Genomic DNA, 70,690 nt, shown 5'->3' on the forward strand with positions numbered 1-70,690 from the left:
CAGTTGAATTCCGCTATTGAATTTACCAGCCTGCTGTCCTCCCGCTACTCCCTGCATGGCATGTTGACCCATTTGCATTTGCCCTATTTGCCCTATGCCACCCATTGGTGCGCCAGGGGGGCGTGGTCCAATGCCAAGAACTCCAGGACCACCTCCACCCACTCCTGGTAAATTCTGCAGGGCATTCATGGGGTCTAAAAATAAACAATATTACTTTGAAATTCAGCAGAAAATATAGTCTGACAGTTAATTAGAAGACTTAAGAAGATATTAAATAGCTCTTTTAATTTACCAGGCCCACCTTGAGTCTTTTTATCTGCAATGAAAGACAATCATTTCAATTCACGATCCACATCATAACATCTCAGCAATAAAAAAGCATAGTAAACTATGAATTGCCTACTTACGAATGTCCCTAAAATGAATTATTAGCCTTGCAACCAGAGATAAATACTCCTCCTGTATATAAAAAAATATGTATATTAAAATACATTTAAACAAATCACACAAAACATTTCCATTAAACTGCAAGTTAAAATGGACATTTAAAAGTAGTACTTACTCTGGTCTTTGCTTTGATAAAAACATGGCTCTCCATGTCAGTACTGGACTTTGTGTGAGCAGTTCCTGCTTTTCTCATCGCTTCATCTCTGCAATAAAGCAGAAGATCACCTATCTTTAACTGAAACTATCATTCATTTAAGAGATGCATGTCTCCAAACATTTATAACTATTAGAAGAGCTTTTTATTATTGAAACAAAGAACTATTATAAACTACCAATAAAACTATTACAAAAAAAGAGAAAATAAACGTAATAATATACGAGGGTTACAATCAATACATGAAATTCTGAAATTAACTAAGGTGTATTATCTTATAAGTATTACACTAAATAAGAGTATTGCAAGCAAATTCATCTATTAATTCTTCTTTAAAGAAAGAAATAAGTTATTAATTTAAGTCTATACTCAAAGAGACAACTTTTTTTTTTTACTGATACAGAAGTTTGGGGATAAATTCATTTTAACAATAAAGAAAAGTCAATCCAACACATTATAAACACAATTCCAAAATATGTTGGTAATTTTTTCTTGAAAGTGATGACAAAAGGAGCAATTGGGTAACTATTAGAAGAGCTTATAATGAGCCTAAAGTGATCACAAGAGCGATAAAATATCCAAGTTATTAAGGTTATTTTGCCTACAACGTTAAACGGCATTTATGTATAATTAATACATATTTCGCTTGAACATATTTGACTAGAATTTAATTAATCTTACTTTACATTTAGCAAACCGCATAGCTAAACCAACTCTAAAAAGGAAATGTAAATAACATTACTTAATGAACATATTACCGTGATCAGATAAATATCATATATAAATACAGGCTATTTTGAAATTTCGACTGTTTAACAGATGAGCTGATTACAAGCCTGAGCATCCGCTAGTTAGCAGCTAACTAGCTAGCTGACTGTGGGATTTTATATGCTCTTCATATAAGGATATAAAAAAAAATATTTGAATGCTTACATTTGCGCCACTACTTTCTGTCGAAAGGCTGGACTCCTCCAATCACTATCAGGACCTGGGACCTCCATAACTGTTATTGCTGAACAACGTTAAACAAGCTTCTTCCAGTTAGCGATGTCTGCTACGGCTTCGCAAATGAATCATTCCACTGAGTCGAATCTTTTCAATGAAACGATTGGACCAGCTCAATCTGAAAGATTCATTCAAGAACGAACTGTTCTCGAGTCGAAGAAATCAGACAAATAAATCCACTTGAAATATAAGTTAGCAGGTCAATAGCTTTTTTATTTTTTGAAAATATAATTTGTTGTATTTCCGTTTAGTTATATTAGGAGTTCAAGTTAAACTACATGAGAAAAATGATAAATGTTATACCTTAAATTTTATATATAGGCTATTTTATTTCATTTAATGTTTATTTCAAGTGCCGAAAAGATATTTTATGGTTATTATATTTTAAATTATAATAACAATAACATCAATTCAATAGTAGGTAAAATGTATAAGAGTTACTTTATCATATAGCCTACTGACTTTTATTTTCATTTTCATTTTTTTAGATGTGTGTAGGCTGGGGTGTGGTTACTGAGACATGGGTGACATGTCAAATGAAAGGCTTCTGCATTTCACACATCGGTTAACATCGGCATCCTGCCCAAACATCATTGTTCTTCATTAACTATATTTTTACTTATTGGTAAATAACTGTAATATTGTTTTGATTATTCTGTTTTATTTTTTTGGTGGCCATAATCAGTAATGCTGAATGTAGATAAGGCATGTCTCATATAATTTACCCTATGTTGCATTACCACAAAGTTGACATTGTCTACTTTTAGACTTAACTTGTAAGGCAATGTAGACTATATATTTTTGTGATCATATTCTTGCCAAATTGCACTGCTAGGCAGAAGTTGCCAAGAGGACTGATGAGGTTGGCATATGATATCAATAACAAACAAAAAAAAAATTTGTTTCACTGATGTTTGTCCTCTAAACAATGAGCACATCTTTGTAAAGGATAGTGTCATGAATTTGAGTAGGCCTGTATTAATCAATGCAAAAGCTATGGCCTTAAGTTCACATGGTTTTAAGGCTAGTTTTGACTTTGTTTGATGATCTCATAAGCATAAGTCTCATATCGAAGGTTCTATGATAAAGTGCATTGTACATGTGGGGTTAACACCTCAGGAAGTGCAATTTCATAATCCATTTGCCCATATCCATGGTAAAGAACTTGACTAAAGGCGAGATATTATTAATATATCATGATAATATTCTCTTTATTCAAGTCCTTAATATTAAACACAAATATTAAACCAAGACCTTCTATCTTTTAAATACTTAAGTAGCTATTTAAATGTGGAGACATTTTGGCTGTATACTGCTTAAAATATTTAGGCCTAGCTATACGATATATCCATAATTTCATAGCTATTTTTACAACTCATGTCAATAGCCCATGCATGTCATCAACATATGAGCCAGATGAGCCAACATGCCATCCAAAATGAGACCACTATACCAGCACCTCACAACCAATGGTCCCTCTAAGCTGCGCGTGTGCACAAAAGAAAAAATTGCCAGGCAGAGGACTTGCGCAAAATGTGTGGGGAATGTGTGTGATGAGAATGATGTGAGGATTGGCAGTGAGTCGTGTGACTGTGCGGACAAAATAGCTCAATATGAGAGGCAACGAGAAATGCAAAGACATATGAAATAAAATCACATCATCATGTTTTAAAGAAGAGTGGTTCAAATTCAAAATACATCATTATTTTAAATAGATGTTTTTGTGTGTGTGTGTGGGGGGGGGGGGGGACTTTCAGGCTTGATTAGATTATAAAAGAGTTCAAATATTCACTTTTCTTGAAAATATTTAGCAATAGATCTATATTTAAATGCTTCAGTTTGTTTTCATTTTATAATAATATAATATGTAAACAAATTGACACATTGAAACTGATATATTATATCACTTCAAATACTTCAATTCGGGTTTTTTATATTAGGCCTTAATTGTATTGTGTTATAAGCCTAAATAAAGAATCTCACAAGAGTATTGTTTAAGGCTCATGTCATTGCCATTAAAAAGTTTGAAAACGCCTGCTAAATAAAATATTAAAAATTCATAAGCAATAAACACAAATTTAACTTTGACGGTGTACACAATTAATTGACTGTAAAAAACACTTGGTTTTCCCAAACCATCTCAGAGTAACAGCTTACTTTTCTTTCATAGCCTACTTTAGTATATTATTGTAAAGAACTGAACAGTGCTCAGGAGTTTTTGTAAATTATTTTTCATAGGAATACTTGTTAAAGACTGATACAATTAACATCACTATAAAAACAACAAATATCAGGTTACCTGTCTAGGCCTACTTTACATCAAGAGTCAAATAAATAGAAATGGCGCATTCAAGTTAAAAGTTACAACTGAATGTTGAAACCATTGTTTTTCTACGTATGCTGAACAGGTCAGGTGGCCAATAAAGAATTATTTTTGCTCGGGTGGCGAAAATGTGGCTCAATAGAAAAAAAGTTTTGGCCACTCGCAAAAACTAGGCCTACAATCTCCTAAGCACTAAGCAGAAGCGTCTCATTATCGCGGTTGAGAGCATTTGAAATGCCGCGCCTCAGCACGCCACTCATCTTTATTCTTCCTTTTAGAAACAGCCGCTCGAGGCGTTCGTTTGTGACGGGTGATCAGGCAGACCGGGAGCGCGCGCAGATCCGCCCTCCAGACGCCATTTCTCGAACGGTGTGGGGAGCTGAAGCAGCCTTTACACCAATCCCGGGAAGGAAGAGAAAACACAATGAACTGAAACATTTCTAAATCTTTTCGATCTTCTAGTCTCATGGAAAAGTCGTGCGTCATATAGGGGAGCAAGGTGGGAAACTTTCTGTTGCGAGATTATTCAGAATTCGTTGTGTGTGAAGACGTGTTGCGGGCCGCCATTTTTGTTACAGCCTTCAAAGTCTGTTGGGAGTCTAAATAAGAGACGCAACTCTTCCGTACTTTGGTGTAATACACGAAGAAAAACTCGCTGTTGGACGCAACTGATATATGTCGCTCGAATCGTTATGCAAGGCGATTTATTAACATATTATGCTTCATCCTGAGCGGACTGTGACGGAAGACGGCTAGCTGGCTAACGCGTTATATTGTCTCATAAGCTACAGCTACTTTCACGGAAGAGAGAGCGGAAAGGGGAACTTTGACTCCAAATACGCGTTTTTGGGTTCGTTACGAACTTTTGCGGTTGTTTAAACCTGTTCTACGCCCGTCGTGATTCTTGTGTTGGTGGAAAATTTAGCAATGCATCAAAGTTGGTTGACGCCAGTCGCAGCCTGTCTGGTCAAACGTCAGGTTGCGGTTCAGTAAGGTTTGGACTGTCGGGTCAGAAAGCGTTCGGTCGCTTGTAAGTATAGGCGTTTGCTGTTTTAATTTATTGCTCGTTTCTGTTTTCTTTTCGAGTTCATCAGTGACAAGTCTATTTCGAACTAACATGTCGTCTGCACGGTTCGACTCCTCGGACCGATCTAGCTGGTATTTCGGGCCGGTTTCGAGACAGGAGGCGCAGAATAGGCTTCAGGGACAGAGACATGGGATGTTTTTGGTGCGGGATTCGTCCACCTGTCCTGGTGATTATGTACTGTCAGTGTCTGAAAACTCCAAAGTTTCTCACTATATCATCAACTCTTTGCCAAACAAGAGATTCAAGATAGGTGACCAAGAGTTTGATAATCTACCTGGCCTTTTAGAGTTCTATAAAATACATTATCTGGATACGACCACCCTGATAGAGCCAGCACCAAGGTAAGAGCTTGCATTAGTTTTGACATCGTCACATCATCCACCCCTCTTCTCACTAATGCATTTCCCTCCCCTTCGTTCATATGGCAAGCTGTTTAAACATACATTCATTTCAACTTACTAGCGTCTGTTTGTGTCACTAGTTTAAATTGTTATTTACTTGCAGGTTATCAAATAAATTATACGTATCATAATCATTCAGTTTCACAGTGACACTTCATTCGATACCAGTACTGATTTATAAGCTACTAGTTGCAACTAGTCACAATTTCAATAGTGACAAGTAACACATTGCAAATGTTTCTGGTACTGGTTAACGTTTTACTATTCGTCAGATGCTGGTAATTATATAATTTACTAGTCCAGTAACAATTGTTTTTTACTGTATTCAGATTATTGCAACTACTAGTTACATTTTTATTTGAGTGGTCAGAATCGACACTTTTCAATTAATTGAACATGACAAGTCAAGTACATATCAATTGTGACTAGTGAAATGTTGCTGGAAACAATTAAAATAGATGCTAATGTCTTTAAGTATTGATATCTATATCACATTAGCATTAGCAATAATAAAACTGGAATAACAGCAATTTGTTACTGTTAACTGTTAGCCACTGTTAAACTGCTTGCCATAACTTTGCTGGTTATTTTTCACATTCATTCTTATGCTTGGAGATACATATTGTCAAGGTGAGATGTGAGAGTGGTCAGTTAAACGCATCTTTAATTCCCCTTAATTTCTCTCCTTCCTGTGTTCTCATTAAGCCATGCAATAAAGAGAATTTAAGACATTTTTATTCAAGATACCAGGAAGTTGAAACATGTGAAAAGTGCATATTCAATAGTGGAATGGATATTGTCAATCTTAAAAACTCTTGTCCTACAGGTACCCCAGTACCCCTCTGCCCAGTGGTCCTATTCAGCCATCCGGGGGAATCGGAGATGAAAACCAGGAGTATGTGCGAACTCTTTATGACTTCACTGGTAGTGATGCTGAAGACCTTCCTTTCAAGAAGGGTGAAGTCCTAATTATTCTGGACAAGCCTGAGGAGCAGTGGTGGAGTGCCAAGAATAAAGAAGGCAGAGTAGGCATGATTCCTGTTCCCTATGTAGAAAAGCTGGTGAGACCTTCGCATCATCCCGGTCAGCCTGGCCATGGCTCACGAAATTCCAATAGCTACGGCATACCTGAGCCAGCGCACGCCTATGCTCAGCCTCAGACTCCATCGCCCATTCCCCCCATCACACCCGGCGCTGTTATCAACCCACTGCCGTCCATGCAGAACGGGCCAGTAATGGCCAAGGCTATCCAGAAACGAGTGCCATGTGCATATGACAAGACTGCCTTAGCACTGGAGGTAGGTAGCTAAATGTTGGATTCCCATAAACCAGAATTTGCCTTTGTCACCAGCGTGATTCGTCTGCTAGTTTCTGTTGTTTTATTGATGATGGATAATATGGGGCGGCCTAATGTACGTTAAAATCTATTTATTTCTTTCAGTTCACAAGATTATTCAGTCAGCATAGATGTTCTCTGTCTGTTGATGTATAGGAAAACAGGATGCTGGGCTGGATGCCATAAACACTTTATGTAATGAAGCTATTTCTTGATGGTTTATAAGATTTAACTGGTGCAGTGATTACACATTTAAAGGGATTTTTACTCGTCATTACATTTGGTCAGATGGTGGTGGTGATGGAAATGTGAAATGACAAATATTTTCTCTTGATGACACACTTGTCAGCTCAGGCCTATGTCTCTGAGGGACTTTCCTTAGACAGGCCAATCAACATATTTTTAAGTAAAAAAAAAAAAGCCTTGAGTTGAATATTAGAGATAATAATTCTTCATATTCTCACTTCCCCTGTTTATTCTTAAGCACACTGACTTGTATTTTAGGTGCCACATATCTCTTTAAAAACTGTTTGAGGAGAGATGAAGCGAAAAATAAGCTTAGAGACCTACTTTTTTGTGTCTAATTTAGTGTAGTTTATTGGTTTGTTCAGGGTCTAGAATGAAATTCCATAGTCATGCCACATGGCAAGTCCCAGCACTCCTCCATTTGTTTCTACATGCAAAGCTTTGTCATTTTGTAAAGAGAAAATTACATAACCTCTCTCTTAGTCAGCCTGAGAATGTCAATTGATTCAGGTGGGTACAAGAATAAGGTAAAGAAACCTATGGTTCAAATGCAGATTTGCTTGGTAATTTGGTCCCATTTTGTATTTTTCCTTCTGTCTGCTGTATTTTACATATGAGTGAAGCTTGTGTATGGAAACAGGGATAATGACGCAGACGCACAGTTTGTTGTGGCCTAAAGCAAAATAGCCTGATTTAGAACAGCTATTGCAGGAATGTTGAGAAAGTGAAGCATGTCAGTTAATGCTGAGGATTTTGAACTATGATTTGAAGTTTTATAATGCTTAATTTGCCTCAATTTGATTTTAAAAAGCCAATAATATTTTTTTTTCTCATACTAAACGTGAAAGTAAATGCCTGTTTTCTTTTTTGTCCTGTTTTTTTTTTTTTTCCTCACAGGTGGGTGACATTGTGAAAGTGACTAGGATGAACATCAGTGGTCAGTGGGAAGGGGAGGTAAATGGCCGGAGAGGTTTATTCCCTTTTACCCATGTGAAAATATTGGACCCCCAAAACCCAGATGAGAGTGAATGATCTGGACCATGCTCTGTCAGCACCCCGTCAGCTCGCCGGACTCCATCAAGTCACAGCCGGTATTACGCTTGCCTGCCTTGGGGCTCAGCCGTGGTGCATTTCTCAAACCATTTGCGTGGCTTCTGACTGTTTACAGCTCTGAAATCAAACGGTTGTTAATCCCCCCCCTCACCTGGTTGCAGGTGGATCAGTATTTTTTATTTTATTTTTATTTTTTTGTCTGCCCTTAATATCCTGTTATTTCCACACATCTGCCATCTGTTCCTGTGACAAGGTGAAATGAGGCCTCCAACATTGACCTAAGCCTTCCTGCCTGCAGTTTTCTGCCTTTAGCTTTGACTTTTGCTAGCTGAAATATATTAAGAAAGGGATTATGATAATTATACCCTCTGGTTTGATTGCCAATTGTTTACATGTTTGGTCCAAAAAGTTGTCTTTTATTTTGTCTTGTTCATTTTCAACAAAATCCTAATGATACTGAAATGACCCTTGGTAATAGCCATGACTTGAAGATGAGGGTATGACTTTGCAGGATCTTAGAATAGCGACAACTGCACCACTCCTGATTGACCTTAGAAACGGACTCAACTAGTATGTGGGACTAGTCTACTGTAACCTTTTTATTTGTGCCATAATAACTTATCTGTAAATTGCAGTAGTAGTGTAGCTAGATGGTTGTGTCTCGACTCGGGGGATCTTTTGAATGGTGAAGGGTTTGCCTGTGGAGCTTTTCGCATCCAGTTGTGACTGGGGAGTAAAAACGCACCTCATCTATTCCATTGGACAAGCTGGAAATGTTCACCTGTGCAATCGTGAGCTCATCTCGACTTCCCCTCATCCTCTTCTACTCTGGTTACAGTAAAGTCTGGATCTTGCTCTTTTACATGACTGTTACATCACAAGGTCTCTGCTACAACTTTGACATTTTCTGCCCAATTTTGATTCAGCAATCTGACACGCACACAACGTTTTGGTTTTGTCCATCTGTAATCTGTTTCAAATTTAGCCAGATGTTGAATCAAGCATTTACTGTGTGTTGAAATAAACTGGCAATTTCTTAAAAGGGATTTAAAAAGCCTGCTGGTGGCCTCTGTGCATAACCTTCTGGCCAAGAGGTTAAATGCTGCTTCATGTTACGTTTTATTTGTCTTGTCGATTTTTCTTTTTCTCTCCTTTTTGAAATGATCTCCTATTTTTGTCTGGTTTACATCCGTAGCATCAAGTTAAAGTTAAAACATTCATATTAAGCAATAGACCAGCCCGTATCTTAAGTGCTCAAATAATTTAAGTTTCAAATGCATACTTTTTCCTTTTTTGTCTTGGCTAAGGCTTTAACAGTATTACTGTTTATTGTTTTACATTACAAAATATCCATGTGGTCTCGTTTGTTTAAAATGAAAATTTGTGCCTTTTATTTTCTTACACCATTTACATGTTAATAATATTTCCCATGGTTAACACCTGTGCTGGTGTATTACCCATTATGTACAGAACGAGTAAATAAAATTTATGTCTACATCTCTGTGCATTTGACCAGCTTCCTGTGTTCGAGTCGCAGGATTGCCATGGTCATCATGTCAGACCTGGAAATATTAGGGGTTTAAATTTGTGATATATCCAGATCTGGAAAAGTTATGAAATTTAATAAAATTTAAAAAAGTTATGGGAGTTTATATAGCGAATACTAATTTTTCCAGTTTTACTTTGCTCTCGATTGTATTTTTGTTTACATCTATTTAAAGATTACATGACATACAAATGAAAATCCACCACAACAATTTCTGCTATAGTCATTCCTAAAATAAAACTTTAGAAATCACAAATGGCTGCTCATTAAATGAACTAGTCAAATATAATTCTGGAGACTTCTATCTCCTAAAGTTGGTCATTTTGAAGCCCATGTTTCAATAGACATTTTGTTCAACAAAACTGTGATGTAACGGCCTGTTTAGAGACAATGTTCAGTATCTGGAACAAGAGGTTGGTTATTCCATCTCCTTTGAATTTTTTATTAGCACCAGTTGTGATTGTGACTGTGCCCTAGAGAGAAGGCATAATTAAAAGAATTTTAATGAAGTGTCCAAAAAAAGAAACCCTGTGCTATGATAACCTAGAGAAAGTTATGAAGGTCAAGCTTTGCATTTTTTTATTCAGTAAATCAGGATCCCATCATTTTGGGTATTTGGCTCTGACCTTGATGAAATGCATGTATAAACATAAACTTATCCCATCAGTTTGAGCAGAACGGTTGTGCGATTCAGTGCAAGAAAGGTTCCTAAAGGATCTTTTCACATGTATTTGCAAGTCTGAAAAGGAGGATTTGTGAACCCAGGCTGCGTTGGCATAGGTTCATCATGACAGTCTGCTGCAGCATGCGTGTAGTTATTGGTGACTAAGTTATATTTTGGAGAAAGTTTGTAAACAATCACTTGGAGGTCAGACAACAATTATTTAAAGGTAAAGTGTAATTTATGTGCCACTATAAATATAAGATTCCAAATCTTATATTTCTCATACTAAATGCATGTTCCTAATCTGAATAAGCTGCAAACTTGACCAGACTAGTTCATGTTGATCGTCAAGAGTGACTACACAACCAGACATAAGAACATTGACTCGACCAATGGAAGATAGGAGGAATGAAATTATGTTATGGGGGTGCAGAAATATACTTAACCTTTGAAGTGGCCTACAATTTCCTCCATATATATATATATAAATAATGCATTTTAAAATAAAAATGTATTTTTAGTTTTTAGAGATTTTTCCAAATACAAATGTATTAAACTGGGTTTTGTTAGTTAAAGAGATAGTTCCAAACGCCATGAGGGATAGTTCACTTTGAAATTATTCTTGATATGTTTTAGCTTACCTCAAGGGCATCCAAGATGCAGGTTTCTTTGTTTCTACAGTATTTTCAATTTTGATATTTTTAGGTCAAACCGTTCTTGTCTGACAGTCATATAATGGAGGTATATGGGGTCCACCTCAAAAACCATGCACAGAGAAGTCCAAATTAAACATGATTTAATGACTCGTAAATGTAAGTACACATTGATGGCCTAAGACACGAAACGAGCGGTTTTTGTGAGAAAACGAACAGTATTTATATCGTTTTTACCTCTTGCAATCACAGTCACGTCTAAGTACTCTGAGGACGAGGGCGCTTATGTCTTCGCAAGCGCTGGAAGTGATCTGTCTCACGTGTACCTCACTCATTGTTTACACAGAGATTTCAGAAGTGTTACCCTTCACTGTGAAGATCTAAACATATTTAGATATACAGGAAATTGCAATGTAAGAATATATCAACAACAGACAAGTTGATTTTTTATTTTTTTTGTCGCAACCGGGCAAGAGATCACTTCCAGGACTTGCGCAGAACGAAGCGTCCGTGCCTTCAGATCACTTGGATGTGACTGTGATTACAAGAGGTAAAACAATATAAATACTGTTCGTTTTTTCACACAAACCGCTCGTTTTGTGTCTTAGGCCATCAGTGTGTACTTACATTTACGAGTCATTAAATCATGTTTAATTTGGATTTCTCTGTGCATGCTCTTTGAGGTGGACCCCATAAACCTCCATTATATGACTGTCAGACAAGAATGGTTTGGCTAAAAATATCAAAATTGAAAATACTGTGGAAACAAAGACACCTACATCTCGGATGCCCTTGAGGTAAGCTAAAACATATCAAAAATTAATTTCAAAGTGAACTATCCCTTTAAAAATGCTGTCACTCTGCAAATTGCAAGGCGTTTGTGTTGGTCTAAAGATTCTTGCAAACAGATGCAGATAAGCTTGACAGCATCAACCCATTACCCCAGGACTGTATGTGTTATGTAAACCTGACAGAAACGGCAATTGAGGAGCTAAAAATAAAACAAATTGCACAATTGTTGCCGGGCTTTGATATTTATATTTATTTTTGGGAGCTTGAAGAGGTAGAAATGTAGAGGAGCTCACTTTGATATCCGGTGGATATTGTCAGTTGAATCAGAGATACAAAAGTAAATTTTTTTCAAGATTAAATTAGCAATGCATAAAATTAAATTATGAGATCTTCATTTTTGTAATTGCTGCTGTATGGCCAAAATTGGAGATAAGACACCAGATTTATTATACAATTTACTTTTAGTTGTTTTAAGTCAGAGCAGGCTGAAAACTGAAAACACAGAGCAAAGCTGAAAACACTAGTTGTGTATTTGACACTACTTGCTTGTGTAGGCTAATACATGACATGGAAACTTCAAATGTATGAAATCAACATTACACTATGTGTCCTTTAAAAATATGCAAGTCTGTCCATATTAAATTTACTCCACGTGAGAATGCCAAGTGAATATTTTCTAGAAAACATGTTTAAAATGAACCATATCACACTCTCACTCACTGTGCTTTAGAAAGACCACAACAACACTTAATTCCTCTTCATCCGCAAGTTAAATGTGATACCACTCATGATGGAAATGGATTGTTTTTGAGAACAATCACTGGGTTTCTGAAACAGAGGTCAGCGCGGGCCTATTTTAGCCCATTACCAGCTTGTCCCAAGGCTAATTCTGTTGCTATATAGATTGAACCACCATAATGAGTGGGTGGCAGTCTTAAAGTGACAGTCGAAATATCAGCTAAAAATGGCACATTTCAAACATGTAAAGACTAAACATGAAGATCCGTTCTAAAATCACCAATTCAATTTCTATTTTCTATTCCGTTGCTGCAAGGTAAACCTCATCTCACAATCTGCAAAAACAATCTGTGTGCAGAAAGCCAGAAGCAATGTGCCTATATTTAGTCTTTTGATAAGTCTCCGTCAGCTGAACCTTTGCCACATCTGTACATTTTAATTAGAACAACCAAAAAAATACATGCATCCTGGCTATTATCTAATCTTAACTGAAATGATGGTAGAAGCATTGTCTAAAATTGCAAAATATGCATTTATTGTTGTTATATTGATTATTTTTTATACTTAAATCCTTTTAAAATACCAAACTTATGGAAAATTGTTTCCACTTCTGTTTGGAGATGCTAGTTGGACTTGGACAGAAATGACACATCATAATTTACTTCTTTGGCTACTTCTGACACACGATGAAAACATTTGAACAGAGTAGCAGAGTAGCTTTGTAGCAGAGTGAATGTTCTCAGAATGTTGTCTTTGTGTTGTCTAAATCAAACTTGAGCACTTCCAGAATCTTCACGCTCCATTTGGTGGTGCTGACGATTAAACATTTACAGGACATACGCCACTGCCTTCTGCTGTGGAAATGAGGCCATGTTGAGTTATCATGACTCCCCACTGGCTCTCTATGGGATCTGGGTCAGATATAGAGTCAGAACCGGGGCTTTATTCTTCTCAATATACACTGTGCCCTCACCTAGTAAGAAACTAAAATGAGTAGGTTTAAATCACTATTATTATAATTCACAATCTGCATTAGGCTACCTAATATTTAATACAATACATAGATAACAAGCAACAATAAACATTAATGCTGTATGCAACAGGAGAAACAGGTCCAGTCCGATGGAAGTCTGATGATGCATGTTAAAAAATAAATAAAAAATAAATAAGGATCAACTGGTAATCTGGCATCATCAGTTGTGGTAGAATAACTGACAACATATTTGTAGTTATCGAAAATAATTCTTAACCTAAACACAACATTTAAACACTTAACCTTGGTTATTAAATATCACAAACGTTTATGAGCAAATAGGCCTAAATCATGCTCTAACATCTTAATATTTTTTTGTACTGTAATTTTCATAGCAACGGTTTTTAATGGGTTTTTGAGACTTGTCATAGTGCATGAATAATGTTTTAGCAGGGGACTAATCTTTTAGAAATGTCGCCATCTGTTGGTAAATTGGCATGCCCCGTCTACGATTAGCCTACTAGTCTACAACTCAAAATATTTTTGCACCACATCTGATTTGTCATTATAAAATTTGGTTGGATCCATAACTTATGTTATACATATCATACATATACATATACATACATATCCTAAGAGTTATATTAATCACCGATCGTCCAACATCGCTCAGATTCTCTCCTCTCCTGCACCCAGGGCAGGGTTGCCAGGACTGTGTAACAAAATTATCCAAGTGTCAATCAAAAAAATAGCCCAAAAGTAGCTCAATGTCCATATCCCAAATATCAAAACTCATTCCATTAACATAGCCTACCTAAAATACATATTTTACAGTCACTGTTATGCAAAATGAAAACCACTAGGCTATTTCGTTGTGATCACAAAACTTAACACCAGCACAGTTTTATCATTGGCAGAAATTAAAATATTTAAATACAAGCATTTCAGACAAATATGATTTATGAAATATGTCAAACCTTTAACCCATGGGAGAAATAAAAAAAATCACCCAATGTCACGGGGAAACCGTGGACATGGCAACCCTGACCCAGACAAAATAATCATCCAAAGCACCCACAGCAAAGGCATAATCAATCGATTACTTTGCCATGGCACAAAAAGAAAATATTAGTCTAATATTAGATACTTTCTCTGTAATTAGGATATAGCCTGAACAGATTTTGCCCTCTTTTTTTTTCTCCAGATTAACAGATCTTTAGCAGACGACAGCATCTACTGTGTAAAAACATCAAATAAACATAATAGAAAAGGCAGTTTTACATACATTCTAAATCTTAAACATCTTAAAGACATCTTCTAAGTGCCTATCACATTTAACAAGAAACGAGATGTATTGCGGATGATGAGTGAATGAGTTCCAACAATCAGCTCAGCAGACTAGAGGAGCATGTACACCTCACCACTCCTGAAGTCAGTCGGCCTGACCCACAGAGCAGCAATTCTCTATGTGCCTGAGGAGAGAATTTATGTCCCGAACAGGAATGACTCCCCCTATCAAGAACGGTAAGATATTTTGGCCAGAACTGACTGGAAGTAAGAACTTATCAAGAGGAAGTAAGAGCTGCTGTGGTTTTCTATGCAAACAATAACCTACGAAAACACTCACTGTGTTGGATGAGCCTACTTAACAAATCATACACATTTATTTGAGCCTATAAACTTAAATAAGAGGTTTGTTTTCAAAGATGATCACAGAAGTAGACATTTATTATTGTATTTGGGTTGTTGCCACTTCGTGTTGCTTGCCAATCAACCACCGTTTGCCAGTGTTTGTTTGGGCTCAGTAGTGTAACTGCCCTCTTTATAAACCAAGACTTTGGAATAAAACGTTTAAAATAAAATTAGAATGAACTTATTACTCCCCGTACTTTATCTGTAGTTTATGGCGGTCCAGAATATTATGCAATACCATATGTTAAACGTTAGATGGCAGTATTGGTTTGTTTAGTAAAGGGCACTCTTATCCATACTCAAAAATATGTGTCGTTGCACCATGTCACTGTTTAACAGAGTTGTATTGCTCTTTATACTTTGCCCTTTATGGTACTAAGTGTTAAATATGCATTTAAAAGTGTGATGGCTCACTGATAGCTCATTTGTGTCTTATCACATATCCTCAATTGTGTTTAGAAATACTTGCTAGTGTGTGTATTTGACCCTTCTTCAAGACTTCTTAGCTTATTTACAAAGACCATTTTTAACTGCTGAACAACATGGCAACATGATCGATCAAACCAGCATTAATAACCAACACAAATATCGAAGCCAGGATAAATAAATGCAAAAGGGGGATACACACATTCCCAGGATACTAATCCTTTTGTAAATTTGAATATTAGCCTACTTTGTGTATTTTTTAAGTAATATATTTAGTAATATAAGTTTTAATTTTTTGAGAGATAGTTTAGTTATGCTATAGCTTAGGCTACTCCATGCTGTCATTTCTGAAGGTTCAACCTAAACTTAGTCTTCCTCCATAATGAATAAGTCCCTGAGCAATTTTGGGGTATACTGAGACCGTGTAGTTCTGGTTTCGTCCTTTTCCGATCACAGACCATCACACATGCACGTCCACACACACCCCTGTCCTTTTGTCATCTGAGAACCTGAGCTGCTGCTAATTGTGGTGCTGGCAGGATGCCGTAGCCATTATGGGCCGTCTGTGCAGCGGGCTCTCATTGAGAACCATGGCTAGATGAGCCACCTCTGCACCACCGAGCAGGACGGCTGCCAAAATGAACTCAACAACCTCTTTGGTGTGCCCTTTGGGTCAGCTTACACAGCAGCGTACCATTCTGCTGAAATCCCTGAATTAATGCAGAGAGGGAAGAAGAGTGGGAGGAATGACTCAAGCGAAAAAGGAGGTACACAAAATGGTGCTCACTTTTATTTGCTGTGTCAGAGTGGGGCAGTCCAACACAAAGGGGTTTACAAGTCGTGATGTAATGTGAGAATGTTTGGAGGGGGGGTAACAGTCATGTCCACGTCATGTGTTCACTTTTACTCAGTCGGTGGTCATCAAACAGGCATGGATCCAATAGGGCGCTCCTTTCCTTTGTGTTTTGAAGTGTTTCAGTCTCTGGTTTTGTGTCGGCTCTTCACTTTTTGACCTTGCCCTGGGCGGCCACTGCCTCCATGGCTTTGCGCACCGTTTCCTCGTCTCCCAGGAACTGCATGGGTTTGATGGGCTTCAGGTCCTTATCCAGCTCGTAGACGATGGGAATGCCAGTGGGAAGGTTGAGCTCCATGATGGCTGCATCTGACATGCCTTGACACAGATGAAGATCTTGTCAAATATAGTTCTTGAAGTTTTCTAAGCCTTGACCTTTCCTGACCTCTGTGACCTTTACTTTCTAAAGTGCACATCTCTATAGCACTCTAGGAAGAATGCAGAACCTTTCTGCTAAAAGGTTATGCCTGTAACAGGAACCTAACCCCCTTCTCATCTCTTCTGTTTATGAATGAGGGCTATAAATAGTCTCTATGTCATTGGGGATCATTGAAGCCTGATGGTCAGACACGTTCTATGTCTGAATGCTAGATTTCCTCGTTCCTGTCTTGTTCATTGACATGCTTAGCTAACATGCAGTTCTATTGTATAACACATCACTCATTCGCTTGAGTCCCTGAATAGTCTTTTAACTAGATGATACTCACCTTCTAAGTGCTTGACTATCCCACGCAGGCTGTTCCCGTGGGCTGCGATTATGACATTTTTGCCGGCCTTGATCTCAGGTACAACAACCTCATTCCAGAAAGGCAGGGCACGAGCAATGGTGTCCTTCAAGCTCTCGCAGATGGGAAGCTCACCCTCTTTTAGACCCTTGTAGCGCCTTGACTGGTAAAAAAGAGGAATGCAACATCATCAAACCTGCAGTCATCCCCACATAAGTGTTTACATGAGTTTACATGTAAAAGCAAGGTTTTGTATGCATTAATGAATTATAACATTAATTTAAAGAGACCTATATATATATATATATATATATATATATATGTATTAGTACATACATTTCATATATATATATATACTCTAAAAAATGCTGAGTTGTTTTAACCCATTTTTTGGGTAAAATATGGACAAACCCAGCCATTGGGCTACATTTTTAAAATACATTTTTAATCCAATGGCTGGGTTTGTCCATATTTTACCCAAAATTGGGTTAAAACAACCCAGCATTTTTTAGAGTGTATATATAAAGTAGCTTATATAAAGTATAAATTATAAAATTAATTGTTATTCAATTTGAACTATTAATTGTCTATAATTAAGTATATAGTCTGATTCCTTTGTCTTACCTCACTGATGATCTTGTGGTATGAATGGTCCTTATCCATTGGAGGAGGGGGAATATCGAATGATCTGCGCCAAATCTTGACCTGCTCCTCTCCGTGCTTGGCTGCTGTCTCTGCCTTGTTCAGACCAGTCAGACCACCATAGTGACGTTCATTCAGACGCCAGGTGCGTACTACAGGCAGCCACATCTGGTCTGTGATCTCCATGATGGTCCAAAGAGTCTTGATAGCACGCTTCAGAACGGAGGTGTAGCACACATCAAACTTCATGCCTGCATCTTTTATGGCCTGAGCACCACGCTTTGCTTCCTCCAGACCCTTTTCACTGAGGTCTGCATCAAACCAGCCACAGAAACGGTTCTCCTGGTTCCAGGAGCTCTCGCCGTGGCGTACAATCACTAGACGATGAGCAGCAGCCATTTTGAAAGAGTTTGTGTTTTACTACAGTATTTTCCAGAATAAGCCCACCAAACTCTTCCCTCCTTGCTGTTGTGCACGCACTCTGTGACAGACAGTGAGCCCTGCGTGCCTGTGCTATTCTCTTTTTATAGCAGTCTGGTATGTGGCCCGTCATGAATGTCATATCTATGCTTTGAACCAATCACAATGTTTCACTTTTAGAATGACAGTTGAACATTCCTATTGACTCTCATGAGTAAGGGGGCGGACCGGATATCTATCTGCTGCTCGAAGGGCAGAGGTCATGAAAGGATTCGAAATAGCAACATGACTTTTAAACTGAGAGGTGTGGAGTAAAAGTGCAAAGATCAGAGTCAGCCTAGATATCAGAGGCTAGTAAGAGGCCATCAGTAAATACTGTAGTTGAAATGTAGAGAGAGAGCATGTGTAGAGGCTCCATAATGTACAGTACAAGCTTTTGAGTTTCCAAGCTTTTTCTATGGCTTAAAATATGTTTTACTTGAAATACCCCCTGAGGATTTAAGTAATGTTAACTAGTTATAATGTAAGTTATAATATGTTTTCTATATATATATATATATATATATATATATATATACATACACACACACACACACACACACACACACACACACACACACACACACACACACACACAATTGTATATTTGTGATATTATCAATATTATATAAACCCTTCATAAACATTTACATTTTTTTAAACACATCTTTTTAGATTGTTGTAATTCAGCTTTGGAATTACAGTTTTAAAATAAATTAATGTATGTTCATGCAATATTTACATACGTGCGTATGTTTATAATAAAACATTCCATGATCTTAACTGCCATTTAAAAAACAATTGAGTCTGCAAGTGAAAACATTGACTTCTTTCTATTGTGTGTAATACCACTCAAATCCAGCAGAGGCGATGGTGTATTTCCACAGGTAAAGCGCTGAAAATAGAGCAGTAACCATTCCTCACATCCCTCCCTCCCCTTTCCTCTCTTCCTCCTACTTTCATCTCTATATCTGCAGTGGAAACCATGTGCTGTATGTATATATTTTTAACCTCTATGTTTCATAATTGTGTTCAAATAATTCCATGTGACGATGCACAATGCAAATAATAATTTTCTTAGTTTTAGCCTCTTGGCCTTGGTGGCAGTCACAGAGTGAACTTAAACATATAATTATAAAAATGTATGATAATTTCAGAGCAAAAACCTCAATTTATTATACACTCCTACTTGCACATACATCTGCGCATAGCTCTCTCTCTCTCTCTCCCTGTCTCTCTCTCTCTAACACTGCTATTGATACTGCATTGTCAGAGTTTAGAAAATCACTTGCGTCAGAGCTTCTTTCTGGCTATATAAGCTGCACTGACTGCGGTAGGAGCAGCAGATCAGTGTTTGAAGGCAGTTCGAGCTGACTGTGGTACCGAGAGGCACAGAGCAGCTTGTCCTTGGAGCCATGAGTGCCGTCGGGTTTGACCCCTACTTCTCGTCCTCGTACAAGCGCTGGTATGTGGAGAGCAGCCCCCGGGTCTCTCAGCGTGGCCGTTCTCGCACCACGTTCTCCACACATACCCCTTCTCTCTCCTCTCGCCTCCACTATGCCTCCCCCGGACGGAGCTCCGCCGGACTCCTGCTGAGCAGTGCTGGCCGCTCTGTGGAAATGGACATCAGCCACGCTGCCCAGGTAAGCTCCGAATTCCGGACAGTGCGAACTCAGGAGAAGGCCCAGATGCAAGAGCTCAATGACCGCTTTGCCGGTTACATTGAGCGTGTCCATGAACTAGAGCAGCAGAACCGTGCCCTGGAGACTGAGCTGCTAATGCTGAGGCAGAGGCACGTGGAGCCGTCCCGCCTGAGGGGCCTGTATGATCAGGAGGTCCGCTCTCTGAGGACCGCCGTCGAGGAGGCCCGCATGGAGAGGCAGGCCGCGCTGAGCCACCGTGAGAGCATGGAAGATGCCTTGAGGGGCCTGCAGGCCAGCTACGAGGAAGAGGTGGTTGCCCGGGAGGACAGCGAAGGCAGGCTTCTGGAGGCACGCAAGGAGGCCGACGACAGCACTCTGGCCCAGGTGGAGCTGGAGAAAAGGGTTGATCTATTGCTAAATGAGCTGGGGTTCCTGAAGAAGGTCCATGAGGGTGAGATCTCAGAGCTGCAGGCCCAGATTCAGTATGGAGCTCAGATCGCCGTCGAGGCGGAGACTGCCAAGCCCGATTTGTCCAGCGCCCTGCGGGACATCAGAGCCCAGTATGAGAAGCTGGCTGCCAAGAACATCCATTCAGCTGAAGAATGGTTCCGCGGGAAGATGGGCCACCTGACGGAGAGCGTGGCACACCACAGTGACGCAATGAGGAACTCCAAGGACGAAGCAGGAGAGTATCGCCGTCAGCTGCAGGCATGTGTCCTTGAGATCGATGCCTGCAAGGGCCTGAATGAGTCTCTGGAGAGGCAGCTCAGGGAGGTGGAGGACAAGCAGAGTTCAGAAGTTGCTGCCATGCAGGTTAGTACTAGAAACCTCTATTTGAGTTATCGTGTGCTCTCAAACCATAATTTTAACATTCATTAAAATGATCCTTTCCTGCAGGATACAATCAGTGATCTTGAGGATGAACTTCGTGCCACTAAGGGTGAAATGGCGAGATACCTTAAAGAGTATCAGGATCTTCTCAATGTCAAGATGGCCCTTGATATTGAGATAGCTGCTTACAGGTATGATTGCTAATATGACATCTGTCATTTCGATTCGTTTCGATTCTTCTGATTTGTCACATAATCTTTTGCAGGAAGTTGCTTGAGGGGGAGGAGTCTCGCTTCAATGTGGGTCTGGGAGGTATGGTCGGTGCTTACTCGGTCGGTCCTGTCTATTCCCGGCCCATGTTCTCAATGTCCAGCAGCATGAGCTCTGGAGCCCCCTACATGCTTAGTTCTCGCCTGGTCAGTGCCTCCCTCTCAGCTGATGAGGTCATCACATCCAGTCAAGCTCAAGAATCTGCAGCCAGTCCAACCCAGGAAGAAGAAGAAAAAGAAGAGGAGAAAGAGGAAGAAGAAAAGGAGGAAGTAGAGGAAGAGGAAGCAGAAGAGGAAACAAAGGAGGAAGTGGAAGAGGAAACAAAGGAGGAAGCGGAAGGTAAGATTCAGATGCAAGATCATTAATACAAATATTTTATTATTCTAAATGTTGACAGGAAGTGCATAACTAAATTACTGTTTTAAACAGGTGTTGAACAGGAAGAGGAAGGTGAAGCTGCAACAGAGGAAGAAGAAAAGGGGGATGAGGTAGAGGAAGAAAAGGAAGCTGCTAAAGGAGAAGAAGGTGACGAAAAAGAGGGAGACAGGGAAGAGGGTGAGCAGGAAGAGGGAGAGAAAGCTGTGGAGGAGGAAGTGGCTGCAGAGGAGGATACTGAGACAGAGAAAATTGAGGAGAAACCTGACACAAGTGCTGATAAGGCCACAGAGGAGACTGAGACAGACAAGGAAGACACTAAGGCAGAAAAAGACAAGGTAGAGAAGGAAAAAGCTGAGCCTAAGGCTGAAAAAGCCAAAGAGGAAGTAGAACCTGAACCAGCCAAAGAGAAAGCCAAAGAGAAAACTGAACCTGCACCTGAACCTGAGTCAAAGGATAAAGGCAAAGAAGAGCCTGAGAAACCAAAAGCAAAAGAAAAGGGAGAGTCAGAAAAGCCTAAGGTAAAAGATGAGGGTGAGAAAGGCAAGAGTGAGAAAAAGGAAAGTGTGAAGCAGGAAAAGGGAAAAGAGGAGAGTGAGAAACCCAAGGGAAAGAAGTAAGAATGTTGAATCTATAACAGCACAAATACCAGTAGCCTGACCTGCTTCTCTATAGTCTCCCTTCAGTCTGTTACTATACCAATGAAACTCAGAGCAAATTGCAATACAATGTTTGAAACTAAAGTCAACTTATCAGCTTTTAAAACTGGGATGATCTGCATACCTGAGTGAGTGTTTGTGAAGTAGATTCTATTTTTGAATGTAGCATCAGTCTTGAAATAGATTGCAATCTTTGCTGCCAGTGCAATAAAAACTTTCTTCTTGATGATCAAAATGTTTTGCTGATTTATTTCATTGGGTGTAATACATTTTTAATATTTTCCTTATGCAGAAGTACCCTGTCTGTTTAGTTTGCTGAATACCTATAGATTTTTCAAACATTTGTAAAAAAAAAAAAAAAAAAGTAGATGCAGAATACCTAATGTGGGAAAACTTCATAAACAAAAAAGATCTTTATTAAGATCTCTAATGTCTGTTTAGTTTAATGGATGCCTTTGCACAAAATTGCATGTGACATTAATTCAACCGTTCACTGCACTTGTACACACCTTCTTGTACACAATAGAAGGTTTCAAAAGTAGTACCTCTAAAAAAGTAAATACTTTAAAAGAGTGTTTTACGGAAAACGTTTGTACATAAACATGCACATAGATCAGGAGGAGATCAAATTAACAGTAAAAAGAAAACAATAGTGCATAGAAACTTGTCAAATGGGAACCTGGGATCTGTTTTGAAGACACCAAGTTCAATTTTGCAAGTCACAGTCATTAATTTCAGTTGAATTGAGCATTTTTCCTTTAAATTTAGTTTTACTTACTACAGTACATTAGACACAGTACAAAAACTACTGCAGTACTGGCAATTTGACCAACATTACTAGTGAACCGTTATAAATTATTGAAGTTCATAACTTGTACAGCACAAAACTTGAGGCACACATTTGAATGAGCCCTTAGCAGTATCAGGGAACTAAACCCTGAGCTGTTTTTATCAGTAGCACCTCATTGCAGTACACGAGATCCAGGAGGCAGAGTTGGATCCAGAGATAAGGGGTGGAGATGGGTAGGTTAAGGGGTGGGTTTAGGGATCAGGGGGTGGAGATGGGTAGGTTTAGGGGTGGGTTTAGGGATCAAGGGGTGGAGATGGGTAGGTTTAGGGTGTGTTTAGGGATCAAGGGGTGGAGATGGGTAGGTTTAGGGGTGGGTTTAGGGATCAAGGGGTGGAGATGGGTAGGTTTAGGGTGTGTTTAGGGATCAAGGGGTGGAGATGGGTAGGTTTAGGGGTGGGTTTAGGGATCAAGGGGTGGAGATGGGTAGGTTTAGGGGTGGGTTTAGGGATCAGGGGGTGGAGATGGGTAGGTTTAGGGGTGGGTTTAGGGATCAAGGAGTGGAGATGGGTAGGTGGGTTTGGGGATCAGGGGGTGGAGATGGGTAGGTTTAGGTACATGTAAGGTGGGAAGAGTTGCATCTGGATCCAACTCCTCCCCCTGGATTTTGTGTTCTGCAGTGAGGACCATCTCGTTTTTGTACATAATTCTGTAAAAGTTTTTGAATAGACAGAAGCACTTAGATTATAACAGTATTGTCACTTTTTTGAATGATATGCACCATATTTCATAATATGTTGTCCCAATTTTATATTAGTAATGCCTTGCACAGTCCAATATGTTGCATTGTGAGCAGTGTTGTAAGCAGTGTTACCCCTTAAAAAGTAACTAATTTCGTTAGTTACTTTTTAGAAAAGAATTGCGTTATTTAACTTTTGCATTACTTTTTTTTCACCTGGTCTCAGCTTGTCTTTTTAAAAGTTACTTTTTGGGTCAATGTAAAGGCCCTTTCACACCAAAATAAAATAATAAGCTGAAAGCTTTGCTTGAGCTGCGCCCTCTACTGTACAACCGTAAATTTGCATTTCCTTCAGCCTCAGAAGGAAATGCAAATTTACGGTTGTACAGTAGAGGGCGCAGCTCAAGCAAACCTTTCAGCTCTTTTACTAGTTTACTCCTATAATGCCTGATGAGTTTGGAGAACACCTGACAAGAGTATATATATAATATTTTATATTTAACTGTGGGCATTGGGTAGTTTTTATGATGGGTTCAGATGGGTTTGCTGCCAAAAAGCTCTTTTTTTAGTTTCAACTGACCATAGATCCGACAACTGTTCCGACAACTGAAAAGTTGTTTTTTGGATGAGCGAGGAGGATTTTTCTTGAAACCCTCCCAAACAACATGTGGCGATGTAGGGGGTGTTTGATTAAAAAAAACAACAATAATAATCCTTTTTTTATAATAATGATTCTTGAAGAGTCTTTGGTCACTCAACCTTTCCTCCGCAGTAAGACAATATGGACACACATCCTCTTCCTGGCAGATTCATAACATCTTTAGTTCATTGGAACTTGCCCTGATGGTCAAAATTGTCAATTCTTTAGGTATTTTCTTATAGCCACTTTCTATTTTGTGATGCTCAACAACCTTTTTCTCCACATCAGAACTATATTCTTTGGTTTTACTCATTGTGATGAATGATTAAGGGAATTTGGCCTTTGAGTTTCCTCAAAACTCAACTTTTGAGACAATTTCATGTTCCTAGTCACCCTGGTGTGCTAAAAAAGGTCAATATTAATGGTCAGAGATATTTTACTCATAAAAGATTATAGGGATGCCAATAATTGTGGCCATGTTTTGGAGAAAAATGTTTATTTTATAATGTGATTTTCTCCACACTTTCAATTTACTTTTATTTTATGAAAAATGAATGAAATATCAAAAGGTTAATCAACGCAGATTTATTTTTACAGCCATCTTTGATCATATTTACCAGGGGTAATATATATATGAAGAGTTCAGATGCAAAAGCCTCTAAGTGCCATTTGAAATTGTCTTCTAAAATGATCATTTTTATCAAGCTTATATATTCAATTCAGTAATTTCACTTAAATGACAATTAATAGGTAATCCTCATTGCAATTTCTTAAATATATAAGCTTGATAAAAATGATCTTAATAGAAGAAAATTTCAAATGGCACTTAGAGGCTTTTGCATCTGAACTCTTCATATATATACAGTATATATATATATATATATATATATATATATATATATATATATAATTTTTATACGATTTTATGGATTTCTTTTTCATTTACTTGCTGCCATGTTTATTTTCGAAGGCAATCACTCAGAACTTGCTGTGAATGTTGATAGTATTATTCTCTTACGAAGAATATGTAAACCATGTGCATTAAAAATGCATGCATGCCATATGCTTATACCACATGAGGAAAAAAGACAACAAATGTTTTGTTTTTTTTAATATGATGTTTATTGAGCAAATGCTGCTGAGAAATTCATTCAGATGAACAAAGACATGGGACGGCAAACGGTAGCACCTCATTAACGGTAAGTAGTAGAATTCAAGTCAATCCTATGCATACAAGAATGTATGTGCGCATTGACAGGTTTATTTTCAAATGCACTCATCAGGTAAACATAACTGACAACGGTAAAAAGCATGTTTAAGGCTAAGAGTTTCTTAGTTGCTTTATGTACTGAGTGTATATGACCGTGGGCTATTTTCACCATCGCCTTTGTCCATTTTTTGTATTTTTTTTTAATTTATTTTTTTAACATTTTTGGCTCAGTTGGTGTCCTCGCAATAATAATATTTATAAGGCTACTTTGTCAGAAGAACATATCTCTACGACCCTTGTTACCCTAACTTGAAGCAAATGTCATTCCCCACCACTCCGCGACTATTTTATATTAGGGTGGTTATTATTCTATCTCGAAGAACGAGGAGCGCGCTCCCCCTGAGCTGGCATGCAGACGGCACATTCAAGTGACCGTCCCCCTCCCCCAGGTATTGCAGTTTGAACAAAAGTGAAAGTGAGTCCCCGGCGTCCTGGACCACATATGCAGCAGAACCCATTTAAAGCCGTCACTCAACATGCATTTTTTTAGCTTGCCGCATCTTGTGGCTTCTCTCTATGCTTGTTTTTGTTTAGTGTGGTTAATGTAATTAGGTACATCTGTTGATCTTTATGATTTCTTGGTTATGTTCATTTTGTGTTGATTGCTTGAATGCCTCCTCCTACATTCCTCTTCAGTCGGCTATAGCTGTACGTTCGGGCCTAATCTGCTTCAGTGGACTTCACGGCCTTCTCCGGGGTTTTGGAGACCACTTTTTCCCCGACGCTCTCGTCCACCTCCTCTCCTTTCTCGGTGACGGTAACAGTTTTTGTGACTTGTTTGACTCCGCCTTCCCCAGTCGTGATGGTCTCCACCGTCTTGGTGATGACCACCCTCTGGCTCGATTCATCTTTGGTTGGGCTCTCATCCACTCCGTTGGAGACCACCTTATCGGACTCGTTCTTCTTGTCTTTCTTGGCCATGTCTCCATTCACGGTTGCCTCTTTCTGTTTGTCGTCAGGCTTTTTTTCTGGTTCACTCTTTTTCTCATCTGCTGGTTTTGGGGAATCTTTAGTTTCAGCTTTCGGTGGTTCTGACTTTGGCGCCTCTTTCTTGGGTGGTTCTTCCTTTGGTTCCTCTTTCTTAGGACTCTCAGTCTTGGGAGACTCACTTTTGGGGGCTTCCTTTTTTGGAGTCTCTGTCTTAGGTGTCTCCTTTGGGCTTTCGCTCTTTGGACTCTCACTCTTTGGAGATTCTGGTTTAGCCGTCTCCGTCTTGGTTTCTTTCACAGGTGCACTGTCTTTTTCAGATTTGGCCTCTTCTTTCTCCTCTTTTCCCTTCTTGTCTTCCTTTGCCGTTTCTGTTTTCTTAGGCTGCTCCTTTGCTTCGGCTTCTTTTTCATCCGTTGATCCTTTGTCGCTACCTGCATCTGCCTCATCTTTCTCATCACCCTCTTCTCCTTCTTCTTCTCCTCCGCTGGCCTCCTTCTCTTCTGCTTTCTCACTCTCAGGAGAGGCCTTTGCTTTGGGTGACTTAGTTTCTTCGGCTTCATCTTCTGCATCATCTTCTTTCTTGTCCTCCTCACCCTCCGTTCCCTCCTCTCCCTTCTCTTCCTCCTCATCAACCTTTCCAGCTTCTTCTTCTTGTTCTTCATCACCTCCTTCTTTCTCTCCTTCCTCTTCATCCTCAGCAGGGGCTCCAGAGGCTACTTTGGCTTGGGTTGAGGCAACCACTTCCTCCTCTCCTTCTTCCACCTCACCTTCACCTTCCTCTCCTTTCTCTCCTTCCTCATCGCCACCTTTTTCACCCTCAGCCTCTCCCTTCTCCTCTCCTTCATCTTCCTCTTTGGCAGCTGACAACTCCTCTGCCATCTCAGCCAAAGCCTCATCCATCTCAGACTTCTCATCCTTCACCCTCGTCTCCTCGATGATCTCCTCCACAAATTTGTGTTGCACTTTAAGTTTAGGCGGCTCACTTTTGACCTTGGAGCCTTTGGTGACGGTCTGGCGATATGGGAAAGTGCTAAAGTGGCTCTCCTCTCCTTCAAGAAGTTTTCTACATAAAAAAAGCGAAAAGCATAAAAGAAGGAGATACAATTGTGGTTTAGGCTATTATCTAAATTATACGGAAAATTTCTCTGAAATATTTTTTTTCTTCTACAATTCTACAATTTCTACTAAATTTGTCAATATGTTCTCATTTGCATGGTTTATAAATGAAATATTTAAGTAAAATTTAATATAATAATAATACATATTTATCAAAATTGTAAATAAATGATAAATATTGCTCGAAATATTTCCATTTATCAAATATGATATATTATATATCAATACATATTATCATAATTAATAATAAATTATATTGTATTATGAATATATTCATTTTAATAAGTACAAATAAATACTCATTTGCAAAATTGATCCTAATCTTACCTGTATGCTGCAATCTCAATATCTAGTGCCATTTTGACATTCAAGAGGTCCTGGTATTCACGAAGATGCCGTGCCATCTCCCATTTCGTGCTCTTGAGTTCATTTTCCAGCTGGTGGATGGTTTCCTGAATCAGACAAAATATTGTGACAGCTTAGTCAAATAAATCTATTGCTGAAGACTGGAAAAAAAAACTGTCATAGTCTCCAGTTTATGCATATTCTTCACATGCTCCAAGGAACTCTTTTCGGGTATGATGCTCATATTTTCTCTGCACAAATTAAATTAATTCACAGAATTACTGTATGGCTTCAAGGACAATCAGTAGGTGCATTGAGTTTATGTGCATGAGGTGATTCCAGGACACAGCCAATGAGCAAACCCTGCCTCTGCTCTGACTCAGCAAACATTGAGGACTGCATTGTGGGTGTCTGTCTCTCCTTAACCCTTTCTAACACCATTCCACTGCACCTATGATGTAATGAACCCATATACGCAAATCCTCTGGTGAATGTCCATTTCTCTGCTTTTCATACTGTACAGTAGTGAGCATGGAGGAAATAGCATTAAACAGTCTATGACTTGATTTTATTGAAGAGAGCTGCAACACATTTTAAAAGTCAAAGTGATTTATAAGGGACTACTGCAGCAAAGGCTGCAACAGTAGTCTAACGATAAGATTTTTAAATGACATATTCTAAAATCGAAGAACATTATTTTAAATTATCAACACACACAAAACACTATTACACTCTAAAAAATGCTGGGTTGTTTTAACCCAACTTTGGGTCAAATATGGACTAACCCAGCCGTTGGGTTAAATTTTTACATTACATTTTTAACCCAACATTTCGGGTTTGTCCATATTTGACCCAAAATTGGGTTAAAACAACCCAGCATTTTTTAGAGTGTAGATACCATAATGTTTTTCACCATAAAACAACGCACATTTGGAGGATCATACGCATATTAAGCTCCCTTTTAGTTGAAATGTCTAAATTAAAAGTTATGCTATAGAAATACCCAAGTGTAAAGCATATGTAGCCTACCTGAAGGCTGGAGAGGTCATTGTTGTGTCGGTCCTCTATGTCGTTCAGCTGCCTCTCCAGAGACTCTTTGGTTCCTCGGACAGACTCCAACTCGATGGTTTTGGACTGTAACTGGCGGCGATAATCTGCGATCTCGTCCCGTGCGGATTTGATGGCGCCTTTATTTTGCTCAGCGGCCTCTGTGAGTTTCGAGTAGCGGCACACGAACCAGTCTTCCACCTGCTGGAGGTTTTGCGTCGAGTGGCCCTCCAGCTGCGAGCGAATCTCACGCAGCGCGTCGGTGATATCCGTCTTCTGGTAGTCCCTCTTCTCCACGGTGATCTGTGACGCCTGCACTTGCGCTAACAGATCGCTGAGCTCCTCTTGGTGGTTGTTGCGAATAAACGCGATCTCGTCCTGCAGGGACTGCACTTTCTTCTCCAACTCTGCTTTGACGAGTGCTGAGTCGCCCATGTCCTTCTTCAGGGCACGGACGATCGCTTCCGTCTCTTCCCTGATGCGGGCTTCCTCGTCGAAGCGGTCCCTAAGGCGCTGGATGTCTACGTCAATGTGGTCGGTGTCCAGTTGGATCTGCGCCTTCTCGTTGTGGATCTGCTCCAGCATGGAGCGCAACTCCTGCAGCTCTTGGTCGTAAAGTTCGCCCAGCTGAGACTGCGACACCTGCTTCTGTCGCAGTGCCTGGATCTCCGCCTCGATCTGCTGGTTCTGCTGCTCCAGAAAGTGCACCTTGTCGATGTAGCCCGCGAAGCGGTCGTTGAGTCCCTGGAGTTGTTCCTTCTCATTTGAGCGCTTGTAGTCTCCATTGAGGATGGACGTCTGAGTGAAATCAAGGCTGTCAGTGGAGCTCAGAACCGTTGAGCCGTAAGCTCGCGCCACCGGGACGTTGAAGCTTCTCTTGTAGGAAGAAGAACTCGGGCTTGCCCTCGACCAGGTCTGGGAGCGGAACCCGCTAGAGGGGCTCGAATAGCTCGTCCTGGTGTCCATCACCCTCCGGTAGGGACTCCCTATAGTGTCTATCGAATAACTCATCCGGACGGACGGGGTGTGGACGTGCAGATGAACAGAAGAGTGAGGTAAAGTAGTGAGAGGTGTGGGGTAGCCTATGTGGCTCGTTCAGCGCTGGATAGCAGCTCTACCTGCCTTTATATAGCCGAGGAACTGTTGCGAAGAAACTCAGGCTTCTTTTGACTGGACCATTGATCCGACGATGTGGGAGGGTCCTGTTTGCTATACTCTTATCTGTATCAGTATTTCAGATTCCTATTCACTCAAAACGAGTGCTTGGGTGGCTAATGATCTATAAAAATAACTTTCAAAAATATTTTCTGTTTGAAGGTTTCTAAAAAAAAAAAATACTTTTAAAGACTTTTTAAACAGGACACGATTTGTGATTTTCATATAGGCCATAAACTATGAGTATTCCCGCATCTCTGTTCGCTATCGTGCACATTTAGCCCACTAAACGTTTGCGGTCATAATTTAAAATGTAAAAACTCAATTGAAATTTTATAGCTATAGGTGTATAGACCTTTTTGTGTAAAAATAAATACATTTTATGCTCATTTTTAAGACGGTCCCTATAACCAACATTTTCTGTAAAAAAAGCACCCTCCAAAAAATTGCACCCTGAGTGGTTGTAAAAAGTTTTAATTTCTTACAGAATATAATATACGTTGGTTGCGGTAGAATTACAATATGATATCACACGTCTTAGGCTATTTATTATGATGTTATAGGACTACAGAGTCTGATCACGCAGCCCAATCACTGACTGAGCGTCCACAGTCAGCACCAAGGACAGCGGCCAGTTTCTCAGACACATTCAAGGGCATTTAGCTGTAGTGCTAAGTCAACAATGAAATTACTATTTTCGGTAGCGCTTTATTTTTAAGGTGATGTATTTGCACATGTTGCATAACAGTAAATTATGCATAATTTTAAGTAACTAACTCTAGTTACATATTATAGTAATATTATGGTAAGCACACACTGTCACTTTAAAGTAAAGTGTAACCCTATTTCCTTTTGAAAATGTGCATTGATGCATTTATTGATTTCTTAAATGAGAAACACTGAGCAGACATGTGCCTGGTAAAATAGGCAACAGTTTGCATGGCTATCTATTTATTTTATAGGTTATCTATTTATAACCTACTGTAAAATTTGTAATCACAACATATTTTCTTTTGTCAAATCAACTTAAATAATTCATTTAGTTGAGATAACTTATTATTTTGAGTTTCTGATGATTAAATTAACCTCATTTATTGTATTAACTCACTTTTTCCAGTTCAATCAACTAAAAATTTTAAGTCAGCCAGGTTACTTACTTTTTTAAGTTAAACCAACAATATTTTTTTACAGTGCATGTACTTTTATTGTGTCATCCTTGAAGTTAGGAAGCACCGCTATACTCTGCTGCTAAACATTATTTGCTGCAAATTAGTGCAAATCTGAGTTTGGCATTTTGTGCTGGTTGACGAATTACTTATTTTTTATTAACCAGAATCCTGCCGTTTTCAAATAGACATATGCGAGTCATGCATTGGTCTGGGATGTGTCAGATAGTGCATGGGTTCCTCTAACAGAACACCTGCTGCTATTTGCTTCACATGGAAACTAGGATTTGAATTTAGAGTAATCTGAAGGAGATATGATGCATCAGCCTGTCTGACCTCCCTCTTTCTAATGAAACCTGAGAAAAATGAGCAGAAGGGCTGTCAACAGGCTCAGCATGCCAAAAATGTGCATAATTTTTTTAGCAACATTTTAGAGTTTCACTATCTGTGTAAGCAAACGTTTTAAAGATATTTCAGTTAAGAAAACGCAACCCGAGAGTGTTTAGATGGTAATTGATTGATCCAAAACTGCAGTCGCCATAGATAATTCAACCAAAGTGCTTCATTCGGAGATACACAGTGCTGAAAGTCACTCTGACCTTATACAGACATCTAGCAGCATCTGCTAATTTCCAATAGCCTATTTTCTATTGCTCAGCAAAGTTTAATCATATCACTAGAAATTCAAAATGATTCATTCATGTTCCAAAGCCATTCCTATTAAACCAAGAGAGGACGATGAATTTGTCCCTTTGAGAGGACTAAAATTAGACATTTCCAATGAATTATATCCCTATTTGCTTTGTCATTGGATTCACTGTGTCTGAGCACTGAAGCCAGATTTAGCCAGCGTGCAATCATGCAGAGAAGCAGAAGAAGAGCTCCTGAACTCAATGACCTTATGTCTCTACTGCCCACTCTGCATGTCCAGCCCTGAGAAAAGACCATCCATTTTAAATGTGCAAATCATCCCTGAGGAGCAGGGCGCCTGTCGCTCAAGGTGCTTTTGTGGCCATGCAGAGCAGGGCAGTTTAAAATTCAATGCAGGCCATCAGTAATGCTGCAGAGCACGCCCTTACAGTACCAGCCCACTGTGATGATGTATTATTAGAGATCCAGCTATAATGTGACGATATTACGGGCAGTGAACTCAGAATCAGTATGGCGTGATGATGAGGCACGTACGCAGTCTGTGATTTATTAATAAAGAATGATGTGGCGCATTAATGGAGGCAGACGCTCATGTAAGTGACTTTCACAAGAAAACGTCTGCCTAGAACAGAAACGTAACAATTCTTATGGGATCTTTTAATAGTTGTCATATGAATAAAGCATTGTTTGGTGAAAAACAAAAAGTGCATACAAACGGGTTGCAAAAAATGTGGGTTGCAAGATAAGCTCTGGTACAAATGCAGTGTAGCAGTGCAGGAAGGCTTGATGCTGATTTAATTCTCTGGAGGATGCTGTTGTTAAATCAGCCCTGAAGGGATTCTTTTGCTCGTTTCTCCTCTCCCGATGAGACCGGATGACTCAGCAGTAACCTGTAGACAATGTGAGAAGTGCATTATATCTACATTGATCTGCGTAATTTGTGATTCATTTAAGGTTTCACCTAACTTCAACTAAACATTTTCCATTCCATTCCTTGCCCTCGCAGTGTGTTTTTCTGCCTGCAATGTTTTATTCATGACCGAGGGGAGAGTTAGAGAATGGGTTAATGCGTGTGTGTTTGCAGGTAGGAGTTAGAGAGACCCCTTCTGGTCTCTTTTTTAGCTGTGATTTATGGCCGTATTTTTATCATCGCCCCCAAGGTGATTAGCAGAACGAAGATGTCGGGAGTCAGCATATTGACGTGGAAGCAGAGAGCAGCGTCATATGAGCAGAGAGCCTTAAAGGTCCATGTCATGGACAAAATCCAACCTCATTAGACACTCTTACAACATCTGTATAGACTCATGCAATCAATGCACTTAATGCGTTGGAGTAAGTAAAAAAACCAAACATGCTTCAACATCCTATCTCCATATACTCTGCAAGAGAAAAACTGCAGTAGATGTTATAAGGATCATGAGTAATATGCTTTAAATAAATGAGCCTGAGAATAGCATAATATCAAATGCATTACCGTTTATAGATTTATTTGAATAAAAATTAATACCTTTCTTCAGCAATAAAGGATGCATTAAACTGATCAAAAGTAAATGTAAATGCATTAAGAATAGGAAAATATTTGAGGGTACAGCCATTTGTAGTTGAAACCATAGTGCACTCAAATAGCCCAATAAAGCACAGCAATACCATTTTTAATTGATTAATACTGATTGTTTAATTGAGGATTATACATAGTTTTTATGACAGAGTTCAAGATAAATCTTTTCATTACTATTTGAGCTGCTAGTTTGCTAAGTTTCAAAAGATTATTAAATAGCAAGAACAAATTTCACGGAAGTGGCAGCCTTTCCGGCACACAGTATCCGAATATGCTCACTCGTTTTCATTCACTCCTTCATGTAAACTATATTAGTGGAATAGTGAATTAGGGCATAGGGCCATAAACTGGGAATTTCCGGAGCGCTTCAACTTGTGACTGCTGTAACACCAGAATGCTGCAGATTCATAAGGATAAATAAGGAGGCTAACACTCACAGGTTATTTTTTGTGTTTTTAAAGCAACACCAAGTAACTTTTCCTCTGTGGTCACCCTACAGGTTGGACACGGAATTGTCCATGACCGCTGTCGTAAATAAGTTAGCCTACCGCAGCCTACTGTCGCACGCACAAATTAATGACTATTGTAACGCTTGACGTAAAGCCAAATTTGTAGTTTTCTTATGTATTATTAGAACTACAGAAACGCGTCTCGATCTGGCAGTCTTACATAGCGTGGTTATAGCAGATAAAGGACCGCAAAGCGAATCCAGAAGTGCCTTTCACCCTGTTACGACTTAATGAACCACTGAAACGATTACTTCGATTAATCGATTAAACGATTAATCTTTCACTAATTGATTACTTAGTGTTGCTTTAAACAAACCAAAAAACATATATTTACATTTATTCCAAAATAATAACTAAAGGCAGTAAAAAAATATATTTATTTAAATATGGTTTTGTTCTTTTTAATAGTCAAATTATTTTCTCTCTCTCTCTCTCTCTCTCTCTCTCACACACACATACACACACACACACACACACACACACACACTTTATCTTGCACTAAGCCAAACAGATTAGATCTGCTTGCTCAAGATTCCCAGGAGGGTTTTTTTTTTATTGGGCAAAAATGATGACAGGAGAAACTGTGTTCATTTAGCTCACCCCCAGGAATGCGAATGACTAGTTGTTGAACGCACTCCCTCACCCCATGCATCCAATGGATGAGTAGCTCAAATCCACTATCTCTGCATTTTAAAGGTAATGCAGGACCCTGGACACCAGTGAATGATTGAAAAACTATAGATTGCTTTAGTCTTGCGTTTTAAAGTGTCTTTTTGAGTCGACTGTCATCTTTGCTTTTACAGCATATGTCTACAAATAGGAAAGGGAGGGGTTAAAATGAACTTTTCAAATTTCAAATCAATTTTAGATTTTGTTTTTATTTACATTACTGTTCAAAACATTGGGGTCGACGAAATTTTATACGATAAGTTTCTTGTGCTCACTGTGGCTGCTTTTATTTGATCAAAAATACAGTAATATTTTATGAATTTCAATTTAAAACAACTATTTTATATTTTAATTTAAAATGTAATTTATTCTTGTTGAATTCCAGTATTTCAGTATTTGCTTTCTCATATTCACATCTTTAATTTTACAACAATTTATAAATCTGAGAGATTGGATTGTGCCTGTGTTTTACGGTTGCTAAATCTTACAGGGGGGGATGTAGGCTGAGTCACATCTCCCTCTCGGGACATCATCAGGTTGGAGGATGTGATGTGATGATGTCATAGAGAAAGCTTCGTGTGGATAGAAAAGGGAGGGGTTGCCAATACGCAGTTTATCTGCAATGCATCAGCAGCTTCCTCTTGCATTTTCCTTCTCCCCTTCCCCTCTTTCTGATTATCATACCTAAACTATTGATAATGCAACGAATTGCAATGTTACAATTAACATCCTTGAAATGCAGCATATTTGTGTCACATCAGCAATTTTTTTTGGCATTTTTTTTTTTGTGTCCCTAAGTTAGACTGCTTTGTGGGCGGATCTCTCCATCATGTGGTCTAACACTAACCAATCCAAAATTGAGTCCTTCATCAGGTGAAAGCATTCAAGGAGTGTCATGGCATCACTGATGTCTATCTCGACAAATTGTCCCTCTCAGGGGAGAGGAAAGGAGATTGCTTACCCTTCATAGATCAGATTAGCCAACAAAAGATGACTTTCAGCAGAAAAGGAGCAGGATACATGCATGCACACACACTTGCATGGACTCGCAAGCTCTCGCTAAGTCTATTGCATCGCTGTGATGTATACGCAGCCATCCAAATGTTTCTATTACTGTGTTGTTAATGATTGCACCAAACATTTTCATCACCTTTCTAATATGACTCTAGTTTACGTAGCTAAATGTATACACTGATCAGTCATCATGTCAAAAGACTGTGGAACGCTTGCTTTACTTTTTGACAAAATGATTTCACCGAGCAGACTGAAACAAATGATAGCCAGAGGTGGACAGTAACAAAGTACATTTACTTGAGTACTGTACTTCAGCACACTTTTTGAGTATCTGTACTTTATTTGAGTATTATTTTTTCTGGAAACATTTACTGTAACTTCACTGCATTTGAATGACAAAGTCGTACTTTTTACTCCATAACGTCAGTCAGGGGATGGTTTTGGTTGCATTTTGGGTGGAAATGAAAAGGTTGAAAGTCAGTCTGACATTGGATTCTTGACATCAATCTGATTTTCAACGTTGGGTTTGGTCTTCCAAATGCCAATTCTGTCATTGTTTTGGAGCACACTAGATTATATATAACAGTAAGGCTAACATATTCATACTAAAAGCCAAAAAACTTTTCATAGAGATTCAATCCCACTACTAGAACTGTGTTCTAGAAATCAATTTGATATTGATATGAGGGAATAGGGGGCGATTTCGGACACAACCAATATTCCGATTAACGTAAAAAAACAACAACTATATATTACATGTTCTGATACACATGCACTTTTACACTGCCTAATTTCAGGGCACAGAAATGTAACCCTGCAGCTTTAAAGGACCATGTAATTGATTCAACACCTCATCTACAACTGCAACTATGCCATAATAAAATGCTGAAGAAGAGCTGAACATGTTCGTTTCTGATTTTTCGGTGTCAGGCTACTATTCAATGTAACTGTAATATGAGGCCATGTTTTTATTTATTTTGAATCAAATAACCCATGAAATAGTGTAATTAGAGAAGGTCCACAGATAGCAAGTATTTCACCTACTTGTCAGAGCTGCTATACCAGGATCAAGTTCAATACACTTGTCCTAGCAGACAGTCAACGACAAGCTCCCTACTGATGCCTAGAAATGCTGCTCGTCCACTCCAGCTGACCACCACATCATGTGTTGACATTCTTGGGCCTCACTCACTTTTCAGATACCAAATTGCTTCTAATACGATTCATAATTAATATACTGAGAAAATATGAACTATTGATTAAACAATATAGTCAATTTGTTCAACTCATTAGTAAACCACAAAGGAAGGCATAATAAAATAGTGGGGACCATAAATCTCTCACTCTTTTGTTTTAAATGACTGCAAGCAGACTTAAATATATGTGAGGTTAAAGCAGGTAATCACTGTTTATATATTTTTTAAAAATGTTTTATCCAAACAATAAAACATAAGATAATTGATCCTTTAGCCTTAAACCAAATGCATATACATTATTCTTTATACCACAATCATTTACATCCATATTCATAAAAGACTCCATATACTTCTCCTGTGCAATCTTAGATTGTAGCCTAAAACAATATTCTGAATTGTTCACTAATTCAGTTATAAAATATTCAATCCAGAGCATAAGCCTGAGACATGTCCAATATTTTACATTCTGAAGCTATAGCATGCTAAATCATGTTAATAAGCAGAAATGGTAGCAAATGAGCAAGGCCATTTGAAGGAATTCGGGGGCCCCAAGCAAAATAGACATGAAGGAAATTGTTTTTTTACAGATGAGCACGGAGCAGAGCTTGCACATCGACTGTCTAGAAATGAAAGCTGTTGGTTTGGCCCTGAAAACATTCCTGTCAAACCTCAGGGGTCACCACGTATCAGTCCGCACAGACACCATGTCAGTAATAGTGGCCTACATAAATTACCAGGGGGGCTTCAGGTCAAGAGACCTGCATGCTACATGCTACATTATATTTATTCATTTAGCTGACACTTTTATCCAAAGCGACTTACAATTGCTATATATGTCAGAGGTCGCACGCCTCTGGAGCAACTAGGGGTTAAGTGACTTGCTCAGGGACACATTGGTGTCTCACAGTGGATTTGAACCCGGGTTTCTCACACCAAAGGCATGTGTCTTATCCATCACCACCCACGCTATGGCGAGCAATCTCCTTTTATGGGCGCAGAGTCGCAGACCAATTTTAGCTCATTGAGAGGGGAGGACCCCGGCTCGGCGCCTCTATGCTTCGAAATGTGTTTTTTTTTTCGAGTTGGTGCTCAAAAAACCATGTAGACCCAGAGTCATGTGAAATATCAGTGGTTCTTATATTGCCTTTTTTGGGGCCACTGTATTGTGCTGCATTTTATTGCACTGCATTGCTATAGTAGGCTACTGTGCAGTTTTATGATGTCCTGGATTGTATTGAGCTGATGTGTTGAGAGACACTTTCTCTGTATTATATTGCGCTGTGCTATACCATCCTGTGCTTGACTCTGCTGTGCTGTTTTCAGGCTCTTGTAAGGGCTCTTTGCCTGCTTGCAACTTCTAACAGTAGACAACAGAACAGACAGTTTCTGAACAGACATGTTCCTTACAGTAATTTGCTCTTGTCTCTGCTAGAGCCAATTAGACAAGTTTATACAGACAAGCTTAATGTGCCAGGGGTTTCTGAAATGCACTTGGTTTTCTTCAACTGCCTCTGCAGGATCATCAACTTTTCTTGGCTGCCTCTTTTACATAAAAAACATGTCAGAATTGAAAACATACTCATATCCATGAAAGAAATATTATTTTGCAGTATTTTCATTTGGCAGAAATATAATTTTGCAGCAGGAAAAAAAATGAGATCACTGCAGAAACAGCCGAGGGTGGAGACAAGAGACACTGATTTTTCCATATTTTTTTTCCTATAGGTTGATGCCACTGGATGGTTAATGCACAGACTTTCAGATATTTAGATTCTCTGTCTTCTTCCTTTAGGAGCAGTATCTGATATTGATTCAAAAGCTAATGCAATGCTGTCTCACCTCGCGGGGTGAGGGAGATATATGGATGTGATTAGTTTTATGGCAGACAAGGGCAGCCAGCCTGTCTCACTGCAGCCCTGAGTCACACCCAGAAACCCTGCCCGGCCCACAGCAATATGCAGCTTGAACAAATCGAATCAGAGAAACACAATATGATATAATGGCATGTGAGCAATGTTGCAACAATGAACCACAGATAAACTATCTATTTTTACACTGTAAAAATGAATATGCTTTATCTAATCAATAAAATTGTGGCAACAAATTACAAGCAATATTATTTATTAAATTGAACAAATTAGAATTGAGTAATCAAATTAATATTCTAATTAATTCTGATTTGTACAATTTAATTAATAATATTGCTTGTAATATGTTGCCACAATTTTATTGATTAGATAAAGCATATTAGTTTTTTCAGTATATTTACATAGATAGATCTATCTAATCTAATCAACAAACACATTTCACAGACAAATAATGTTTAATAAACAATTAATATAAATTGACACATTTATATAAAAAGTAATATTAAATAATTTAATATGAGTAAATTATTATTTATAGTATACTTTAGTCATTCCTAAAAAAAAAGAAAGAAATGACTAAGAATCATGCCACTGAAGACTGTAATAATGGCTGGTGAAAATTCAGCTTTGCCCATTCTCCTCTGACCTCTAGCATCAACAAGGCATTTTCGCCCACATGACTGCCGCATACTGGATGATTTTCCCTTTTCACACCATTCTTTGTAAACCCTAGAAATGGTTGTGCGTGAAAATCCCAGTAATTGAGCAGATTGTGGCACCTTCTGGCACCAACAACCACGCTACGCTCAAAATTGCTTAAACCTTTCTTTCCCATTCTGACATTCAGTTTGGAGTTCAGGAGATTGTCTTGACCAGGACCATACCCCTATGCATTAAAGCAACTGCCATGTGATTGATTGATTGATTAGATAATTGCATTAATCAGAAATTGAACAGGTGTTCCTAATAATCATTTAGGTGAGCGAGAAACGTGAGCGCCGTCATCTTAATATTATCTTTGAACGTCCGGTTCTGTATATTTATGGCATCACTGTCGAGGAGTAATTAGGTGGTGAAGTGGATTTACTTAGGCCCTATTGTAGAGTTAACAAAAGTCATCATGAGCATTGTAATGTTTATCATAAGCATTCTAAATCAGAAGTCTTAACAAATGTCGAACGGGAATTTTTTTTACGAGCAGCAGTTCATTCAACCTATGCAAGATCGCTGTGAAAATGCCGACCGGAAGTCAAGACAACGAGCGCAACGCTGAAAAGGGAAGGGGGCTACATAAGGTCTATATCATTTAAAATATTAATTATACTGTTATATAGTGTTTGATTGTGTTAAAATGCATTCTAAATAAACATGAAAATGTAGTAAAGTGAATTATTCCCTGCATAGGGACCCTGTGAACGGGAACACATGCTAAGGTTTGTGCTGCTGTGTTAGCTCTGGACTGGGCCGGTCCGGGCTGAGGGAAATGTGCTGCGTCCGCAGGCCCGCTAGCTGATATCTGATGTGAGATGGAGGTGTAATTGATAATGGTGCAGCCTCTTTTCTGCACTGCAGAGCTGCTGTACTTCCTGTTCATCTGAGCGTGTGTTTGTGTGTGCGAGTGAGAGTTTGTTTTGGTGGTGCTATATTACATTCAGCTAGAGAGAGATAATATGCTGCCCTCTGTTGGACAGAGGGAACACAGGGCACTATGTAGTGCTGACTTGCAGATTTGAAAAATTCTGCTGAGACAGCAGAGGAGGAAGGTATACTGGCTACATCCACTAAGTTGTTTCTCAATACATAGATGCATTTTTGTCATAAGAGCCATATTGTGTTATACGTGGACAATGAGTTGATATGAGGTGACCTTGGGAAAATGCATGCTGGGTAAGAATGGACTGGGGGGAGGAATATTGTCTAGTGAAAACATGAGAAACTGAGAGGAAATGGGTGGGAGAGGCAGAAAAAAATAAAAGAGAGGATAAGAAACAAGTATTGAGTAACTAATTATTAAGCAACCCTTGTGTCATTCAATCTCCTTGCTTTTGTACTCAGTATAGAGGTTGGCTGTGTGTGTGTGTGCATATGTGTGTAACCATTTATTTTTTATAAATATCATCAATAAATAATAATACAATAGTATACAATTATTATTATTATTATTTAGTGTTTTGAGCAAATTTTGTCAAAAATATTCACTAAATATTTTTTTTAAATATTTAGCACCACTACAATGTCCCAAGGACTTTACCCTACAGAAATATAAAATAATTTTAATAACCACAAGACTTCATCTAACGATGTCCAAAAGTCTGAGACTTTTTTACTATGTTTAAGTTTTAATTTGAATAATTTAAGTTTTCGAATCAAACTTATTCTAAAATCATGACAAAAAACGTGTAATGAAAGGCAAAAAGTTAAGTGAATTTCACAATTTCTCAATATTTGTTTTGCTTTTAATGACAGCGGCACTTAAGCAGGGTTGAGTAAAACGTGCAATGTCTTCCAGCATGATTTGAGAATGATGCAATGACCATCATGAGTTTCAATAGACGAACATCTGACAGTGAAATGAAGTTACAATGTCAATGTCACTACTTATATCAGGTGTGGGTTAAGAAATGTGAGGACTTTAAAAGGACTTTATTTGATCAAAAAAAAAAAAATAGAACACAACTGAAACCTCCCCAATAGGGAGAAAACCCAGTCCAGGGCAGCAGGACTGGAGCAAGGCACGACAAACAAGACTAGGCCGAAGTGTCAGGATCCAGACACGACGCCTCGAACACACAAAACACAGACATGAGAGCACAAGGCAGAACAACCCCAAAGCTCACTGAAACACAAGATCAACACATTACTGTCAGGATCCCAAACTAAGATCAACCTGACAAATTATTAACTTATTGTTAATAATCTTAGAACTTTCCATTTCTTCTCAGGTTTAGATATTCTGACTTTAAGCCTCATATTGCATCACAAAAGAAACGTAACAATATAAATAGGTGCTTCATTCTAAGGAGGAGGTTTTTTTTAACTGTGAAAACTTTTTCTCTTTCATCCCACGTAGTTCATCTGCTGTTTAATTCCCTCTACACTGCTTTTAGATCAAAGACTTGGGAGGATCACAGGCCATGGACCTTCTCTCTCTCAATAGACATCTGAGCGTTGTGTTCCTCCTCTGGATGTGTTTCACTCTCAGTATCGTATATATAAGGAGGACTGTGCGTGTCATGGCGCATTCGGCTGAATATCATGAGATCGGCCCAAGTCCTTGACGAAAAGTCCTTTCCGGATGTCCCCAAGCATTTCTTGCAGTGTGATGAACGCAGGCCTCTGATCTCTGCAGATTCCTATAAATATTTAAAACTCTGAATGCAGCTTTTAGTAATCGAGATACGCAAAGCTTCCTTTTCCCCTCACCAAACACCTGTGCTGAAAAAAAAAAGTGTTGCAGAAAATCTCATGCTGCATACAGTTTAGAAACAGTAGGTAAACATGTACTAAACATAAAAATCTTTTTTTAAATATTACAACTATTACTAAATTATACAATATTTTCTTTTAATGCCATGATAACTGTTGTTTATTTGCGGAATTTTCAATAATAATATTAAAAATAACATGAAAAATATATCAATAATATTTTTCTGACATAATCTGAGACAGTTCTTTTATTAACAGCTATAAGTTGTATACATCTTTCTGATTGAGTATTTATTTGTTTGTTTGTTTATTTTAATTTTAATGCTTATAATTTATTCTTCAATGCCATGCCAATTGTTGTGTATGCAATTTCATAGTGTTCCACTGAGACCATCATCTGTAGTGTTTCAGCACAGTTTTGAGTGTTATACAAGCTATTTTTAAATGTAAGCTATTATAATATATCATTTATTTACTCATATTAATTTATGTAATTTTTTGTAATTAATGATTCTTAAATACCATGCTAAATCTTTTTTTGATTACGCAAATTATGCAATTTCCAATAATAAACAATTTATGATGACATTATAGCGTCAATCTGACTCATTGTTTCCCATTGTAAAGTTAATTTCATTTTATTTAGGCTATTACACACTTGTCCCATATATGTTCAGGCATGGTTAACTGATAGCACAACGGTGAAAATCATCAATAAGCAATTACATGCTCATTAGCTGTTGACTTAAAGATGTCAGTTCCAGTCTTTTCACAGCAGTAGTGAAGAGTTTATCCAACCTCTTTCTATCTCTCTTTCCCTCTGACATTCAATCCTTCCTGTTTCATCTCCTCTTTTACATTCAGTTGTTCCACTCGACCTCATTTGTTCACAATCTTTCATTACTCCCGCTCCTCAAATTCACAGCCAACGCCCAGCTTCTGCAGTACTGCAGTCTCTCCTTTTCCAAAAGTCTCACCCCTCCTCTTGATCACTCTCTAGTTATCTGCAGTGAGGAGGAGGGAGAGGAGGAGAGATGCCGTGAGGAAGAGCACACCTCGCGACTCACGCTGCTGCAACACACCCCAGGATCAGATAATCACAATTCATTGCCCCGACGGTCACTCAGGCACTTAGAGGCTTGTACATTTACAGGAGCGTGATTCATAACCCACGGCATGCTCTCTCTAGCGCCGCTTGCATGACTGTCCTCCCTCAGGCCTCTTATTAATCCCAGCTCTATCCCAGCATGGTTCTCGGTTCTTCATGCTGGGGAAAAATGTTTGGGACCTAAGCTGGCCTATCCCATCACAACAGTGTTGCTTAATGTTAACTTGCATAAAACATTACAGATGTTGCAAAAAAAGATATCTTTTCAATAATTCTAGCCTTTGATGCTTCAAGAATGGCTTGAATTCATTGATTTATTGAAGCATAAACTTGCCGAAAACATTAAACGAGGATGAATTGCACCTTGCTGCAATTTTTAAGATATAAATATGATTTATTTAATGTAAAATAAATAGGACTGTCAAACGATTAATCGTGATTCATCGCATGCAAAATAAAAGTTTGTGTAGCCTATATAAAATAATTATACACAGTGCACCCACATATATGATGTAAACACAAACTTTTATTTTGGATGCGATTAATAGCGATTAATCGTTATATAAATATTATAAATAATCTTCATATACTACTTACAAATCTTATTATATTATAAAATTATATTATAAAATTATATATTATATTATATATTATAAAACATTTATAATTTTCACAGAGCCAGTGCCATTTTAGTATTGTTTATATTGAATTTATTAAACATTTTAATCAATTTGAAGCCTTTATTTTTTCATTTTCAGTTTTAATTTTAATTTAAGTTTGAGTACTTTTTGTTGTGTTTATTAGTTGTTGTTTTTTAACTGTAGTTATTTACCACTGCATTTTTAAATAAAAGATGCAGTTATTTATCTTACATTTATTTTTTATTTCACTTTTTTCACTTTTACTTTTAGCACTTTATATCAATTTACAAAAATGATTTTTACAGTTTTGGTTAACAACATCATTGTTGTTAATGGTAAGCCAGACCAGTTCTGTCTGGAAGTCAGAGGTACTTGAGTACTGTACTTATAAGCACACTTTTTGAGTATCTATACTTTACTTGAGTATTATTTTTTTCTGGAAACTTTTACCTTCACTGCATTTGAAAGACAAAATCATAAATTTTCCTCCAGTACATTTCCATGTTTTGACAGGTGGGATAAGTTCACCACAGTGTAAAAAGTCCAAAACAAGTCCAATCCTTGGATGCACTACCATGGAAAGTAGAACCTGTTTCAGATTGGGCCTAAATTGAATCAGCAAAATAATGAGCCATCAGTGGAATGGAAGAGTAATCAAGATATGTCAGGAGATGTGATTAGAATGGATTGTGCAATTCTTAGAAACTCCTACCTGACAAAGACAAATGTATTAGATTATAGAAGGTTTCTCTGGAAATATATTAAGGTTTCCTATTTAAGAACAGGATCATGCAAGAAAAAAAAAATGCTTGGGCAAGTGAGAACAAGGTGCAATGAGGATATGAGCAAGCAGAAAGTAATGCTTGCTCATAACATCATTCAGATGTCCAATAGTGAAATCCTGGAGAAAAATAAGATATTTTATGAGCTCAGCATATGAAAGGCTTAATAACAGGGGAGGTTTAATGGATCAATATATTGTTGTCGCACTGAACAAGACTGTGCAAGGCTAACAAATCTGCTGTAATGTAATGCTGGGTACAAGTTGACCAGTCGCAGCATTAACATCATCCTGAAGTGCTCTGGAGTTGTTCTCAAGGGGCGTCGTAATTTAACCTGCATGTGAGATTCAGCAGATTTCCGAGCAGGATCGGTTCGATACTGCGGAGTGAGAGGCTAGGCCGAAGCGTTACCTCCGTGCAGGTGAGGGTCAGCAAAAACAGAAGCATCTTAATGGGAACAACATGAAATTCTACAATGTGTAGGCCTGCACCACTGACAGACCGTCCCTCACCCTGAGAACAAACGCACTGCGTTAAGGAGTGGAGACAGCTGTCTGACTGATGAAGCCGTAGAGTGCAGTATTCATTTCACACACTGAGGGAAAACTTTTGACCTCTTGACAGGAAATATGGTTGCAATATTGAGTTTTTGACTGTGGCTACACATTTAAAGGTTTGCTGAATTCTTGCCCAGTGCTTTGTGCCAAATAAACGCTTTGACTGATGCAGTGGCTGCCGCAGATAGTCTTATTTTCCAAAAGAGAAGCCAGCCAACTTATGACAATGGGCAGTTTCATCCTGAGATAAATGAACAATTGTAGCCTCTTAGCACATTTGTTTGAGTACTGTTAAAACAGCAGCTGTCTTGGATTTTTATTTATTTGTCAAATAAAGGCCTATTATCAATAGAATAAATGTTAATGTTGATCTAATGCTGAAATGCTCTGATTAAATGCTCTAAAATGTTAACAAATTTCTAAAGTAGGCTATACTACTGGTAAATACAATTGGAAATAAGTCAATATATAAAACATGAACAGGTGTTCTGACTATGCTATATTAGGATGTACACTATTGCATGGTTTGATGGGTAGGATTTTGGTTTGAAGCTTTGTTAAGCCTATCACACCACATGAACAATGCTGCACATTTAGACGAGTTATGTGATACCTACAAATTTTTACTACATATGGAATCTTCTTTTGTATATATATATATATATAAAAAAAACATGCTACCTATATTTTGGACAGGTCTGACAGAAAAAAGACTGTTTTAACAGCACAAAGGGTCAGACTTCCGGTTAGCGTTCGTAACGGTGTCCTGTGCTGCCATCTAGCAGGGAAAGGAAACATTTCAACAGTTTTTATGGGGATTTTTTTTTATTACTAAATCTTAATAGGGTTATCCCTACATTTATGTTTATTGTTATTCAATAAATAGTTCAACCATTTTATATAGAAAATTACATATTAAATATTTCTTTGTTATTTTGAAGATTTTTATTTTTCTAGAATCCTACTCCAAAGACAGCGCTCTGGTATACAAACTTTTTTTTTTTCCAAAGGCAATAGCCTAAATGTCCATATATAAAGATCCAATTTATGCTGTGAAAAATTAATATCACATATGTGTCAAAATATTTAGTTACTCTTATGTTGACTTTATTGTATTGTTAGATGTATTTTTTTAATTAAAAAATATACTGTTTCACAACCATATTTAATGCATTTTGGAGTGACGTTAACAGGGAACAAATCTGGCCTTTTGTCTTTTGCATGTTTTATAGTATTTAAAAAATTAAGTGAAGCATTATATTGAGTAAATATTGCCCTCGAAAAACTTTTTCATTTTTTTTTACAAGCATGTGCACTTTTGGAATGGAATATTGCTCATACCTCCACCTATAGCATTTGAAATTTTGTATTATAACCTAATTGTATTGTTTGTTTTGATTTTTTATCAATAAAATGTATTTATAAATTGTTATTTTTATGAATTAAAACATACATTAAAACATAAAAAAAAAACATTTTTTGTTTGTTTTTTGTTTTTTTGACAATGTATTATTTAGATTTGTTTTTAATTTAAGCCACCTGGCGGCGCTACCGCTTTATCAGAGCGCTCGTTGGTGCAGTTGACGGCCCACGAAGAAGCAAAAACGGATTTGTTCTCCCAGAATGCCTTTCACTTCCTCTTCCCTTCTGCGGCCCGAGAACGTAAGTGCCCATACGAATCCCACTGCAGCGATGTCCAAAATAATCCCTTTATATCAATGCCATCAAAGACTTTTACGCTCAAATATCACATCGACGCTTTTACTCATGTTGTTTTTAGCATTCTCAGAGAATATGACTTATATGATGCCGAAGTTAAAATATTATGTTGTGTTATGGTATAGATGATCGCCCGTGTTCTGCCATTTTCTAGTTTCGGAAAGGGACTCTTCCTTTACATGAATGTAACCACATGTGCTTAAGAGCTTACGAATAGAAAATATGATTGAGTAGTAATATCATTAGATATTAATTGTTGTTAGACATAGCCATTTCTGTGTATGAATCGATGTATGTATCACGCGGTGCCCTTATTATTTCTAGTATCAGTGTGTTTTATCTTTGTGGACGTTCATTAACGGTGGCTTTTTTTGTTTGTCGAGTTTGGGATCTGGTTTCCGCCTGTTCTTCTAACTATGTTTTGATTCGTTCTCTCCGTATAGATCACTGAAAATGGTCCGCTACTCACTCGACCCAGAGAACCCGACTAAGTGTGAGTTGGTAGCTAAGTTACTTTTTAGCCAAATGGCTGTGCATTACTGAACATGGGTTTAATTGTTTGTGTTTTCAACAGCATGCAAGTCGAGGGGCTCCAACCTTCGTGTTCACTTCAAGGTAAGACTCAATTGATTCAAGACGCTGACATACATGATCTGTGTGAACCAACTTTAAGTAGGCCTACTGCTCACAGGTTGTATTGCTAAGTGCCACAGTGATCACCTTGTTATTTAGCAACCATAATGGGAGCATTTTCTCCATAGGAATGATAATTTTTGCTTGTAAGAACAAGATTAATTGCATTAATAACTTTGTATTGAAGTGTAAAGAGTTTAATTACATTGTTTAAATAATTTTGTGAAGACAAATGTTGGTTAATTGGCATTTATAAATATGAAGTACATTGCAAAATCAAAAGTTCAATGGCTGCATCTGAAATTGCATTTGGCTTATTTTGCTGTATCTGAAATCGGATGCTTCCTTACTATAAGGTGTAAAGTTTGTTTGAAAACATTAGCCTGGGAAAACCCAGACAACTTCTGGTAAATTAAGATTTGCTCTACAAGTCAGTCTGGCAAACAGCTCATTAAAACCCATTTCTAATCCATTGAAATCGGCACACCAAACAGAAACGTTGCGGCGGGCTTTACACGATGACGACAGCACCGCGACTGTGAAGCAGATTTTGTACATTTTTGTTCTAATTTTTTGTAGATTTTGTCTGATGCATCGCTGGACCATAACTTGGTTACAACTGAGAATAGTGTGTGTTTTTTTTTAACCAGGTTACAAATACAAAGTAAGTTATCTTAAAAAAAAAAATAGGTAGGTCCTGAAGTGAGTTTACTGTCCCATTAAGGCCATAGGAGAGGATTTATGAATGGCAGTGAAGTGACACAACTGACACTGGTAGCTTGCACGATAATGACAGCATGGCGAAAGTAGTCCGTCCGGTTTACATTCATACCGCACGCAATCATACTATATAGAACATACTTTTTTTAGTCGAAGTAATTACTTATTCAAAATAATACCTACTCGGGAGTATGATTTTGGACACAGCCTTACTCTACTGTGAATTTGGATGTGCTATTGTCACATGCTGTTTTTACCTATCATATAGATGTGAAATGCTATTTCAGATGCAGCCTGCCCTTTATCTTTTGGTGTGATTTTAGTTTCCTTTGTGATTTTGGTGCAGTCAAATAGCTACTTCATGATCATTAATAATGTATTTCTTAATTTAAACGAAAGGTTAGAATGACCTATCATTTAAATCTTGGCACTTGTACAAAAATGAATGGGATTCTTACCTGTCAGTACCTATCAGTTGCACTCCATGCCTGAATAGAATAGCTAATGCACTGTGGCTGCGATGATGACTACTTAGGACACCTTTTTATTAACCATGAAATGAATCAAGTATATTCTGAGTAGCCACATTTAGTTTAAGTGCTGATGGGCTGATTTACTTGAAGTGGACTTTTATTAATCAATGTCTTGCTGTTCCCCCCCCTCAGAACACCCGTGAGACCGCCCAGGCCATCAAAGGCATGCACATACGCAAGGCTAACAAGTACCTGAAGGATGTGATGGTGAAGCACCAGTGCGTTCCTTTCCGCCGATACAATGGGGGTGTTGGCCGTTGTGCTCAGGTGAGATTTTGTCCCGTTCATTTAAAGCTGCCTTTCAAAACTATTCCATCCATGTTGCAATGATGACCATCTTAGGACACCTTTGGAGTTCACTATGAAAATTCAACTTTATTCTGAGCAACATTTATTCTGAGTTCAAAAGTTTGGGTTCTGTAAAAGTCTTATGCTTCAGGTTGCATTTGTCAAATTGGTAATATTGTGAAATATTACATCTTAAAAATAACTTTCAATATATAAACTTGTTTTAATTCTAACGTCAAAGCTACATTTCCAGCATTAATCAGAAATCATGCTGATTTAATGCTCATACATGTATTGTTAAAAATAGTTGTTCTGTTAAATTCGTGGAAAATGTTTGTTTTTTTTTAAATAGAAAGATTTAAATTCTTTTCATAAATCTGTTTTTTTATTTATATTTAAAGTCTTTACTGTCATTTAGTCACTGTTCACTTTCACAAATGTAATACATTCTTGCTGAATGAGTATTGATTTCTTTGAAAATCTTACTGACCCCAAACTTTAGAAGTCAGTTCAGTGTTTCAGTTTAAGATAACGTTTAGGCTTACAGGTGTTGTTGTTATTTTCCTTTTTTTTTTTTTTTTTTTAGGCCAAGCAGCATAACTGGACTCAGGGACGTTGGCCCAAGAAAAGCGCAGAGTTCCTGCTCCACATGCTGAAGAATGCAGAAAGCAACGCTGAGCTCAAGGTAGGACCTTATGAACAAATGCACTAATACATTTTCATTTCAACTTGGAATATTTGGCTTGCATGAATGCAGCTTTATCACTATTAGGGTGTTGGCTTTATTTCATCCCACAATGTGATCTTGTAGGGTTTGGATGTGGACTCTCTGGTGATTGAGCACATTCAGGTGAACAAGGCCCCAAAGATGCGTAGGCGTACTTACCGTGCCCATGGACGCATCAACCCCTACATGAGCTCCCCATGCCACATCGAAATGATCCTCACGGAGAAGGAACAGATCGTTCCCAAACCAGAGGAGGAGGTGTCTCAGAAGAAAAAGGTATGGTTGTTAATGTTCTTCTGAAGTAAAATATTTCACTTGGCTGTAATGATGACCACTTAGGACACCTTTGGATTAATGATGAAAAGAATGTACTTTTCTGAGCAGCCATTGTGCATTTAATGGAGTTGTGGAGTTTCTTGTTGAATGCACATTAACTTGTATTTGTTTTCTCATTGCAGGTTTCTCAGAAGAAACTGAAGAAGCAGAAGCTGATGGCTCGGGAGTAAATGTAAATAAAGTCCATTGTTCGTACTACACATTGACTCTGCTTATTTTCTTGTATATTCAGTTTTTCTCATGTCATTTTAAAAGGGGGGGGGGGGGGGGTGTCAAACTTCTCAAATAGTCCACTAGTGCCAAACAGAAATATGTCAGTACTAAGCCAAAGTTGGGTTATTTGACACTTGACAGGCAGAACACTACAATTTCTGACTATGGACTTAATCAGCCCAAAAATTAAAAAATAGTGGGTCTATTTTCTATTGTGTAATAAACAGTGCATTAAACAAAGACTTAATTCAATTTAAATCATTCTTCAGTGTATTTATTTGTGTACTTTTATCTTGTGAAGATAAAATGCCAAAAAGATTTGTGGTGATAAAGCAACAGAGTTTAAAATGAAACCCTTGGTGTTTAACTAACTAGTTAGATTCAATATTTTAGTTGTCAATGATTAAAATACTTTTCTAATCAGGTGTTGAAAAATTATACAGTCAGCAAAAGATACAACCAGAGTTTGTATTTATGTAACAACATATTGACAGTATTTTTAGGTGGATTAAAACAAGTCTTGCCTCATTAATAAACCGTTGTGTTTTTGGTATGACCTCCGTGCACTAGCAGAGGACATAATGCTAAGTTCAACATTAGAGGGCGCTGCTGCACCGCAAATCTTCTTTGCAAGAGATTTTCTCTTGAGGGACACAGCATAGGTTATGTAGGCTATATGTGGAAGTAATACCAAGGAATTACATTTTTCTTTTCTGGACTTGAACGTGAATTCTTAATCTTGAGATTTTTTTTTTTTGCTTTTTCTGAGTTTATTCAAAAAATGCGTAATTTAATAGAATTGTGTAGTACAAATATGCGTTAGTATTATATTTGTTACTCCATTTTATTTCTAAGAGTAAATCTATGAATCCCATTTGTGTAGATATATTTTATGAAAAATACAAATATACGACAGTAATCATGAATCGGGCAATTTTTAATGCAACAGGAGGGTTGCATTAGTTGCCACATCCCAGTGAATGCTATTTTACTCTTTGACCACTAGATGCTGCAACACTGCAGTTTACATTAGGTTATAAACCTTAGTTGGAGTAGGATAGCAGAGTAAAGCATACATCATCATGACACAAAATGTTGCTCTTTGGTTTTATTGCATTAACTTAGGCGATTTAAATAATATTCTGTAACAAGTCAGCCTCTTCATCTTCAATACACTAATACTGGTGTTTTGCTAATTAGCCTAGATTAATACAGAATGTGGCTTATATGCATAGAGAGATGTATGCTACATAACCTTTAAAACAGCAGGTGTGAGTTTCTGATATTTCACTTTTATTCAGCTGGCGATCAGTTTATTCAGAAGAAACCAAATAATAGAGTAATATTTGCCAATAATAAAAAATCCAATATCAATTTGGGGTTTTGATGAGACTGGGAAATACAGTTAGCCGGGTGGAGTTCAAAGTTGTAGGCAAGGCAAGTTTATTTATATAGCATATTTCGCATTACACTATGGCAATTCAAAGTGATTTACACTGATATGAATTAAAATCACTACAAAATAAACAAAACAGTTATAAAAGGAATTAAAAATAGATAGGCTAAAATGATTCAGTTATAAAATGAATTAAAAGAGTAAAAATATGATCATCTGGCAAAACACCGGTGTAAAATGATAGTGTTTATTCAAGCTTAAACCTTCTGTGATTGTGCTGTGATTTATCGGAGTGTTTAAGCGCTGCATATCCACAGAGACCTTTAAGCTCATAAGATATCCCACTGCCTCACATGACCGGCACGCATGCAGATGTCCCTTTATTTAAGAAATAGATCTCAAATTGACTAAATTGATTTTGTCCCCTTTTTGTATTTAATAGTGGGTCGGATGGCAGCTCTTTTAATGTGCAAATGAGAACCAATGAGGACATACTCCTAAATTCAGTTCAGACAGAGGCACTCAGCTGACACGTAGCACGTCACCGACGGGCTCAGCCAATCACACCCCACCGAGCCCCTCTACTTTCCCAGGCACGCTCTCAAAGTTTTGACTTTTTGCAGCAAAAGACAGCAGGTTGATGAAAATGTTTTATTATCTTCCAGATCTTCATGTGAACTACCCAGAAAGACTCTCTTTTTATTTATAGATTTTAAAACACTCTATCTTTTAAAGGACGGCTCTCTGTTGTAGCATGCCATATTTGCAAGCTCTGAAAGAAGGGTATGGATTTTGCCAGAGGAGATGGGTTTGAAGCTTCGGTACATCTGACTGGGATTTTCTTTAGAGAAATTACTTTTTGTCTGAAGGCTTGAGATTGTGAGGTAGCCTGTTTTGTTTCGTTTTTCTTCTCGGTAGGCTATTCTACGTCCGTGTTCACGTTTTTCTCCGGTCTCCACCGTTTTGCTTCTTGCGCAATATTTAGTTAAAGTTGTAGTTTCTTGGTTATGTTAGCGGTGGGGCAAATGGACGGGTCTCGCCAGAGCGCTTTCCTACTCAATACCCCACCTTTAGCTGCTTTACACAGTATGACCGAAATGAAGACACCCCTTTACCCAGCCTACCCGTTATCTTCCACTGGACCAGCATCCTCCACTTCACCGACAGCTACCTCTCCGAATCCAGGTGGTATCCCCGTGTCGTCCCCGGGGATCAAAACATCCAGTGGACTTTCAGCTCTCGGATCACACCAACAGTGCTCGGTCGCCACCCCTCACGGAATAAACGACATCCTCAGTCGCCCGTCGATGGTCACCGGAATGGCAGCGGCGGCATCTTCTCCCGCTGGGATCTTGTCCGGACTGCCCCGTTTCAGCAGCCTGAGTCCCCCGCCGCCTCCAGGGCTGTATTTCAGCCCCAGTGCCGTGGCGGTGGCTCGCTATCCGAAACCACTGACAGACCTGCCAGGCAGAACCCCGATATTCTGGCCTGGAGTCATGCAAAGCCCGCACTGGAGAGACGCCAGATTTGCATGTTCACCACGTAAGTGCGCGATTCATTCGTGATAACTTTTTTGAAAGGGTGTTAGCGATTGATTTGGCACAGTTAATCATAGGGTGTAAAAATAACCATAGCTGATTTTTATTTTTTATTTTGCCCTCCTACAGATCAAAACTCAGTGCTTCTGGACAAAGATGGAAAAAGGAAACACACTCGACCAACGTTTTCCGGGCAACAAATTTTCGCTCTGGAAAAAACTTTCGAGCAAACGAAATATTTAGCTGGACCCGAGAGAGCGCGGTTGGCCTACTCTTTAGGAATGACAGAGAGCCAAGTCAAGGTAGGTCCTAATAGTTTAGTTTAGCCTATGTGTGAGAGGGGAACACCTTGACTGACTTGATTATTCCTTAATTCAATGTAGCTTTTAAGAAAAAAAAATCAATTTGGGATCGGCCTATTAAATGTATTTATTCATACCTTCCTATAGGCTATCTGTTAATTTATAACTTTTATGGGTCAATTTATTTCTCTAATGTATTTACATTTAAAAAAATAGTTTCATATACAGGCTATATTAAAGTTATCCAGTCATGGAGTTATCTTAAAACAAATATATTTTTATAAAATTGCACTGCACTGCATTTTTTGTTGTTGTTGCAATTTAATTAAATACCTGAATTAATAATTATATATCCGTTGATATAGGCTAGTTATTTGATTGAATATCTCAGCCTATTTAGCTTCCGATTGGAGTAGGATACAGATATATTTAATGCATAGAATAGGATAGGATTTTTATTTTATTTTTTAAATCTATCTGCCTTTTCATGCAGTAAAAATCTGTTTAATTTGTTTGACACCGAAAAATGTTTTTGGACGACATGCAATTATAATTCGCACTTGATATGCTGATTTTTTTTTTTTTTTTTTTTTTTTTGGATGAAGATATATCATAATTTGTTTGTGGATTAAAATTCGGTTTTATCTCTTTTTTAATTGTAAAGGTGTGGTTTCAAAACCGAAGAACAAAATGGAGAAAACGACACGCGGCTGAAATGGCCACGGCGAAGAAAAAACAAGATTCAGAGACCGAAAGGCTAAAAGGGGCCTCGGAAAATGAAGACGACGACGACGACTACAACAAACCTTTAGACCCAAACTCGGACGATGAAAAAATAACGCAGTTACTGAAAAAACACAAACCAAACTCAGCTCTTATTATCCACACATCGGAAAACGAGAGCTCGTAAAGCGGAAGCGGGAGATGGGTTGTCATATTCATCAAGAAGTGACAAAAATAATTCTGTAGGCTACTGTTTTTCACCAAGTTTGAGCTCTGGTTTGAGAGGAAGGATGCAAATCAGAGGAATATGCACTATTGGTGGAGCTGAACGTGCATCAGTGTCTGCAAAGACACGTTTCAACTTAAAGACAACGGTACATTTTTGTAAATTAACAGCGTGAGTTGTATCGCATAGGCAATTATATTACTGTGAATATTTATGTGTAAAATATTTTGAATAGTAAACATGGCAGAATTTGTTCACTTCGCCTCAGTTTAATTTTTGGTTTAGGCTTTGTGATTTGCATTTTCATATTAATTTGTATAGGTGCTCATAATTATTTTATTTTTTGTCTATGGGTATAAGTTGCCAGCCCTTTTGGTCCTTAAAAAATAATCAACCATGGAAACATAGAATCATTTTTACCACTGATGGTTAAAGACATAAGCGACAGCCTCAATTGAGGCTCAGCCAAAAAAAAAAAAACAAAAGGCCATAACAAGTGTAAATATAAACAAACACCTAACCATATATTTGTAATATAATGCTAGTGTTCGTCTCCCAATGTTAGAATGTTTCTTTATTTTTTTTTTTCATGATTAATTTATGATATTTTAAGTTTGTAACAGTGTTTGAATCCTGCAAAATGCGCCTTGCAGGTTGTGTATTGCACTTTTATTTAATAAAATGTTAAACATATGGGATATTTTTTTCTTTCTGTTATTATCAAATTCAAATCGAATATAAATATTTTGTGAATAAACTTAAACGAAGTTTTCAAGCATTAATAGGCTACATACGCTGGCCGATTCTTGATTAATTATTGAATCTTCGCTACAAGTGTCTCACTTTTAGTGAGTTATTGACATGGAAACTCTTATTAAAATGTATTTTATATATAGTCCTATAAATATTTTGTATTATTATTCGTTATTCGACTACATCAACACAGTGATCTGTTTCATTTCAGTAATTAAATAAACCTGTTTTGTTATTGCTCTGTGTGAATACAACTGATTTAAAGACAATTGCTCTGAACTCTAACATAATTTAGTAGATTTTTTCGATATATTTTCGTTCATTGAGAAATGTCGATGAAAAAAAGACATAACTGGTGGGAAAATGAAAGTAATAAAGCGTTTGGTCTTCAGCTGATCGCGTCACAGCTTCAATATGTCAGCTGATTCGCGCGATTAGATCACCATGTTCTTTGGAAATTGAAAACCACTCAACCGATTTGTTCTCAACTAACCAACAGAAATTTTTAATTTATAAGGTGAGATGATGCACCGTGCAACGTTGTACTATCAGAAAATATTTTGAGCTGGTATTTTTGAAGGACAGCATGTTCAATGCTTCTCCACAGTTTATCAACCAATATGATTTTTATTTTTTATGGAAGCGATGCTGCATTATTGTAGTCACTAGGCAGTTATAAATAATAATAATTAAAACACTCACATTTTTATTTCTAGGCTATTCATTTTACTCATCTAGCCTAATGATATTTATTGTGATGCAACTCGAGTTTTATAAAGGGTTGCCAAAAAAACGAGATGTTTTAAAACTGTTATTAATCCGGGCGAAAACATTTAGCCACATGACAGCCTTTAGATGTTCAGCATTTTGCACGTTATCGAATTGACAAAGGCGACTAATCTCATGCACTTGGCAATTGGATGTGTCTCAGTGCATAGCCTATAAAATCGTGTATGAAATAAAACTATTTAGGTTGAATTTACAACTAAAAAGTTACGATAAAACAACAATATATATATATATATATATATATATATATATATATATATATATATAGCCTATTTTAAAGATATATAGGGCTAAACTATAGCCTATAAAGGTTATTATCATATAAAAAAAGCAGAATGCCTGATGATTTGATGCATCACAGAATGTCATGCATCAACCAATGTCATGGTTCTGAGATGAAATTCCATTTTAACAACTTTTCTTTGGTTTCTTTGAGCAAATCATACGCTTAAATTAAAAATATCATTATCATTCCAACCAATTTGCAAGAAAGTTTTCATTAATAGGCTACAATAAAATAAAATTGAACATTCTTCCTGACACATGTTGAATTTTGCCTTGTTTGTTTCCAGCATTCTAACTGCAATTAAACATTTTTCAACTTTTGCAACATGTTCTCTTTTATTCGGTGGTTGCATCAATCAAATTTACCCAACAGGGCTTTGACTTTCCAATAATAATAATAATAATAATAATAATAATAAACAGACATTAGAGAACGTTTTCAATACGAAAACGTATACTATAAACCTAGCTATATTTGTTTCTTATCCGTTTTAACGATTTGTCTTGTAGTGTTTTCCAAAAACATCCACGTTGTTTTCATTGCATCATTTCTTGTAGGCTCGAGATTATGTCAAACTCTAATGAATCTATCCTTATTTTGCTACATGTGTAGGCCAATGACCTGATGTCAATAAGGTATCAAATTACTGTTGAGCGAGAGCTTAATGAACTCTCATCTACAACAATTAATCTCTGATTGCTTCACATTAAAATACATTCATGAATATGCTCATTAGCAGTATACTGTACAAAGCCATTTCAAATGAGCACATCATGAAATGAGCTAATGCAAAAAAACCAAACAATGCTGAATGGCGAGGGCGACTGAAAACGTGAAAGTAGATGACTTTGAACGCACCATTATTTAGTAAATGATCAATACTAAAGAAGTTTTGATTTATTTAATCTTTTTATTAATTAGTTTTATGATTATGTATGAATGATGGAGTGGGGTTAAAGTGACAGGTTTCTTTACCATTCCTCTTCATTTATGGAATCAATGATTAAGTGAACAATACTTCATTGTAGACGTCATAGACAAATTTCTATATTATTTTCAACTCAAATGCATATAATGTCCCTACATTTCTAAAGTGCAATGAAAGAGGCAGAGCAGGTGGACCATGCATACAGGCAGTACATATTTTACGAATTGGCCAATTCGTATGAATTCATACGAATGACCTACCCCTGACCCCGCCCCTAAACATAACCATCACGTGGGTTTAGACAAATCGTACGAATTAGTACGAGTGAGGTCGTATGAATTGTTACGAATTAGCCACTTTTTAATCATGCGTCGAATTCGTACGAATTGGTCGTGAGATAGTGTTGGTTCTGCAGGTTTGCTCGTTCCCTGATCTGAGTAGAATTATGATCCATCACCAAGGTCCAGGTGTGGTGAACATGGCGTCTGCTCCTCAGGGGAGACATCTTAGCATCTGCTGAGTGCCTGCTGATGTACTGCTCCAGGAACAGTGTTGAGGATGCAGCTGGCCACATGATCCTGGGTCAGTGCTGCTCTCCCATCAGACACTTGTTGTAAGCGAGGTTAATTAGTTGAGAAATAGCATTTGCCTCCCATAGCCCTTACCTGAGATGACATGCATATTGAAAATGTACAGTTTATCACCAGATTCATTAATTAATTTTAAATTCCCAAATTTAAACTGGGCAGCAGTAAATTAATTGAAATTCAAAGAAATTCATAACAAGACATTTTAACTTTCAATTCAATTCAAATTTATTTGTATAGCGCTTTTCACAATACATATTGTTTCAAAGCAGCTACAGAAAGTGCATTTCAGAAATGTACATGCTGGAAAAAATACATTTAGATAATAACTTGTTTGAAAATTTTGAAAAAAGTAATAAAAAACGTTTTAGATATAAAGAAAGAAAGAAAGAAAGAAAGAAAGAAAGAAAGAAAGAAAAAAAGATGGATATATAGATAGATAGATATATTATTAAATACAATTCATGCCTGATTGAAAAAATATATAAATTATGTGGAATTGTTAAGTTCACATAACTTATTTTTTTCAATTACACATGGAGTTTATACCTAATTATTTGAAGGTAACAGGTTTCTTCATGTTTTTTTTAAGTTAAGTCAACTGATCACAGTTTATGTAATGTTTAATGAATTAATGTTTGTAGACCAGGGTGGAAGAACACTTAATTTCGCAGAAATTAACCTGTGCTTAATTTCTCTAAATTACAATGCTGTAACTTCCTCCTCATTCCAGTCATTCCAGTTCAACTTCCTGTTCATTATTTTAATGTATCAATGTGTTCTATATTTTAATGAAAATTATCATGTCATTCAGTGTACCATTCAGCAATAGAGACATTAAACAGGAGAGAGAAAGAGAGAGAGACTGTAAAAAAATGTTGGTATAACTTAAAAAATGAAGTAACCTGCTGCTTTAAAAATTTAAGTTCATTGAAATAGAAAAATTGAGTTAATACAATGAAGGTGATTGATTTAATCATCAGAAACTTAAAATATTATGTTGTCTTGTCTGAACTACATAAATTATTTAAGTTGATTTGACAAAAGAAATAATGTTGTGATTACAAATCATGAAAAAATATTATTTTTTTTACAGAGAGAGAGAGGATTGGGTAAATTCCTGTTCTTGTCAAATTTAAAATTCTGGCTCATTAATCGGAGGAGTCATATTTTTCAATTCTGGTTTCAGTTTCTCTCTCTCTCTCTCTCTCTCTCTCTCTCTCTCTCTCTCTCTCTCTATATATATATATATATATATATATATATATATATAAAGTTTAAAAAAGATTAACAAAATAATCCACTATTGGATCTCATCTGCAGTTCCCATACTCAGTGTTGATCTCCACACATATCTTCATCCATGGCACTTTGATGTCATTTGGACATTTAGTGATGTGACTAATTTGCTGATAACTGTGTGTTTTGGATAAAGAAAGCCATTGATGTGCTCTCAGTTGAACATGTACTACAAGAGATTACATACAAGACTGTGTCACAAGAGGCTGCAGCCGTAGAGAATGAATGCTGGCTTACATGCGCCTGAGGCCTTATCTATTTCTCAACCATTTGGAGAGTCCTGATAAAGAGCACCTTGGGATCCCCTATTATGAAAACCCTGGTTGCTTGTCACAGTGCAATGAGCTTCATGGGAGGTTTTCTTGCACGGAGGATTTGGCTCTTATTATACCTTTTAACTCTTCCCTTAATGATAACATAGGGTCCATAAAAATACACTTTATGCTTCTCCCATGTTGCTATATTTATACCACACATTTTTATTTAACCGGGAATGTTCGCAGAACGTTAGCTAATGTTGTGGCAAGGTTCTCTCAAAGTTACAAATGCTCTTCCGATAATGTTAATAAAATATTATCTTATGTTCTTAGGACAAAAAAACACTATTCACATATCATTCATGGAATGTTTTTAACTAAAGAGACTTAAGATTTTCTCATATGTCACTTGATGTTCAGGGATCACTCACACTGTAAAAAAAAATAAAATATTTTCAAGATTTGTTATCACAAGATTTTTTCTTTTGTCAAATCATCTTAATTTATTTAGTTCAGATAACTTATTATTTTGAGTTTCTGATAATTAAATTAATCTCCTCCATTGTATTAACTCACTTTTTCCAGTTCAATCAACTTAAAATTTGAAGGCAACCAGGTTACTTACTTTTTTTAAGTTAAACCAACAATATTTTTTTACAGTGCAGAAGTAACTTTCCCATTATGTTATCAAAATGATAAAATGGAACGTTTTTAGAACGCTCAGAGAACATTCAGAAATAACTTAGCAGGAGCATTGGCAAACCATTCTTTGAACATGTGTTTGTTAGCTGGGTATCTGCTTGGTTAATTATTGCTATTTTGAAGTATGTGCAGGTGAATGTGGAGTTTAGGGGTTGAGGTTGATGTGTGGTCTCTTGAGTATATTTGTATTGTTCGCAGGAGCTGCAGTTTCGGGGGGCATCCTGGGTGGTATGAACACACTCTAGTGTTTATAATCTCCTGTAATCTTGTCTAATGATGTTCTTATAATCTGTCAAAGCCTTTAGTTGCAGTGGCTTACAAACAAATCTTGATTCACAATCAGATGGTGGTAAACAACCAAAGATAAGCACATTTAAACTAATCTGATGGAAGGACTCGTACACTGTGGAAAAAGGGACTGGTTTATTGAACGAGTTGAGTTAGTGAAACTTAATTTCTAGGCCTATATGTTATTATTTTTCTCACAAACGTGACAAGAGGAGGTTTTTGCAATGATGACAGAAAAAAAAGTATGGTTCCGCAAAGAACCTTTGAGTGATCAGTTCATAGAGAACCATTTTTATCTTTGTGTGAAGAACATTTAAAAAATCTATAGCTTTTTCCACTATGTGCAATGGAAATATTCAACGCATTCTCATCCTAGGTCATCTAATTTACGCTTTTGACCATGCGCCTAAATCCGACACACATGGCACCCTTTAGCGTCAGTTAATGACGCTTCCGTTATTGGTAGGTTTAGGTGTGGGGTAGGGTTAGACCTCTAGGGGGCGTCTTCTGGCCCATATATATCTCAATCTCATATTAAGGGTGCCATGTGCTTCGGATGTTGACGCATGGTCAAAAGCGTCAGTTGATGATGACTCTTCTGTTATGGGTAGGTTTAGGTGTGGGGTGGGGTTAGGGTTAAACCACTAGGGGGCGCCTTCTGGCCCGTATATCTCTGCGTCTCATATTGACGCTAAAGGGTGCCATGTGCGATTTAGGCGCATGATCGAAAGCAAACGCCTTGGGATGAGAACGGGCATATTCCATTGATGTTAAAGGTACAGTAAGTGATTTCTGAAAAATGCTGTATTTGAAATCACTAATAACAAACACGCCCCTGGCCAAAATGGTCACACCCTATCTTGATAGCTCCACCCCTAAATACATGAACAAGCTATGCAACACAGGCACTGCTGATTGGCTAAGTGTGTTTTGGCGCTTGGTCCAAATCACTTTCAACAGCGTTTCTCAGAAAATGCCAATTTTACTGCACATTTAAAGTTTCTTTATAGAAATAGATGCCAATAAATAACCTTTATTTTAAAGAGTTGAAATTTTAAGATTTTTCTTTTATGTTTTTTAAAAAGAAGTCTCTTATGCTCACCATATAAGAATAACTTCTTTCTTTTTTAAATATATTTTGAATGTCAATTATTCTTGTGATGGCAAAACTACATTTTCAGCAGTGTCAAATGATCCTTAAGAAATCATTTTAATATTATGGCTTGGTGCTCAAGAAAAATGTTTTATTATTCTCATTGAAAAAGGATGTGCTGCTTAATTATTTTTTTTGTGTGTGCGAAGAGTCATTCAAAAACCATAAAGCAAGCCAAGCCGTTGACATTTTGTTTAATGCTTATGGTGGTGGGGGTCTAGGGGAGAATAATGTCAAAATGAGCACCTTCAACGGACGGCTCAGGCCATGAATAAACTGCCCTCGTCGGCCGAGTCCTGAGTCCTGCATTTTATTAGCACTAGCCATGCTAACATAACCTGCTAACACATAGCATATTGCTGCAATAATAACCTCCTCAATCATATTTTAAAAGTCACGTCAAGCCAGGCCTGTATAATTCATCTCTATGCAAATACATCAATGTCATCCCATTAGTGTATTGCTAAAGAGGTTTTATATTAAAATGCATTCTTGCCTTGTCCTTTTTCCTTTTTTTGTCATCTTTTTTTTACTCACTCCAATCAAACATGAGCCCTATTGGCCAAGAATTATAGCAACTATTAGAGTAACATATGGACAGCATGCACTCTGAAAATAAAAACCAACAGATAAAGTAGAGGGTCATGGTAGGGTACAAACACTTAGGAAAATGGCAGCAGAGTAATAGATTTCTCCCTGGCTGGCTGAGGAGACCCAGCATGCCACTGAAATCAAAGCCTTATTATACATGCATTTAGGGCTGTATTGTGTGGCAAGATGCGTAAACCTTGCTCGCCGGGAGAAAAGTTATGGCCGACACAAAGAGGACCAGTGCAATGAATTAAAAAGACAATAAAAAGGTGATAAAGTGCACCCTGAATGTATTATATCTTTTAATGAAATGAAAGTAGTGGACAAGCTCTGTCACGTCTCGTATCTTTCAGCTATAGTGACATTGAGCAGGAGAGAGAGGGAGGATTATGGGCATGAATCAGCTGATAGTGTACTTCCTGCTATTGGAGGACACACAATTAAAGCCAAGTGTCATCCAGCCTCAAAGGTTTGATCAAACGTGAGTATGGGGAGAAAAGGTAAGATTACTTAGGTGATTATTTTCTATTATAAAACGGTAAGTTCGAATCCTTGATTCTGATTGGTCAAGAGCTGTGCTTTTTTCACGATAAAACACGGCTATGACCGCTTCACCCAACGGTTCTATTGATCGCTGCGCAACACTGCGGTTCTATGTTGTTTATTTGAGCTTTCATGCATTTTACACATTCGTCAGGACAAATGTGAATTGGATCGACTTGGGACAAAACACGGATCAACATCGGCAGCAGAGCGTTTGAATTATGGAGAGACCTCCACTATTGTGTGAAATTACAAGTTTTCAGACATGCTGAAATAAATAATGGTAAACTGTAATGAAATTGCAAGGTAAATAACAACATAGACGAGACATAAAATGAATACAAAAGACTGTTCCAGGATAACAAAAAGTAGGTGCTTTAGGATAACTTTTATTTTATGTACTAGATCAACACATTGTCATCCCAAGACCTGATGCGTTTGACCATACGTCAACATCCGACGTTTAAGGAGTACCCTTTAACGTCAGTTATGACGTCTTGGGATGAGAATGGGTTCACTCGATGTACTGTCTAACTTCACTATTATCATATTGTCCATAATACACATTTCCAGACACGTTCAGTACAATAATGTTATTTCCTATGATCTTAGTGTTTCACTGAAGTTGTTCAGTCTAGTTCACTAACCGTTTTCGTTTACCTTAAGGGAAAGTTCTAAGAACATTCTGGGAACCAAAAACTAACGTTCCCAGAACCTAAATTTGTTTGCTGGGTTGCCATTGCTGCCTGATTGTGAAAGATACACGAATATTTAGTGAAATGGCTTATGCTAGATAACAACACATGTCGGCTAAATGCAGTCAATGTAATGTTATCATGGCAGGGAGCATTATTCAACGTCAAGCTGATAGCCTATTATTGTAACGTTGCAGTGGGAGTTTACATGAGTTTCCAGCATGTTGTGTGATGCTTTCTCCATTGTGTTGAAACTCTCAGTGTGGCCGTGTACCATGAGTGCTCGCTATTTTGTTTGGTTGCAACATCACCGATAGAGGCTACTAAAAAATACATATAGCACCTTTAAGGACCAGCCTGCACCATTTAGAGTTTATATCAGTGGCGGCTCCTGCAAAATCTCTCAGGGGGGGCAAATATTTGGATGATTGATAAGGACAAGGCCCACCCATGCAATGGATAAATTAAGAGCTTAAGCATGTAAAGTCAACTTCACTTTAATATTAATGACAAATAAAGTGACTTAATAACAATAAATCTTCTTGTTTCTATACTCACTATTATTACACTTATTACATCACATTAAAGAGATTCGGCACACAAATTAAGATATTTTTGATTATATCTAAGAGCTGGATCACTCCTCCATACACAGCAAATTCTGGTTTTTGGAATAAACTCCGTTAGTTAAAATCAACTCAATCTGAGTGTACATGTGAGACCATCAAATAGACTCCAGCACAGAGTTAAAATAACTCTGCTCTTGGAGTTGAATTTTTAACACTTTTTCAGAGTTAAAATTTATGGAGTTAAAATACTAAACCTACGGAGAGTAAATGGAACTCTAAAAATAATTATATGAACTCATTACCAGTGTTAAAAAGTAACACTTAAAAAAATATTTAGAGTTAACATTTATTTAACACAATATAATGTTTTGTGTGGAAATTACTGTACTGAACACCATATTCTTGATTTACTGCCTTTATTTCAGCAAATCCATTTGGTTCAGATTTGAGGAGGATCAACCGCTTGTCTGCAGGACAGTCGTATCTGAAGATCACAAAAACAACAGTATGAGGAATAATCTAGCACCATTCATTGAGAATGCAAAAATATATTAGCTGAAAATCATGCACATCGTGATCGTGGGTCACCACTAATACGTAGCCTAACGTTATAGCTGTTACAATTCAAATCATTGCAGGCCTACACAGCACAACTATATCTTATTTTCCAGGGTAACGTTAGACACTGCAATTGTGTCCACGCTATTCCTGTAATGCATTGATGCATCAATTTCACGGTAAAACACTCATTTTCAGAAACATGGTGAATGGAAAGACGGTTAGCTAATGTTAACTCGTTTACATCGACAAAAACTCCACGCAAATAGCCATTTAAAAATTTGAAACAATAAGTAAACAAACGTTCAACAGCAAGTTTGTCAGAGTCGTTGACGTTAGTAAACAGTATAACTAGCCTATAACGTAACAGCTACGCGATGACCAAACGTGTTTGTCAGAAAATATAGAACATTTTTAAATATATTCTCTTTTACCTACCTCACGACGAGGCACATAAGTCCATTATTCCTTTATCCAGCGGCAGGGTCGTGTCGTGGCGCACTTCTCAAAAATAACTCCAGGTGTAGCTAGTGTTAAAACCAAAACACACTCCTGAACACCAATGAATGAACTGAAAATACAACACAGCCGGGGAGTATCCAATAACACAAAGTGTAGTCAGAGTTAAAAAAAAAATAAAAACTCATGATTTTTCAACTCCTGAAATTTGCTGTGTAGGCTTCTAAAGGACTGTGTTCGCCATGACGTTGTTCAAGTTCAACTGTCTAAAGCCACAACTCGCAAGATGTCCCAACAGTCTCTCTCACTCTCGCTTTTTTTTTAAATCAATTTGATAAAGATAATAAAGTAGTGTTTCATTTTTTTTATTGTTGCTGTTTGAATTCAAAAATGTTTTAAAATATTATTTGTCAAATATTAAAGATTTTTAATAGTGTATGTTTGTTCCCACCAATCGCTGCACAAGTTAAGGATACGTATGATGATGTAAGCACGCTAGTGCGAGCCCTCCCGGAACCCATAGAGAATGCGTTGCAGTGCCTGCAGTTCGAAAAAAAACATCTTTGAATGCAAGTCTATGGGAACACTCTGGGCGATTCTCAGCCAGAGTGAAATCGCCCAAAAAGAGGCGGTACTCCACAGAACGTGACATGACGCTGATTGGACTATATAGTGATGGCTAGCGTAACTCTCTGGTTGAATGAGATTGTGAATGTGATTCACATTTTGGAGGTGCGTCGCCCAATCGCCCCAATGAAGAAACCGCCCCTGGTTTATATATATATATATATACATATACATATATACATTTGCATATAGATTTATTTACATAGTCTATATATAGCTTTATATACTCTAAAAAATATAATGATTTATAATATTTTTTTAAAATATGATTTTAGTAATTTTTTTTTAACGTCTCAGAAGAAACCACCAATGCTAGGGGGGTAATAACACCTGTACAAAGCGCGAAAAGTTTAGTGGCTAGAAAAATGTTTTATGAACCGGACATAGTATAGTGTGAATGGTACATTCCCTGCGCCGTTTGCCGTGTTGTGTTTGGCTGGATGTTGTATTTTCAGGGCCTGATTACCCCCTTATAAGTTTAATGCTTTAGCAGGGCCAGTGGATCCTGTCATGCCTGCGTGAACAGTGGATTTTTCTCCTTTATGGTGTCATTAATTTAATGCGGATCATTAGCTCTCATACAAACCCATGTTTTGACAAATGTAAGCAGTGAATTATGTACATAATGTACCGCGCCCGTTCGTGAATGAATCACATGATAAACAGGAACTGCCCTGGCATATTACCCAAATGTGTTTCAGGGGGTGTCTCTCCCCAGACTCGTCACTCCATTACAGAGACAGCTCACTCAATAGCAGCTGTGTGTCTGACACATGCGACCATTGACAAGCTTTTCATTGTGACCGCCGGTGCGTTCCGGCTAACAGCATTAAATATTGGGTCTGATGAAAAATGATGAAAAAGTGAACATGGAAATGATATTACCCTGCAGCTCTGGGTGGTATTCTTCTACCCCGCGTGCTCGGTTCTTGAAATATGGAGTTTTAAACTAACTCGCAGCATGAATTTCATTGATGAGCTCGGGCATATCTTTCTGTCATTTGTCTAAAGTGATGTCTTTCATATATATATATATATATATATATATATATATATATATATATAGCTAGCCTACATCAGTTTGAACCATATATATATATACACACACACACACACACACACACATCTATATATATATATATGGTCACTCAGGATGTATCATTGTAGAAACACTGCTGAGTGAAACTCACCCTAGCCTCTAAAACTATACTGAGGTCGACACTAAAATATTTGACTGAGAAAATAATGTTAATACCATTTTATTTATAACTCGTGAAAAAAAGAAAGAAATATAGTGTTAATAACCCATATAACATCATCAGACACAATTTAAATGATGACCAATGGCAATTTCAGTGATGAAGGATGAACTATTCACAATTTAAAATTATTTAAAAATGTAGGGCAAAATCTGCAAACTTTCAGAAACAAATCATATTAACAAGCATAACAATAAACAAATATAAAGAAAAATTTAAAAAATCAGTTGTTTAATTAAAAAGACAACAGCAAATCAAAGAAAAAAAATAAAGTTAAAGAAAAGCAAAAACAAGCACAGATAAATAAAAATAACAAAGAAAAGACAAAAGCAAAGCCCCAAAACAAAGCATAACAAAAACCCAAATACACAAAAAGTTTAACTCAAAAACTAAAACAAAGACAGCAAAGCCAAAAAACAAAACAAAACAAATGAAAATACTTTAACTCTAAACACAGTTGTTTAAAAGACAACCGCAAAGCAATGAAAAAAAGCAAAGCCATAAACAAAACCAAAACAAACAAATGAAAATAATTTAACTCAAAAACCCAGTTGTTTAAATGTCTATCATCTGTTGGAAGAGACTATTATCCAGCCTTTTTCTTTCTCTTTCTGCCCATTGAATTTAGATGATTCATGTATTCTCGGTTTTATTGTTAGGGCGAGAGCTTAAGTGAGAGACCAGAGCATGAACTCCACACAGCCTCTTGCTGACCGGCGCTAATATCTAAAATGCTTCTTATGACCTACTTATGAAGTCAATCTTTGAGAATCTATTGATCTGAATGCCAAATCTGAGGCTGTAGCCTCATGCAAGTGCATGGAGGACGATGGGCAGCGAAAACGTAAGTGCATTGCTCTGACCTCTTGCCTCTGATTCACCACATGACCAGAGCCCCAGACGATCCTCTCTGTCAAAAGTCAGAGGTCAAATGTTCCACAAGAGGTCATTCGCCATCAGTACGGCCCGAGTTTAATTTAATATTTGGACAATGGAGTAAATACATAAAAGAATGAAATGCTTTTAAAGAGGAAGAATTTAAGACAGGAGGGACACTAATTGAATGGACTCCTGATTTTACTGCCAAAGATGTTTCGGTGTCTATTTAATCAATGCTTAAGGCTCATAAAATACCTAGGTCATATATTTCCATAATCAATAATGACGAGACCTCAAGTTCAGCAGGCTGTGATCCTATTCATACCACTTTATTTTGAATTGATATATTTGTCACTATTGCTGCCACTGAATATTGGAAGCACTATATAAAATACTCTTCTTAAAAACGAAAAAAAATGGGGTTTGGGCATCTTACAACCTATTCTGAGAAGATGCTTTGTGTGGTCAAAAACTCTTTCAGAGAAATGTTTATCCACTGGCTCCATATCTGAAAGGACTTAGTGTTGTGCACACCAAGATCTACTGTGAAGCAGACCATTTTGAAACAGCATGCGAACCAATGAGATCTATGACAAAATTATGTTTGAGCATGTTAAAGTGATAAAACTAAACAGGCCATTGCTACCATTTAATCGCCTGAGGTTAATGGTTCTAATTTTTTTACTCGCCATTAGGTTTGAGGTGTTTCTCATCTCATTTTTATTTTACTTCATTTTGTTTGATTTTATAGGCATCTCTTTAGCACACATTGATGCTCCGAGCTGTTAAACTCTAAAGAGCTTCAATAAAACACCTCTGTCGGTGGCCTGCCAATAAAAAATGAAAACCCATTTAACGCTAAGGAGGTACAACTCTGGTCTGTGGCCAGTCAATAAAACAAACACAAACCGTGGGCTCTTGCTGAAATAGACATTGCTGGTTTGCAATGGAGATTGCAAGGTCAAACAGACAATTCAAACAAAGCAAAAACAAAGAAAACCATTGAAAGATGTTCATGCACATGCTTTTTGAATATAAAATCAAAATATATAAATACACACAGCTATCTTTATATGTCTTTTGTTTTGAAGTTAAATCAACAAAAACACCCTTCTGGGAAACATACTTGATATGAAGGTGCAAATCCCGAGTAAATCGGTTATCTAATGCACCAGAAATATTGGCTGAATGACAATAGTAAGAAGTTCACCTCATGGAAGAGGGCAAAATGTCAAGTCCCCCTAGCTCTGGACATGATCGTCACACTGGCTGCAGTAATGAGGCCAGGATCTCCTTCCTCGAAGTGTGTGAGGAGAATCTGGATGAGGCATCAGAACCAGTGTTTACACTAGGAATGATTCCATCTGAAATGAGCCCCATTACGATCTCCTCAAACACCATCAGCTGTACCACAGTGACCAGGGGTCAAAAGTTTAGACTGGAAAGGCTGTGTCAAAGCTTCTGGGCAAACAAAAGGCATAGATTATAAATGAACATTCCTGGTCCTGTAGCACCATAATTTAGAGCTCAAAAGTAGACAATCACTTCACTGAGTGGTTCATTTTGGACTTGGTCTGAAATATGGCTTATTATTACATAGGCCTCTAAAAATCTTTTTTTTTTTTTTTGGACTGGTCAAACATGTTTGATAATTCTTAATATTCGTTGTCGTCCATGGAAACATACAAACACACTCTCCATGGGAATTTATATACCAGAGTATTTTTTTTTGGTTTTGGCGAATTGTTGGCAATTTTTTATGAATTTGTACAAACTCATTTATACATTTGTGTATGCTCTGCTTACGCACCACTGATGGTTAATTTTAGGGGTGGTTCATTAACACTCAATGCTGGGTTGTTTTAACCCAAATTTGGGTCAAATATCGACAAACCCAAATGTTGGGTTATAAATGTAATATACAATTTTAACCCAACTTCAACTTTCACTTTCAACTGTACATTTTCATTTTTAACCCAACATTTGGGTGTGTATTTGACCCAAAACCCAGCATGCATATATATATATATATATATATATATATATATATATATATATATAAATCATACATTTATATGAAATGCACAAAATCGCCATAAAATAATTACGTTTTCTAATTAGATTGGGTTGATGAGATCAAATATTATACTGGAACAATTTTACAAGAAAATACTATTTCAAAATCTTTGTTACTAGCTCCTTATTTGTAATTAATTCTGAAATTTAATAATAATACACCAAATTATTTTTTAGTGTATTTGCTTGCATGCTCTTTCTCATTTCATATAAATGCATAAGTAATTTCAACTTAAATTTCATTAAACACTTAAAAAAATAAGTTGAATCTTGTATAACATAAAAAGTTGAAACTTAACTTATTTTGATGAGTTAAGGCAATGTAAAAACATATGTTTTCATAACTTTGATTGAACATATGAATTGAAGTGAAGATTATTCTCAGGTTTTCAGTAATAATTTTTCTTGAATGGTCTTTAAGTGTTTGTCTTGTTGAAAGGATTTCTTTGCACATTTGCACAAACTAGTAATATAAATTACCAAATAATTCAACTTAATATTTGATGACTAGTAATATTTACATTGATAATGTACAGTCAATATAAAACAAAAGCAATAATACCTTTCCTGAAGTGCCTGCCACTTTACATGGCGGAAGAGAGATGCTGCCACATGGGATATGTCAGATTATTCCCAGTCATGGTGTAAAGAGCATTAGATTCCTGCGCTGTCACTTTCTGACCTCACATTGACACGGTCTTAATTCCCCCATCTGAAACAGTCCAGGATTGAGAGAGGAAAAGCAGAGGCGCCTCTCTTGCTCCTCAACAGACAGGGGTGACATAACTAAAGAGGCATTAACACCCAATTGCGACATTGCTAAACAAACTACAGGGCCTTGGCGAGCATGGGAAAATAACATTATAGCCTG

The 70,690-nt window shown here is 37.5% G+C and overlaps 7 protein-coding genes and 3 non-coding genes across 18 annotated transcripts in view; 7 read left to right on the forward strand and 3 right to left on the reverse strand.

The window, feature by feature from the left end:
- med15 (mediator complex subunit 15) overlaps positions 1-1,695 on the reverse strand; it is a 9,830-nt gene extending 8,135 nt beyond the window's left edge. For 7 of the 9 annotated variants that reach the window (XM_089123967.1, XM_089123970.1, XM_089123968.1 and 4 more), the window contains exons 1-5: positions 1,535-1,695; positions 563-650; positions 408-459; positions 293-316; positions 27-194 (exon numbers count right to left, since the gene is read on the reverse strand). In XM_089123967.1, the coding sequence (XP_088980093.1) occupies positions 27-194; positions 293-316; positions 408-459; positions 563-650; positions 1,535-1,602 (400 nt within the window). In that variant the 5' untranslated portion in view covers positions 1,603-1,695. The remainder of the gene's footprint in view (positions 1-26; positions 195-292; positions 317-407; positions 460-562; positions 651-1,534) is intronic. The other 2 variants (XM_089123971.1, XM_089123969.1) reach the window with 1 other exon arrangement.
- Positions 1,696-4,287: 2,592 nt separating this feature from the next.
- crkl (CRK like proto-oncogene, adaptor protein) lies at positions 4,288-8,165 on the forward strand. The gene is made up of 3 exons (XM_039688106.2): positions 4,288-5,357; positions 6,244-6,715; positions 7,897-8,165. The coding sequence occupies exons 1-3, from the start codon at positions 5,047-5,049 to the stop codon at positions 8,029-8,031; spliced, it is 918 nt and encodes a 305-aa protein (XP_039544040.1). The 5' UTR covers positions 4,288-5,046; the 3' UTR covers positions 8,032-8,165.
- An 8,139-nt stretch (positions 8,166-16,304) lies between these two features.
- On the reverse strand, positions 16,305-18,266 carry pgam2 (phosphoglycerate mutase 2 (muscle)). Its single transcript, XM_039687931.2, has 3 exons — positions 17,739-18,266; positions 17,097-17,277; positions 16,305-16,707 (listed from the first exon to the last, which is right to left on the reverse strand). Exons 1-3 carry the CDS (start codon positions 18,153-18,155, stop codon positions 16,538-16,540), a joined length of 768 nt encoding a protein of 255 aa, XP_039543865.1. The 5' UTR covers positions 18,156-18,266; the 3' UTR covers positions 16,305-16,537.
- A 1,279-nt stretch (positions 18,267-19,545) lies between these two features.
- Positions 19,546-22,218, forward strand: nefla (neurofilament light chain a). Its single transcript, XM_039687926.2, has 4 exons — positions 19,546-20,671; positions 20,756-20,880; positions 20,955-21,298; positions 21,389-22,218. The coding sequence occupies exons 1-4, from the start codon at positions 19,631-19,633 to the stop codon at positions 21,952-21,954; spliced, it is 2,076 nt and encodes a 691-aa protein (XP_039543860.2). The 5' UTR covers positions 19,546-19,630; the 3' UTR covers positions 21,955-22,218.
- A 3,039-nt stretch (positions 22,219-25,257) lies between these two features.
- nefma (neurofilament medium chain a) lies at positions 25,258-29,975 on the reverse strand. Its single transcript, XM_039688372.2, has 3 exons — positions 28,850-29,975; positions 27,803-27,927; positions 25,258-27,422 (listed from the first exon to the last, which is right to left on the reverse strand). The coding sequence occupies exons 1-3, from the start codon at positions 29,876-29,878 to the stop codon at positions 26,090-26,092; spliced, it is 2,487 nt and encodes an 828-aa protein (XP_039544306.2). The 5' UTR covers positions 29,879-29,975; the 3' UTR covers positions 25,258-26,089.
- Positions 29,976-46,749: 16,774 nt separating this feature from the next.
- Positions 46,750-50,323, forward strand: rpl17 (ribosomal protein L17). Its single transcript, XM_039688102.2, has 7 exons — positions 46,750-46,829; positions 47,330-47,379; positions 47,461-47,501; positions 48,905-49,039; positions 49,647-49,745; positions 49,872-50,063; positions 50,246-50,323. Exons 2-7 carry the CDS (start codon positions 47,340-47,342, stop codon positions 50,291-50,293), a joined length of 555 nt encoding a protein of 184 aa, XP_039544036.1. The 5' UTR covers positions 46,750-46,829; positions 47,330-47,339; the 3' UTR covers positions 50,294-50,323.
- Positions 48,755-48,822, forward strand: LOC120490903 (small nucleolar RNA SNORD58). Its single transcript, XR_005625146.1, has one exon. It is a non-coding gene; the product is annotated as a small nucleolar RNA SNORD58 (small nucleolar RNA).
- Positions 49,094-49,161, forward strand: LOC120490899 (small nucleolar RNA SNORD58). Its single transcript, XR_005625142.1, has one exon. It is a non-coding gene; the product is annotated as a small nucleolar RNA SNORD58 (small nucleolar RNA).
- Positions 50,107-50,172, forward strand: LOC120490900 (small nucleolar RNA SNORD58). The gene has a single exon (XR_005625143.1). It is a non-coding gene; the product is annotated as a small nucleolar RNA SNORD58 (small nucleolar RNA).
- A 131-nt stretch (positions 50,324-50,454) lies between the features above and the next one.
- Positions 50,455-55,214, forward strand: nkx6-1 (NK6 homeobox 1). The gene is made up of 3 exons (XM_039688100.2): positions 50,455-53,274; positions 53,400-53,572; positions 54,237-55,214. Exons 1-3 carry the CDS (start codon positions 52,740-52,742, stop codon positions 54,480-54,482), a joined length of 954 nt encoding a protein of 317 aa, XP_039544034.1. The 5' UTR covers positions 50,455-52,739; the 3' UTR covers positions 54,483-55,214.
- Positions 55,215-70,690: the final 15,476 nt, after the last annotated feature.

Source organism: Pimephales promelas, chromosome 19 (assembly GCF_988280905.1).
Source record: "Pimephales promelas chromosome 19, fPimPro1.hap1.1, whole genome shotgun sequence".
Taxonomy (NCBI): domain Eukaryota; kingdom Metazoa; phylum Chordata; class Actinopteri; order Cypriniformes; family Leuciscidae; genus Pimephales; species Pimephales promelas.

Excerpts from the sequence above, each read along its gene's own strand:
- nkx6-1 (XM_039688100.2), top strand. The coding sequence starts at position 52,740 with ATGTTAGCGGTGGGGCAAATGGACGGGTCTCGCCAGAGCGCTTTCCTA. Across the intron at positions 53,275-53,399 it reads CAGATTTGCATGTTCACCAC|ATCAAAACTCAGTGCTTCTG; the intron begins GTAAGTGCGCGA and ends GCCCTCCTACAG. Across the intron at positions 53,573-54,236 it reads TGACAGAGAGCCAAGTCAAG|GTGTGGTTTCAAAACCGAAG; the intron begins GTAGGTCCTAAT and ends TTAATTGTAAAG.
- nefla (XM_039687926.2), top strand. The coding sequence starts at position 19,631 with ATGAGTGCCGTCGGGTTTGACCCCTACTTCTCGTCCTCGTACAAGCGC. Across the intron at positions 20,881-20,954 it reads ATTGAGATAGCTGCTTACAG|GAAGTTGCTTGAGGGGGAGG; the intron begins GTATGATTGCTA and ends AATCTTTTGCAG. Across the intron at positions 21,299-21,388 it reads AACAAAGGAGGAAGCGGAAG|GTGTTGAACAGGAAGAGGAA; the intron begins GTAAGATTCAGA and ends TGTTTTAAACAG.
- nefma (XM_039688372.2), bottom strand. The coding sequence starts at position 29,878 with ATGAGTTATTCGATAGACACTATAGGGAGTCCCTACCGGAGGGTGATG. Across the intron at positions 27,928-28,849 it reads ATGACCTCTCCAGCCTTCAG|GAAACCATCCACCAGCTGGA; the intron begins GTAGGCTACATA and ends TGTCTGATTCAG. Across the intron at positions 27,423-27,802 it reads ATTGAGATTGCAGCATACAG|AAAACTTCTTGAAGGAGAGG; the intron begins GTAAGATTAGGA and ends TTTTTTATGTAG.
- rpl17 (XM_039688102.2), top strand. The coding sequence starts at position 47,340 with ATGGTCCGCTACTCACTCGACCCAGAGAACCCGACTAAGT. Across the intron at positions 49,040-49,646 it reads GTGTTGGCCGTTGTGCTCAG|GCCAAGCAGCATAACTGGAC; the intron begins GTGAGATTTTGT and ends TTTTTTTTTTAG. Across the intron at positions 50,064-50,245 it reads AGGTGTCTCAGAAGAAAAAG|GTTTCTCAGAAGAAACTGAA; the intron begins GTATGGTTGTTA and ends TTCTCATTGCAG.
- crkl (XM_039688106.2), top strand. The coding sequence starts at position 5,047 with ATGTCGTCTGCACGGTTCGACTCCTCGGACCGATCTAGCTGGTATTTC. Across the intron at positions 5,358-6,243 it reads CTGATAGAGCCAGCACCAAG|GTACCCCAGTACCCCTCTGC; the intron begins GTAAGAGCTTGC and ends CTTGTCCTACAG. Across the intron at positions 6,716-7,896 it reads AGACTGCCTTAGCACTGGAG|GTGGGTGACATTGTGAAAGT; the intron begins GTAGGTAGCTAA and ends TTTTCCTCACAG.
- pgam2 (XM_039687931.2), bottom strand. The coding sequence starts at position 18,155 with ATGGCTGCTGCTCATCGTCTAGTGATTGTACGCCACGGCGAGAGCTCC. Across the intron at positions 17,278-17,738 it reads ACCACAAGATCATCAGTGAG|TCAAGGCGCTACAAGGGTCT; the intron begins GTAAGACAAAGG and ends CTTTTTTACCAG. Across the intron at positions 16,708-17,096 it reads GATAGTCAAGCACTTAGAAG|GCATGTCAGATGCAGCCATC; the intron begins GTGAGTATCATC and ends ATCTGTGTCAAG.